We start from the raw sequence: 72,089 nt of genomic DNA on the forward strand, positions 1-72,089 counted from the left end.
TTTGATGTTCCAGAAAGAATAAGAATCAAAAGAAGGCATATTTAAAGCCTAAATTGGCCACATGGCCTGCTTTGTTGTAAGTCCCATAACTACACTTATATTCCTAAAGTAAAAGAAGTTTGGTCTCTGTATATAAGCTAGACCATCCATCCAAAATTTGTCCCTAAATGTGAAACTCCTTCTCCACACACAACTGTATTATCTCTACTGAATCTGCTGCTGCCTCTGCTGACTCTTTGCAAGCACTATGGAATATTTTCCAATTTTCCTATTAAATGCACTTTGGTTCCTGCCTGTTGTCCTTCCTTCCCTGAAAAGATATGAATTGGATGAGTTCAGAACTGAAGGTTACATCTTAATAAAAGCTTACTCAATTGTATTCTAGTTTTTGCAGTGTCAAATTCCATTTGGCAGCTCTTAACTAGTTGGAGTTTCTAGGAGTACATTGCAGAGCTGAGACACAACCCTTAAAAAGCCATGGAGATCAGGTGACAACTTCCTGAGCTGAGAAGTCACATGCAGAACTTCAGAAAAAGTTTACTTTGGAGATAACTGTTGCTAGCGATAGAGAAGATGTTAAACTAATTACACAAATGGTCCAATTTTCATGTCCCCTGAAATCTGGAAATATAATTAAGAGGTTTTGGTAACTGAAACACACTGCAGTACTCTGTACAAACTTTCAAGATGACCTTTACTAATAACTCTTCCTTTAAGGACAGAATAATTAAACATTTATTATGTATAATGAAAGAATAGGAGAAAATCCTGTTAGGAAAATAATATTAATTCATTTCTAGCTTATAGAAACCCATCCACTGCTAACCAGCTTTGTTTCCTATCTGCTGGTGCTTTTGACGTGCAGCGCAGTTGTACAAGAAACAAAACAAATGCAACCAACAGAACAGGCCTGAACTTTCCAAACACGTTTTTCTTTTCATTTGGATACTTTAGTAACTGCTTGCATTGGCCGGGTATGGGCTGCAAGCAAGGTCCCAGGCACACACACGCACGTCTCACGCTTCCACCTCCTCCGTTATGATCCTGCTTATCTTCACTCCCACCCCCATCCAGAAACAGAACTCCAATAATGGAGCTCGCTCTCCACTTCCCTGCCCTCCCACGCGCACCTACTGGCGCTTCACCCGCTCCGCAGGTCCTCACCCAGCTCACCAGGGATGAGTGCCTGCACAGAAACACTCACCCTGCCGCTCGGGTCAGCAAGCAGCTACGGAAAGGTGATGACCTGAGCTGCAGGATAAAGTTCTGCGTGCCGGCCATTAGTGACAGCGAGAAGCCAGTTTTGCGAGAGCATTTGCCTTGCAGATCAGCTACAGGGCAGCACACGCGAACGCTCCTCTCCACTGCAGCCAAGAGACGAATCTCCGGCTATTTGAAGTTGTTGCGTGCCACAGCTGCACATCTGGCAGCTCGAGAACCTAGAAATGAGTCAGCCTCACCCCATACACCTTTATAGGTGCAGGCATTTTTAACTGGTTTTACTCCAGGAGGTCATAAACATCTGAATATTTGGTTTCAAGAGGAAAAGAGGAAAATCACATTTCCTTGCCACAGAACGGTGCTTTTGCCTTCACAAGAACAGCAAGCAAACGGGCTCAGGATTCTTAATCACTTTAGGTAGATGCCTAGTCAAAATCGCTCTCCGGGTTCCCAGTATGTCTTCTGTGCCATATTGTACTTCTTGCCCCACGGTGATCAACAGCGATAAATATCCGGGCAAGGCCTGGGCTTGGGACCTAACAAGAACACTGCTGCCGAGCGAAGAGCGGCGAAAGACGAAGACCCGCTCCCGGCAGCCGCGGTAGAAGCGCCCCGAGCTGAGCGCGGCCGGGGCGGCGGATGGGGCGGAGGGCGCGCACGGCGAGCCCCGGGCCGGGCGAGCGCGGCTCCCGGCGGGGCGGGGCCTGGGCCGCTCCGCCGCCGCGGGGGCGGGCGAGGGGCGGCCGCAGCGGGGCAGGGCCGGGCCGGGCGGCGGCGGCGCCGGGCGAGCGGGCGGGGGAAGGAAGGAAGGAAGAAGGGAAGGACGAGCCGAGCGACGCGGCGCCAGGTCGGAGGAGCTGCGGCCGCGCCCGTGCGTGTCGGCGGGCGGCCAGGATGGATCACCACCAGCCCGTCAGCCGCTACCAAGTGGTGAGTGCGGCGTCCCCGGCGAGGCCCCGCTCGCCTCCCCCCGCCCCTCGGGCCGGCGCGGCGGGGCAGGGTGCGACCGGAGCGCCCTTCCCCCGCCCCCGCTTCTCGGCTCCTACGTGCGGGGGTCTGGCCGGCACCAGGACCGGGACCGGGGCCAAGCGTGGCCCGTCCCACGAAGGGGCTCTGACAGCCGGGCCTTGCTCGGGCGGCGGGGGCTGCCTCCCCGACAGCCCCGGCCTCGGAGGGGGCGGCTGCCCGGCCTGCTCGGAAAGCTGCTTTTGGCCGCCTCCCTCTCCCCTCCCGCTGGCTCCCGCGGCGGCCGGTCCCGGCCCGGGCTCGGCGGGTTTTCCCGGGCGCCTCCCCCGGCCGGGAGCGAGTGGCGGCTCCCAGGAGAGCGCGGCCGAGGAGGAGAGCGGGGTGCGCCGCGCCGGTGCGGAGCAGCCGGGGGAGGAAGGGGCAGCGGTCCTTGTCTCTGCTGAGTACGCGCCGCGGAGCGAATCGCTGAAACCTTGTGATTTCTAAAAGCCCTTTGCTGTCTGGCACAGGAATAGAGTGCAAGGCCTGTGTGAAGACTAGAGGGAGGGAAGGAAGTGTGAAATGCAGGGAGGAGACTGACCTTCAGTGAGTGTGTGTGTGTGTATGCACATGCACGAACAGCCTCTTCTCAAGAACGGTCTGGAGCTTTGTGGGTCGCTGGGACCAGTTTTTCTTCTGTTCCTGAACTTTACCACGGAAGTAATCATTTAGAATACAAAGATTTTCATCCTGCCTGAATGGATTGTCCTGTTTGTTTCTCGCAGTCATTAGTTTAATGTCAGTTACATAAATCTTGCAGTCGTTAGCTTAAGGTCAATTATACTCAAAATATGTAAGCTTTCCTGATTATTGGGTGTAAAAATTACTTAGGTGTAGTCAGTCTCCTCAAAAGTTTTAATTTTATCCTTAAACTCCTTGTACTTTATAGTTTTGCTATGAATGTAAAGATAAGGAAGTCTGAAATCTTTGTTACTCTCTGTGATTCAAATTTCTACTGCAATCTTCTAGCTAAATCCTGAATTATGTATCTTACTATTTGTTTTACAGCTTGAGCAGTGAAAAGAATGTCCACAGAAGTAATCACACTTACATCTGTGCATATGTAAATAGTGGTATTCATATTCAGATTGTTCCTCGGTTATGATTTAAGAAAAAATAATAGGAAACACTTTTATTATATTTGGAATATTTATTTTTATAGTCTTACAGTACTGTGAATTTCTGTATGCTTTTGGGCAGTTAGATACAGGGATTGTCATAGAGGTGATGAAGGCACCACACACCCTGTGACATATTCCTTTAGAGTGGTAGTTGGTCACCAGCTGCTTTTTTTCTGCCACCATGCTTCCATAACTTAAAATCTTAGAAAAGTAGAAGTCCTAAAGTCATTCCTTCTTCTCTGCAACAGAGAAGAAAAATGCTGGCAGAGCATTTTCTTGAGAGCCTACAACCACTATCTTCCTCAAGGCCTGAGGTAACCTGGGCATGTTTTTAAAGGCCTTGAAAGAGCTTATGTTATTAGAGGTCAAACAGGTAGAAGGGAAACTTTAATTTAGTTAATCAAAGGAGTAAAAAAAAAAAAAATGGAAGAAATAATTTGTCTCTGTAATATTTTTATCTTACGCTTGTTAGGAATTTCTAGTGATGGTGCTGATGCCCAGCTTTGGGTAAACACTATATGGTGTGGCCTTCCAAAAGGGCTTAGCTTAATGTTTGTCCGTGTGAGTTGGCTTCCTCAGTTTGCTGTGTATATTAAATTGTGTAGTCATTTGTTATAAGTCAGTCTGATGTGCTCCAGAGTTTAAAATACAGCCTTACTGATTACTGCCCCATAGGAAGGAGCATATTGTTTTAGTTTCTTTGTTATATCTGACTGCTGAAGACTGAGATTTTTGTAATGTTGTTTACTTACTGTTTTGGGTCAGAGAAAGGAAGGAACAAGGCAATTGCAGATATACTTAATTAGCAGCTGATTATTCAAGCATGTGATCTTAAGTGTTGTGATGTATTTGCTTACATAATGGCTATGATAGGTACTGAGCAATAGATTATTGCAGATTTTATGGTTGTGTCCTAGTTTTTAAAGACAAAATGTAGGAACAAATGATGACTTAATATGGCTAATACCACATTTTATGAATGTTTTATGAATTTAGTTTTGTGAAATCTGGCCAGTTCTGCTGTGTTCACTATTTTCTTTCTCCCATGATTAATAATAAATACTTTTTGGCCCTGCTTGTACCTATTCTGCCTTCACTTCTAGCTAATCTGTTTGACTCTATTCAGGGCAAGCTCTTTTCTAAATAGAAAGATTTCTAGGTGTGTTTTATTATCAAAAGAATTACTGACTTGTGTTTCCTGGCAGTAGCACTTCAGTGAAGTTGAAGGAGCTATCTTTCTCTTTTTGTTTGTAATTTCTTCAAGTAAATTAAATTAAAAGACTTTAGATTGGCAGGCAATTTAGTTTTGAGTTTTAGCACAAAAAGCCAGTTCTATGACTTCTTATGAAGCAGAATATGTCTCATCATAAGGCTCTGCTTTTCTTATTTTTATCTCTGTTGGAAATAGCTCTAAAGCTGCATTCTGTATCTTGTTCTTCTTTTTGTGTCTGCATCTTATTTACAAAGCAGTTTAGAAGAGTTCAAACTGGGCAGCTGTTAAAAGCTGGTACTTGGAATTGCAGCAAAGTGAGTGTTGTGAGCAAAGAGCAGGCAGTACGTCAGCATTACGTAACTCTCTGCCGCGGGCATGTGTGATTCGTATTGCTTTCTGGCCCTACTGTTTTGTCTCTCTTCGTAGGGCAAAAAGACAAATAATTGATGGGTAAGAATTTGTCATGCTTCCCTGCAGGAGTATGACATTAGAAGTAAATTAGCCAACCTTTGTTGTCTTGCTTTACTTCCTTTTTTCTTTTCCTTAGTCACTTGAATGACTGCATTCCTGTTGGTCAATGTGTCTTAAATTTTACATTTGACATTCCTTGAAGGTAAAAGTCAGTTACAGCTGTATCATTTACTTTTTGTTGTATTTTTTTTCTATTTCTTCCCCTGTTCTGCTCTTTGTTGGATAAGGCATCAAGTTTAGGAAAAATATAATGAAAAAATTTCAGTAATCATTCTTATGATTGTTTTTACCTTCTAGTTCTTTGTCATCTGACCTTAATAGCATTACTGTCTTGTCAGAAATGTCTGCTTCTAGTCCAGCTTGTTTGCAGAAAAATTGATTGGAATGATGCTTTTTGAATCTGTATTGGAACAAAGAGGAGGAAATGCAGCTGTTTTCTGCAGCACATAAAACTGAAAGAGCAGCTAAGCATTAAAGCTCAAGGTTGTCTTTTTTACTTAGAAATGTGGCTTTCCAGATAACTGAGTCATCAGGGAAGACTTCACATGCATATGAGTGATTTAGGCACAGAAATTGTATTGAAGGCTGCAGGACTTAGAAGCTGTACTGCTCATGAATTATAATAACTAGTCTTTCTTGATTAAAGTTTGGGGTCAGGTAGTCTTGAGTCTTTGACTTAGGGTTTGGTCAGAGCTAAACAGGTAAATGCTAAAATGGGAAGGTAACAAACCGATTTGGGTGGGGCCAAAGGCAGCTCTCCAGAGGGATGTCAGTTCAGCTGTTACTGAACTTGCCATGCCACTGTAGCATTTGGTTTTGGTGGGGTTTGTAAGTGATGGTTGAGGCAAGACTCTGATGGCAGCCAGCTGTTGTATGACACTATACAGGGATAAAGAAATTGTGGCTTTTTAAAAGGGATCTTTGTCTTGTATAAGTTGTGTGTGCTTATAGAAATGGGGCTAAGAGTTGAAAATTTGTTCTGTAAACACTATAGCAAAAAACAAAGATAAGGCTTTATTTTCTGTATCTGTGACCTCCATTGTTGCTGACTCTTTACTCTCCCAATATTACTTAGTTAAAAACCTTGATCAAAGTCAGGTTGTCTTTGTAACTCTTGTGAAAGTCAACCTACACAGGAAATGTGAACAAAGAAAAATCTCTTCTTTCTTTTCCGGGGACTGAGCCTAATAGTGATTAACAAATAAACTCCCAAATTTAGGTAATTCTACGGCTTTGATGTAAGACTGCTACCTTATATCTATATATTTACTGTATTTTCTACAGTATTTATTGTCTTAGGAAAACTCTTATGTAATTGGTGTTACTGAACAGCTCAAGCTAGCTTAGGGAAATTCTGTTGCTTTCCACAAGCAACAGAATTGGGGTGAGATCATAACTGGAAGATAAAATTCTTCATCTGGAGCTCTAAGTTTACAATACTGAAAAATACTGAGAAAAGATGCATTAACTGATAAGTGTTACAGTTGTTTGCTTGTGATAGTTGCACAGATATTTTTAGTGATAGGAGCATCAATCATAAGAAGATACAATTTTTCATTGTACTGACTTTTTGCACATGAAACGCCTAGATTAGACTTTTAATGGCTTAGTAAAGCAAATGAGGCTCTCCTGAAATGAGGTAAATGATGCCTTCAGACAATCATCTGTCCTTGCATCTTAGTTGTTTCTTGGACTGTAATATTAGCCATTTAAAATTTTTAATTTCTTTGTAGAACTTACCTGTTACAACTTTGTCTATTAAACAGTAGTTTCTCTGTTGAAAGAATGGCTTTAATATTTTTGTAAATATTTTTTTGCTATTTTTTAATGAAGACTCCTGCTGCAAACAAGAAAGATAATAACTGTTGAAACATTTGCAGATACAGTAGGGATGCAGTTAATACTTAAAGGACTACATTTTACTTTTTTCCCCATTTTTTATTTAAATTTATAAATACTTTCTCATTTTATACAGACAAGAAAATGAGCTTCAAGTCCCTCTGTATGTTGCTTCTAAGTAAAGTGCTGAGGTACTGGACAGATACAATACTTTTTTGTATAAATTTAAAGCAGGGTCGTTTAACCATGTTTTGCTGTTACTATCTGATTTTTGAATCTCTTGGAGGGCCACAGACATAACATCCTGCCCTGCAGCTGATTCACAGGAGGAAACCCTGGCTCACTGGTACACCAGGAATATCAGTGGTTACAGTAACATTCTTGGTTTTTATGTGGGCAGTTGCCTTTCTTTTTGGTGTGGGCACAGAATGACCTAAGCAATTTTGCACACAAACTGGCTTAGTTTCTTAAGTTTTACCATGCTGAGAAAAAAAAAAAAAAAAAAAAAAAGAGTAAAACCAGCAAAATATACCTGGGTTGCTCCACTCAGGTTTTTCACCAAAGGTCTTGGTAGGCCAGAATCTAAGGTTGGATCTGTGCAAAGGTAGTGCAGGAGGAGAGGTTGGGAGAAGGAGTGGCCTTTCTAGTGGCAGCGAGATCTTGGTGTGGCTGAGCCTATCTTGTGAAACTGGGGGATTTTTAGGTTCCTGAAAGATGAAGCCTGAAAAAAGAGGTACCTGATCTGTGCAGTGACATGAGGTCACATAATGTAAAAAGGCAGCTTCAGGCTGTGGTGTGCATGTCACATCTAGTAAGTCTTCTAATCATATTAGAAAAGTTCAGTAACATGAATAAATAAGATTACTTCAAATAGCAGGGTTCTGAGCGGGAGTCAGCTCTGTTATGGCCAAACTAGGTGTTCTTTCTGTACTTTAGAAAGGAGAAGCTGAAAGGAGAAGCTTTTCTCAGCTCATTTGTATCTGAAAAATGTAGTAGGGACCACTTTAGGATAACCACAGAAATCAAGCACTGCATTAATACAAAATGTTAGTAGTAGTCTTCTAGATGGGGAAAATGAGTTACTTTTGACAAATGTCTAATTACAGGCATATTTTGAAACTTTCTTCCCTGTGACAGTGTTGACAAAACAAGGAAGATGTGGCAACTGGTAATGTCATCGCACCTAACTTTGTGAGACCTCAGTGTTCAACTTAGTCATAGATTTCAATATTTTCTGAAGTTTCATAGCCTCAAATTTCCCTCTAGATATCTAGCTGTTTTGAAAAGGGGAATGAACATATACCACTACACTCAAATCAGAGAAGCCATTTTCAAATGAAGAAGAAAAGCAATCCTAAGAGATTGAGTAAAAAAAGAATGAAAAAAAATTGGCAACTTATAAAGTTGGACAGGCACTGCCAACTTTTCCTACTGAAACTGAACTACTGCTGAGCCAAGACTGTGGGTTTGAGCTGCCTCAGGCTTAGGTCTCCCACTTCCTGGGCAAGTACTGTCACAAGTAGCTGATTTTAGTAAATTGGGCATCCCCTTCACCAGCTGTGTTTTTAAATGAGAATGACTAACTTTTTCTGGTTTGTGCTTAAGTCTTGTCAGGCACAGCCCGCACTCAGAGCATGTCTGATTTACAGTGAAAGTGAAAAATAAGTTTCCATTTTAACATTTAACTCTTCCACTTGAGTATTGTTTCCATTATCATAAGCTAAGATTAGCCAAAAACTGAGATAGTCTAACTTACTCCTCAACCAGTCCGTAGCCAAAACATTAGATATTGAGTCATGCCCCCCAGCCTCATCCATGGTTGTGCCTCCAGCTGTGTTTGGAATGCACAGAACAATTAAAAAATAGTCCTCCGATCTTTGAGTGGTGTAGACAAAATAATATCTGCAATAAGCTTTATATTGATTTATTTTTCTTTGTAAACCCATATTTCTTTTTCTTTAGTTACTAGGTGCTTGGCAGCACCTTCTTACTTACAAAATGTGCATTCCCTGTTAAAAAAATGAAGAAAAAGTTGGTCTTCCCACTATTGCAGGGGAACTTAACATATTCACAAACATGGTTTATCCATTTTAGCTTTGAGCAATATTTACCTGTTGAAAGTAATCCTATAAATGTTCACTGATTGTTCTTGTTGGGGAGGTCAGAGTCATGTCCTTGGTAAAGATGTATATGTAGCTTCCGCTATTGAACGTGCTTTTGCTTTTCCCTGATTAATCTGAAAAGATTATGTAGGAAAGGGCCTTGAGGAGAGGTTATTGAAAAGAGCGTACTTATAGTAGCAGTTCTTTCCTTCCTTCAGGAAAGAAGTTTAGGGTTCTTTTAAAGTGGTGCAAGCTGGTAGATAAACATTGCTTTGGCAATGTGTAATTAACACTGGTCATCTTTGAGGAATAAGTGTTGCCTTTGGTAAAACATGGAACAATTGGGATCAGGGTCTTGACTGATACTGAGGCCAGTTGTCCATTTTGATCATGGTACTTATGAATCAATTGTCGTATCTTGAAATTTAACAGAAACAGTCCTTAAGGTATTTTTCAGGGAATGTAGTGAAGCATTAAGGCTCTTAATTGAATCTCCAGAGTTGTGGTCATCAAATACATGGAATAAATGGTTAGGAAAAAAGACTTGCACAAGCTGTTTGCTCCTTAAAATCTGTTCCAAATTCTAGAATAAGTGCATCATTCAAATAAAAGAACTAGCCACTAAATCCCTGCAGTGTTGGGCCACAGGTGATGTTGAACAATTGGCTTATGTTCCTTTCTTGTGTGCTTTATTTTGTTTAGCTGCCTTATAATCAACCAACCTACTGGAAAGTGCCTGCTTTCAGGTGTGTGCATTATCTCGCTGGTAATTGAGAGTTCCAGAAAATTGTCCTTTGTGCCATGTATTTTGTTGGACTGCTTTGACATGCTCAGTCAGCATTCTTTAACAGTAGTGTTGAAAAAATTCCCAACTACCTGTTGAGACCTAAACATACTTTTTTTTTTTTTAAGGCAGGACCCTGAATGTTTATAACTGTTGTGTGAGTTGCAAATCAAAATGAAAATCTTTTCAGGAGAGCCTGTTCTTGCTATTCACAGTAAGTGTGTTCAGCTGGTGTTGTGTATGTGTGTTTTATTAAGCTGTTGAAATTTGTCTGTAGTATCTCTGTAAGTTGAAGAGCTCAACTATTCCATTTCTGTTACTAAGAAAATGGGTTATACTGAAAGTCAAGCATGACTGACCTGCTAATAAGAATAGAGTTTGCTCTTATTGATTAATAGTATCCTCTGATTTATATTTTATTTAATTAATTAATTTAATTATGGCTACTGAGCCATATTGTTGAGTAGGAAACTATTTTTCTAGGCTGGCTTTATTTAAGTACACATGCAATTATATTCCTGGTTTGTCGATAATCTTGAGACTTTCTAAGTTGTTCATATTTTTTCTGAGAAATTTTCAATTACACTTATGCATGGTACAGGAGACACACACTTGAGTCCTTTTTTTCCTCCCTCTTTCAAATCAGGGGCTTGAGGTGAAACTGTATGCTGCTTCTGCAGTTCAGTTTCCATAATACATTTCCAGGAAGAAAGTCTTCTTCATCTTTGTTATTCCCTCTTAAAATAAATTTATCATGTTATCCTCCTGCATTGTCTTTAAGAAGATTTGGTTCTTGAGCTCTCTCATTGTACTTTAACTGAAATATGTATAGAGTAATATTCAGCATTTTCAATCAATGTTGAATTTTGCAGCCCAAATGAATGTAAGCTGAAATGGAAATTGAACTAATTGTTGAATATTGAGTCTGCTCTTGGTGACGTTTCCTGATTTTACAGGCTTTCCTGTTCTCTCTATTTTTACAGTTTACATGTTGTGTATGTTCTATGTGACTTAAGAGTGACCAGGATCTACTTTCTATACTGATTCTATAAAGCTGCTGCTGAGTAAAGATGTGACCTGTGACTGGTGATTTGCTGAAGCTGTTGGTTAGTGGCAGCTGCCAACAAATCCTGATGCCACACTGCCCATCATTAGGGAGTACAGGGAGAATGAGCAGGAAGTATTGTATGAGACACAAGACCTGCCCATGTGTTGGGTACTGTCCACAGTTTTGGTTGCTCACAAGGGGAGCTACAGAAAGGAAGGGGAAATGGACTTGTTAAAAGTGCTCTGAAATAGGTGGTGGGAATTGGAAGTGACCAACACCTGCAGAGTGGGTAAAAGCAGGTGTGGAGCTGTTATTCACCAAATTGTGCAATATTAAAATTGTAGAGTGTTCACTGAGGTATGATTTAGAAAAGAATGCTTCTCCTGTGTACTAACATATGCGGTTTTTTGATACACAGGATTATACAGGCAGATTGTACCAGCAGTTTCAAGAAAACAAACTCACATGCATCAAATCTGTAACAGATGTAAGTGGGATAGGCAGAGATGTACACTGCACCAGCTGTAATGGAACTGCTGTGCATATTGGGGAATCTGAGGAAAATGGATGTCAAAGAAGTGATTAAGGCTCCTGTGCTGATGATTGTGTTGGAGACAGAACACGCCCTTAGACTGACCTCTGGTCTCCGTAGCATGCTTCTGTTTTGTTACTGAGTTTCTTCTATCTAGAAAGCGTTCAAGGAGGAAAACCTCATTTTATACTTTGTTTATAGTGTTAAACCAATTCCTCAAGCTATTCTCAAGTTACTATTTGATAAACAAAAGACTCCATGATAGGTGGTAATGTTTTTAGTAGCTTCTACATTCTGGAGTAGGTCAGAGTTGCAATACCTTATTGTGTACAAGATTTAGAGTAAGCTTTTAACAACTTATTTTTCCTAGGATTTTTTTCATATCTTGTGTGAAGATTTGAAAATGTTGGTCCCAACCATTGTTGTTATTAGTAATTAGGCATAACACTTTTTGTTGGCAAATTTCTCTGTTAATTCCTATAACTGTAATAGGAAGAACTCTAGGAAACAATGCCCTGTTTATAATTTTACAATGAATATGAAGTGTGTATCCGTTTGGATACCAAAATTCCAGTATTCAAAATTATTGTGACATTATTTTTTAGTAGACAAGAAGCCTTCAGGAAAAGGTGAGAGAAATGAATATACTTTGAAGAATAAGACCATACTTCTAGCATCATTAGTCTTAGAACATTTACTTTTCCAGAAGAGTTCATGCATTCACACCAGATATGTTCTCATATCTGCTAATACCTCTACTTTTACTGTTAATGGGAGGAATTAGAAGGAATACATCTCAATGGAAGCCGTAGGGAATGAATGCAGCTGTCTATGTTGTGCTACTAAATGTGTAATTAGTTGGTTAAATCTGAATTATAATACATGTAAAATGTTATATGTGAGGTAGTTGTTGGGATGGACAGAGACACACATCTATGTAGATCTATCTACACACATTATAATGTTTTTATTTTCTTTTCCTCCACAAAGTCCTGATCACCATTGTTTTATTTTGTTTGTGTTTTTAAATCAGATTTGTAAAAATCTTTTAAAAAACCCTGAAAAATTCATTAGCCTAAAGATCCCTAGTTAAAAGAGTACTAAAATAATTTAAGCCTTGCTTAAATACATGTGAAGCACTTTCACTTGCTACAGATTAGTTAATTTTTGCACAAGAAAATTCACTTTGGTAGAAATGCCATTCTTTTGGCAACTTATTTTTCAACAACGTGTCGCTATAGGACACGAAACAACACGACATGTATACACTGCTGTTCTCAAGGTGAGAAAAGGCAAGTTTAATTTCTGACTCCAACATTTATAGATTTCCAAAGGTGACAGTGGATTGGAGGGTGAACGTGCCACCTTTCTAATGACACTGGACAAACTAACAATTCATCAAATGTCTCTTCTTCCATAAAAGAATGCAAAACAATAAATAGTTTACAGAAAATATGTGAAAAAATTTGTTACAAGAATGTAAACATCAGAAAGCTTAAAAAATCTTGAAAATCAAGGCGACAACAACATTCAGTATAAATCTCTGGATTCTTTTCCATGGAAGTTTGCCTCCAGAGGTTCTGGGTTTCCATGGTATCTAATCCCTGTTTAACAGACACACTTGGTATTTCTGCACAGCTGTGGAATGGCAGCAGTGGACTTCTGTCAGCTTTCCTGCTTCTAGTGCAGATTTTACACCTTTGACCTTTTGACATATTAACTACTGTTGAAAACTTCCTGCAGAGATGCCTGATAAAAAAACAAAACAAAAACAAACAACGCACCAACCCACTTGGTTATCATGAAGAGGTACTGCTAGATCTGGATGTTGGATAGCTGATGCTTGCCAAGTGATGGGATGGTGAGGAAAAGAAAATTATGTGCATCTGTTCTGTGCAGTCAAGAATTCAAATCAGATTTGATCACTTAGTTTTGAATACATAAAAGCAAAAAGTAGCTGAAAATTTCTATACTTCTGCATTTTACTGAAATGCCTTATAAGCTTAATTGCTTAGTAGCTCAGTGTTTATTAATCTGAAGGTTGACCAGTGTTTACAGGATGGTATTTCTCTGGGGTGCTTGTGGCTGTGGCCAGGACTATATCACAGCAGAGCATGCATTTGGTAGAGAACTGGAAATAGTTGCCTTCCTGCTAGCTGGTCTGCATGTGTTCATGGGAGATGGGTGTTAAAACACACATTTGAAGAAAAAAGCATGTTGTAAACTACCGTATTTGTGGAGGAAAAAAGCCTGATACTGTGGAGAAAGCTAGTGAATTAAAGTATTTTGTGGTTTATTTGGCCTATTTTCTCAATAATCCTTGTATTCTAGAAAACTGTGAAATATTTCTTTCAGAAAGCTGTTGTGATATGTTTTCTTTCCAAATAAACAAGAAAATGAAAACATTTATCTTGCAGAAAGATTAATTTAGCTCTTCTGCTCTTAAAATTATTCTCTAAGTGTAATTACAGATTATTGATTTTAATTTTGATTTTTCAGTGGCTACTAGTGACCTAAATCAAAGCTGATTGATCTTAGCACTTGCCTTCAGCAAGTTTGCTGATGACACCAAGCTGTGTGGTGTGGTTGAATGCTGGAGGGAAGGGATGCCACCCAGAAGGACCTTGAGAGGTGGGTGGGTTTCAACAAGGCCCAGTGTATAACGTCCTGTTGCCTGGGTTTGGGCAATCCCAAGCACAAACACAGGCTGAGGGATGGACAGATGGAGAGCAGCCCTGCTGAGAAGGGCTCAGGGGTGCTGGTGGGTGAGAGGCTGGACATGACCCAGCAATGTGCACTTCTAGAAAGCCAAATGTGTCCTGGGCTGCATCCAAAGCAGTGTGGGCAGCAGGGAAGGGAGGGGATTCTGCCCCTCTGCTCTGCTCTGACCCCACCTGCAGTGCTGCATCTGCTCTGGGGTTCCAGCCCAGGGAGGACATGGACCAGTGGGAGCAGGTCCAGAAGAGAGACCCCAAAATGATGAGAGGGATGGAGCTGCTCTTGTATGCGGAAAAGCTATGAGAGTTTGGGTTATTCAGCCTGGAGAAGAGAAGGCTCCAGGGAGCCCTTATGGCAGCCTTACAGTGCCCGAAGAGGCTGTGTGTGAAAGCCAGAGGGGGTCTTCTTACAAGGAGATGCAGTGATAGGACAAGGGAGAATGGAGGAGGGTAGGTTTGTGTTAGATATAGGAAGAAATTGTTTCCTGTGAAGGGTGTGAGGCACTGGAACGTGTTGTGTGGAGAAGCTTCGAGCGCCCCATCTGAAGAAGTGTTTAAGGCCAGGCTGGAGGGGGCTCTGAGCAACCTGGATTAGTGGAAGGTGTCCTTGTCCCTGCTGGGGGGGGTTTGGAACTATGTTATCTTTAAGCTCCCTTCCAACACGGACCATTCTGTGATTCTATTCTTGATGATTATGGTTTAATGATATCGGTTTTATGTGTTTTTCTAAAAATAAAAAAATAATAGCTGGTAGTATGAGCTGTTGATACAATTAGGTGGCATTCAGAAAACAGACACACCATGAAGTGTTTTTCTAATAGGTTCAGAATCAAATTTTATTTCAATTTTTTTTTTTGCCTGGAAAATCCCAAGATTAAGATTTTGCTATTTACAGATAAATAAATCTTATTTTTAGACTAGTAAAGCTGAAAGATGCAGTATATGGTTACAAAACAAGCATTAAATTTGCTGCCTGTATTTGTTGAAGTTATTTTTATGTGGCAAGACATCTCTGCTTTCATGCCTCATTTGTAGAGAGCAGTTTATTGCAGATTTAGAAATCACTACCAGTAGGCAAGTGTAAAAGGAGTTTAATTTTTCGGCAAATGAAAGCATCAGGTGAAACACAGATGTGAAAAGCTCCCTGATAGCTTTTTGAAGAGGATAGTGCAACAAACAGTGGGTTAAAATAAAAGCTTTCATATTTACAATGTTACGGTTTCTGTGGAATAAATATGTGTGTACCAGTATGGAAGATGTCATGAAGCTTATGCAGAAATATCGGAGTTCTTTTTGTGCATCACACTGGCAGTCTTGAGTCTGTCATGCCTTTCCCCTCAATGCTAGAAGCTGTGATAAATGGATATTTTTGGTTGGTATGTTGTCATAATCTGAATAATTGATAATAGAAGACCAAAGTAACTTCTACCAAGTGAAGAAGATAAATCTTAGTTGCTAAGAGTGTTTCTTTTTGTGAGGAAAGTGCATCAATGGACTGTTTTGCATACAAAGCTTGAACTTGCATGATCTACTTGGCTGTCTCCACAGTTTTACTTGAAGTAAAATTTTGAGGTCCAACGTGATGGAATTTCTGTGTATTGTATTAGTTTTAATACAGTTTGGAAGAACCCATGAACTCGTCAGTGTGAGGTCAGAACTGAATGAGTCAAAGCTTCTTGGAAAATGTAATTTCATTTGAAAGGTAGAAAGAAGACTATATTAAAAGTGCTTTGTAATTTATGATTGCTAGTGAGAATTTTGTGTAGCTCTGTGGTGCCCCAGACAGAACCATTGATGTGAATATTTACCTAAAAGTCATATTTTGACAAGATGAGATGGTAATAAAGGTATTAAAAGAAACAGGACAAGAAAGCTGGCTAGTTGTTTGAGATTTTGTTTTGTTTTTGAATTGTGTGGCAGTATCCCCTGCAGAATTTTTTGCTACCCTAAAGAAATATTGTAAGCAGAGTGAAAAAAAAAGTTTATAAAAAAAGGATTTTAAAAATATGTGCAATATGCTGTTGAAATTAAGTGTTTTGCAATAATTTTATACTATACAGATTTCCATAATCATGTTTTATGAAAGGAGTCAAGAGCAGCTTTTGAAATGTAAAATCAGGTAACAAATTGAGTGGTGTTTGTACACTATGACTAGCATTAGCATGTGCTGCTTCAATGCACTTTATCAGAGACCATCATTCTAATCTTGTGTGTTTTTGGTACAGGTGATAACAGACATCTTACTACATCCTTTTCCTCTGATTTTTTTTATTTTAATGGCATAATTGAATAACTTGCTTATACTGCCACTCTAGTACAATCAGTTGGTTCATCAGAAATGAAGCAAACTCTGTTTAACCAGGAAAGCAAACATCTGTAGGTCATATAAAGTTGCTATCTGTAGATAGATAAAAAGTGTTAAGGAGATAATGAGATCTTCCAGTTGTAATTTTTATTTTGAGAAGCCTAAACATTTAAAGTGTTTGAATCCATCCCCTCAGTAAAAGCTTCTGTTCTAAGCACTTTCTCTTGGGTCATGTTTCTTTGTAAGCTGTCAGCTGACTTCAGATATTGCATCTGATTACTTTGGAAATAATATACAAAATAACAGACTGAAGGAAATCAATTGTAGAAGGAATAATTGTGTACACTGTATAAGAATAATTTATTTTTAAAATAAATTATTAATGTAAAAGTAGAAAACAAATATAACTATTTTATACAGTATTTTGGTGCTGAAGGGTCTGGCATTGATTTTAACTTCTTCTGAAATGAAATAGTGAATCTCTGTTTTGTTGATCTTTTCTGGGAGGGAAACTGAAGATAATGTAGGGTAAAAACCATATGAAGGAAACTATTATGTTTTCCTGTGTTGTTCACCCTTTTGTAGCTATCATGAGACTGAGTCATTATTGGCAGAACAGTTGTTGCTCCTCAGTTGATCTTTGAATTTTAGGTATCCTATCATAGATACTTTTTGAGAATATGAGCCTGTGATGTACTGTAGTTTGAGGGCTGCAAAAGCAGGGATTGAAATACTGGCATTAACAGTTTAAGAGTAATGTGTCTAATAGCAAAGTTCTCACTTTTTCTTTTTATAGCGAAGCTTCATGTAGTCAGTCAGATACCCCTTGTACAGACTAAGCCATGAAGGAAAAAAAAATCAGTGTCACCCACTTTTAAAATGTGAGGGAGGGAATAGGGGAAGGTACTAATTTACAGTTCTCTGTGGTTTAATAGGTCTTGGTAATTGCTTTGATCATAATGTTCACAAAAGCAGCTATATTGCCTACTACCAAATTACAGTTCATTGGAGGCTTGGGAGGGGCTGAGATAATGAACTGTGAGTTCTCCTCAGTCCTCTAATTAAATGTTTAGTGAAACATTCTTACTATTGGAGAAAGAAAATCTTGGATACTATTTATGCTTTCAATGTTAAATGCTGCTTCAGGTGACATTTAAGTACATAGCATAAGTAATGCCTTGAAACAGACATTTTCTGTTCCTTTCTGGGTGTTTTTTAGCTCGGTTTCTATGGCAATGAAGCCTAGAGTGTCAGGCCTCTTCTTCCCCTGTCTCCAAAAATAACTTCTGAATTTACCGCCAGTAGAAGCCAAAATTATATGTGAAGGGGGAGGCTCAAAGGTAGTCAGATTCATACTGGTTTCCAGCAAGCTGGTGACTCCAGAGGGGAAAGTCAGTGCTCTGTGAAGATAAGGCAGAATTGCTACAGGACAAAATGATATTATCACTGCTGTCTACCCTGCTGGTGTGGGCAAAATTTCCAGTTTCCTGGGGCAAGTTCTGCTGCAGCTGGGGGGTTTGGTTTTGGTGAAGTAGTCCTCTGAAAGAAACTGAAGTTATTGCCCTAAGGAGAGAGTAGGGTACAGGGCACTTGAACAAGAGCTAACAAAAGCAAGTTTGTGTTCATGGAACAACTTGTGTTTATTATTCTAGCTGTAAACACTCAAGCTGCTTAATCCAGTCATTATGGATTGTTGTTGTTTTTGATGCTGCTTTTTTTTTAATAAAAGGGGTGAAGATTTTTTTTTTAAGTTGCTGCATAAGGATAACCTTGGTGCTTTTCAGAATTTCTGAGAGGCCTCTCTCATAGAAGAGAGGATAAATAGAAATATGGTTCCTAAATAGAAGTCTTACAAAATAAAGGCACTTTGAGCGACACTAAAGGATATATAACATGTCTCTATTATTGGAACCCTTAGGATGAAATTTTTCCATTTCTTAATTGCAGTTCCTATAACCATTGAATGACTCGTTAACTTTGTCTTTGAAGGCAAGAAGTCTGATGTACATTTTTCTTGTCTGATCTTCGTATTCATTCCATCATCTACAAAATTACTCCACTTAGTATATTATGTTATGTTAGTATATTACAGATAATTTGGAGTAAAACACCTTTCAAGAAAGCTTGTAGAAGTTGTAAAATTAAATTTCTGGGCAATGGCAAAGATTTTTGGTTTTGTTTGTTTATTTTTTAGGAGTAATATGCTCTTTGACAAATGATATGCTTGTGGATCTCTGTATCTTCAGAATAGCAATAGCATTTACTGTGGTGTGATAGGGAAAAAAGTTGCAGTGATTGAAGAGGAAGAGGGCAGGAGAGAAGGAATGCAAGTAACAGAGATCCATTTAAGTTTACTTTTTCCCCTGCCCAAAGACCAGGTTGTTTTGGTAGGGTAGTCAGAACTACACTCACATCCCAAATGAGGGTGAATGTACCAGACATTAGTGTGAGAACTATACCAGTAGTGCTTTGTTCTTCCTACCTTAGTCATTCAAATTAGTTTTATTTAAGAATGGGCTTATTTTGGCTATATCCATTGCAACACTAGATTTTTCTTGTGAATTATTGTACTTAATTTAGAACCATAACATTTATAGCTCTCAGCTTGCTTTTCTGATCTGATCAACCTTTTTAGAGTTGACTAGTTTGTGTTCTCACTTGCTTTCTGTGTCCTGGAATATATTAGGTTATTTTGAAGTGCTTTTGTTTTCTTTGGCTTTAACTACTCGAAATGGCTAAAAATATTTCTCATATTGCTGCTACTTCTGGATCACTGATTAGACATTAAATGACCTGATTGCTCAGGACTCAGAAACCCTCACAAACACCTATCATTTCTATTGAAGGTGACCTTGAGCATCAGGAATTTTTTTTCCCTTATTATTAGTACTGTGAAGGTGACTAAGCCTGGAAACATGTTTTCTGTATAGCCTGTGGAGTCTCTATCCTTGAAGGTATTCAAAAGATATTTGGATGTGGTCTCATACATCCAGCTGTAGATGCTTCTCTTGAGCAGAGGGGTTGAACTAGATGGGCTCAGAGGTCCCTTTTAACATCAACCATTCTGTGAACTTTGATATAATCTGCATATTAAAACAATTTTGGTGTCAGTGTTACACTGCTTAATAAGAAATTTAGCGTTCTTCTTAGAAGGCACTTTTTCCAGTAACCTGATTGTACTTTGCCTAATAGAAAATAATTGTAGTTATATTCTTAATATTTGTTACTGAAATAGTATTTTGCTGTAGGGTGTAAAAAGTACCAACTTGAGGTTATAGAATTCTTCTTTTAGATATGTTTAACAGTCTTATTTTTTGGTCTGGATTTTACATGTGGTGTTTCAGCTGTTGCCTTCTAGGAATCTTATCTTGTAGTTCACACTACTGGGACTTCTCGCACTAGCACTTCTCTAATTCTAGTATTCTTCCTTTTTAAAAGCTTGATGCATTCTAAGAGCTATCAACTTAGCTAAAAAAATAAAAAAAATCTTCTCTAAGAAAAGATAGTATCAGCTGGATCTAAATTCCACAGTTTTAATCAGCATTCTTCCTTATCCAAATTCTTATTCCTGTATATACTTTACTGGACATGTCTTTTTAAAACTGCGTCTTAATCAAGGAAAAAAAAAACCAAAAACAACCCAGCAACTTGGAGTTTTGTGGGGAAAGGATTGTTTCCAGAGTGTAAAGAAAAGCAGAATATTTTGAACTCTTCGAATGTGCATGCAGAAGCTCTTTGGCAAGATGCAAGGGAATGAAGGTCCCAGTTACAGAAGTAGACATGTGTCTTAATTATTTCTCTTTGAGATAAATACAATAAACAATAGTATTTCTCACCTGATGTGTTTTAAAATGCATTGATGCATTTTATGATTGTACCTAATAATAAAAATACAGTGGTATTAAAATATTAATGTAATAGTATTTTGTCATATAGTAAACATTAAAAACTCCAGATTAAGACTCCCTGAAAATCACTGAGAAGAAAAACATTCCTGGGGAAAAAAAGGCAAGGCAGTTTAGATAATCTTTTGCTGATTGCTTAAAAGAATTTAGCTGGACTACTTGAAGTGGTCACATGCTGTTTTGTAAATAATTTGTTTTGTTGATGAGAGTAATCTTGTCTCTCTTTGAACATGTCTCTGCAAGTATTACGTTGTCATGGGAAGTATTCCCTGAATGCCTCTGAAATGTGTGTGTTTTTCTCCTAAGCTTCACAATGAGGATGACCCCCCAGAGTCTTCAGCAGCTGAGCAGCCTTCCACTTCTGCAGAGACTCCGCAGCCTCCGCAGCCAGCAGCCTTACCTGAGGCAGATACTTCCCCTCCTCCTTACTGTAGCATAGCTGTGGAAGCAGCTGCAGCCTCAGGTATTTTTCTCGAATAGCTTGTCAGGGATGAGTGTGTATGAATCAGCTCTTGGTTCAAAGTGCTCTGATGCTGCCGTGTAGTTTTGGTTTTTTTCCATGCACACAATTGCAGTAAAAAGCTGTTCTTTGATGTGCAGTCCTTTGGTTTGTTCAGAAGAAGCACACTTGTAAATTACGCTGATTGTTCCAAATTGCTAGACGAAATGGATGGTCATTAATTAACTTAATAGGTTTTATTTAAGTCTGCTTAGAGTTCATTTCCACATTTAATCTACGTCTTTTAGTAGTGCTCCATTATTAGACCTCATTAGCAAGTTTCATTGCCTCCTTATAAAAAACGCTTCAGACTTTTTTAGTGTGTGACGTGGTTTGGTGAAAATATTGGCATGAAAAGGTTAATTTTGCTTTAAAGGCTCTTGATAAAACTTCTCATGAAAAATGAGTAATGGGTCTTTTTATCCATTTATTCACTGCTCCCTGTCTTAGGAGATTGGGGCTTTTCTTGAGGATATGGGAGACTTAGCAGCAGGCAACATCAAAGTTTCTGTTTAGGTAAAGTTACATGGATTTGTCTCCCATGTGCCAAATAAATATTTTAGGAGTAGCTGCCAACCTAATTTTTTAAAGTGTTTGTTAAAAGAGCAGTTTCCTGTCTCTGTTCTTTGAGACAGTATTTGCAAGTATAATACATAGCTGTGTGGAATTATCCCTATATATAACATCCTTGTGTTGGTGTGCTGACAAATCTGCTGACCATGTGACCTGTGCTGACAAATCTTTATCACGTAAACAGCCTTTTAACTAGCTACTGCTTGCTGTAGGAGGAAGCTCATGGCATATTTTAAGTACTTTAATATTATTAAGTCTGTTCTATATGGCGGTGTCTTACTGTTACAACACAGAAGAATGAAGTCTGTGGCATATTTTAAGTACTTTAATATTATTAAGTCTGTTCTATATGGCGGTGTCTTACTGTTACAACACAGAAGAATGAAGTCTGTGGTCCATTTTGATGAAAGGAACAATTTTTAAAAGAATGTGTTGAAACTGAAATCTTAGAAAAATTGATTTTCAGAGAGCAACCAGAGTTTGCAACAAGGCCACATTAATAAGAATACAGTATGGCTATTACTGGACTGAACTAACAGCTGATGCTGATACTTAAAAACTTTTTTAAAAAATGTTTTTGTGTGTTTATCTTTTGTATGATTGGATAAAAAGCATTTGGTTGAAATTCCTGGGGATATAACTAACCAAATATGATTTTTTTTCTTCATGAATTTGCTGACGTCAGCACCTATGTTAAGGTTTCTGCCTTGGGTAGCAGCTCAAAGTACCATCAAGCTGTTAAAAGTTTTTCTTTTAAAAATATTTTTAAGAACTTCAAATGCAAATATCCTCAGTTTTAGCCTTTGTAAAAAACATACTTTAAAGGTAAATAATTATGTGCATGTGAAAGTTAATATTCTTGACATCCTTCTTGTTGAAAAATAACTTTTTTATTTTCAACAGACACACACAATGAGTTTTACCCTGTACCACCTCCATACAGTGTAGCTACCTCTCTTCCTACCTACGATGAAGCGGAGAAAGCCAAAGCTGCAGCCATGGCAGCTGCTGCAGCTGAAGTTGCCCAGCGAGTAAGTGATACAGTTCTCCTGTATTTCAGTTTTGTGAAACGTGTTGGGCTACTTATTTGTAACAATTTGGCCCATATTATGACCCATGATGATAATAATGATGGGCTGATGATTTAATATTTTGGATGTTTAGGTTTATATAGATAATGTAAGTTGTTGTGAATACTATAAAAAGTACATCATATTCAGTATTTTGAAAATATATAGCTGTCTAAACAGCTTTAAAAGCCAAATTTTGCCCTGTTTTAATAGTTTATCCAGTATTTTGTCAACTTGTAATTAGATGTCCCCTATTAATGTTACTTTGTAGAGTTATCACTAAGGTGTACTTTTTTGGATGGTAAAAGCGAAAGAATTACCAAAGACCTTTAGAGAGGAAGGGAGAATTTCAGCAGTCTGGAAGAGTTAGACCCCAAATCGTGTAGATAGCTTTTAAAAGGAAAGGTTCCTTTGGAAGGTTTGATCTATGGAAACTTAAACACTGAAGTTCAAAGAAATGTTCCAAGTTCTTAAAAAGCCCCTATGTGAGTTGTGGTAAACAGTTAATAGGCATATATTCCGTGTCTCTAGTTTTGTAAGAATTAATCTTATGAAGAACACAGTCTTCAAAATAGAAGATTGGTATCTGCAGTTAGTTGTAAATGTTAGTTTTGTAAGCAAGTTTCTTCTTTTCTCTGAAGTTCTGGAATGTGGGAATTCTGCTGCTTGGTAGTATTGACCATAATATACTATACCCAAAAAAGGCTTCCAGTGCTTTCACTAACAATATCCTCCTTGAGATCAAATGTGATTACATTTGGTATACATTTATAATCTTACTGGCTGCAGTGTGCTTGTGACTGGGAAAAAAACCTTTACCCACTCAGCAGGAGGCAGGTCCTTTTTTGACTGCTGCACAGTGCTTGCAGTGTACAATGCTCACTTTTGGTATGCACAGCTGATGTTAGAGTAGGTTTGTGTAACATCACCAGTGACAGTGTCACTCAAAGCTGTTTGACTGAACTCAGTAGGAAACCATGGAAATTTGACTTGCCAAGTTTTAGCAGTGAGGAGATGATCTCCATTGTCACATTTTTTCTGCTCTAACAGGAGCGTGGATTCTTTGTAGTCTGTCCTTACTGCTTGTCACATAAGTAAAACTTTTGCTGAAACAATGGTCTGAATGAAGCTGTTATTCTTAAATTACAAATTTGGAATGTTAAAACCCAAACCCTAACTTGTAGAGTACCTGTGACACTGCAGACAGGATGTGCATCTCTTGCAAAATTCTTGTTCTCACATCTAGAACCTTATGAAGCACAAATTTCAGACATAGAAGCAGTCTCCCTTGACAACTCAGCCTGAGGTTCAGCCAGTTTCCAGAATAAAGCTAAGTGAACAAATGAAACCCCAAAACAGAGCAAGTATTTTTTGGGTTGTCATTTTAAACTTTTATTTACTCTTTCTTACAAGTTCATGTCACTATAACAGAAACATCTTTTCAAGCAGTCTGCCTGGTTTTGGTCCAACCACAAATTTTTGAAAAATTAGTTTCCTCAGTTGATAAATACAGCTTCAAGTTTTGTAAATGCATGGAGATGGTCTTGCATGAAAAAGTTTAGGCTGCTCATAGCTCTGAAGGGGATGGGACTTCAGATGTGCTGTTCCCAGAGAACATTCTCAAATGCTCTGTATCAGAGCAGAATTACAGAATTAAAGTAGATACACCTTATGGCTGCTCTTTATGCTTTTGGTGGAAACATTGGACCTGAGAAATAGCAATTTCCTGGTGTGCCCTGAAGCAGATTTATTATTCTTAGCCTTTGGTTAGAAGGGAAGGGGAAAGCCAATATATTCAGCTCTCTTCAGTGGTGGGTGGGGGGAAGAAGGACAATGGCTGAGCCTCTGTACTTTACATGTTGTGGGAAGAGAAGTCTGGTTTTGATTGAGTAGGGAGGTAACTCTGGCAGAGATCAGAGTCTAAGTCAAAATAAGAAAAGGCAAGGATGAATGGAAGGCAATGGTATGGACAGGGTAGAAAGACTTAAATGAGAGACAGAAGGGAAAAGGGTTAACTGAGATCGGTGGAGAAAGGAACCCAAGTAGGAACACAGTGTAGTACTGGGAAAGGAACTGAAGCTGGTATATGAGAGAAGAAGACCAGGGAGGGAAAAGGAATCTGGAGATAAGAGGTAAGAGAGTTGGATACAGTGATGAAGTGAGAAATAAACTTTTTCAGAGTCTGCTTTGCTAGAACATACAGGACAGCTTGAAATTCAAGAACTATGTGTTGACACCACAAGAATTTCACTTATGAAAAATCAGTAGGAACACACTATCATTCCCCCAAAGCAGAGATGGACTAAAAGATTCTAGACTTAATGGCAGTACTAAGTTAGTATCAGAAGTGTATCTGAAAGTCAAATTCTTGCTGACTGCTGAAGAGCTCAAGTTTATCAGTAATTCTGCTCTGTTTGCTTCTGTTTTGGTTTTTTTTTCCTTTTTTTTTAAGCAAATGCGTGCACATGCACAAACTGTATTAGAGAAACAGCAGCATTAAGGTTGCAAAGTTGGGATTTCGGGAAAAAGTAAGAAATGCTGAAGCTGAGTTTCAGCTTTGTAGATAATATTAAAATTATATGCCAGTGCAGTTTTAATTACTGCTTTTTTTAATTATCTTACCACGTGATGCTTCTACAAAATCCCTACCTTATTTAATACCTCTGGACTAAGACTGGGATAGACTAAGACTGTGTAATAAGGCTGTCTTAATGTGGCAGATGGCTGGAGTAAGAAAGGCTCTTGTTACAGTTTGAGCAGTGCTTTGCCATCTTTAGGGGAAGGATTTAGCTCTGTACACCCATGGAAGTACAGATAAGTAACTTAATTATGTAACAATAGTGCAAAGTTCAATTGTTTTCTCACTTTCACAAGTGACAGCTGCAGACATTATCTGACCTGCATGTTACACACTTTGCAAAACATAGACAAATAATGGAACATGTAGATTTTTCAGTTTTTATTTTCAGCCTTATGAAGTTAGTGCTCTTACCAATGTGAACTCTGCTGTGTTCTAAGCTTCTGGTTTCTTCCCTGTATATGAGGATATATTGCCTCTTTACTGCAATAATGCGAACCGTTGGAAAAAGTTAAATGTCCTCATGTTACCTTGAGAGATGTGTGAAGCTGATAATTTTCATAGTGTACTCCAAAGTGTGCAGTGAAGGTTCAAAGCTGCTCATTAAGCAAGAGAGGGAAATGACATGGAAGGGCAGCACACTTATTACACAGCTTTCGTATTTTTTCCCCCAAATTGTGTAGGCCATGTCAAAAGATCCTGAATGTGATCATATGAAATACTTCATCATAGGCCCTGTATTAACAGATAATATGAAAAATCCAAACTTAACATTTACTGAAACTTTTCATAATTTTGTATTTCTTTGTGTACCTTGTCTTGCAGGAATAGATTGTGTATAAACATGTGTTCCTTTCAAATGCTCCCAGAGATCTCATTTTATCAAATAAATTGTACTAGCTCTGTGTCATCAGTAGTGATAGCATTAGTTATCCTGCCTTTTTCTTTTCAAATTCTCATGGTCAGTTTTGAAAGGGCAATTTAAATGGACAAAAATGCTGCTAACAGTTTCATGACTTTGTATGTTGCAATGAATGGCTTTTACTTAATGCTTTTCAGTTGCATTTGTCTTATTGTTTTCTGTTTTTACATGCTTAGCACGCCCAGTTTAGGGAATCTAGGAGTCTGTTTGATGAAATATTCCTCAGTCGTCCAGAGGTATGGTATAGTTCTCTCTAGTTTAGACTTTGCTATGAATTTTCCTGCTGGCAAACAAATGCTTCTGGGGTTAATTGTGCCTTTTTTCCCCCATTCTTAATTTCTCCCTATTGGTTTGTATGCTGAAGGTATAATTTATGGGGTTTATTAAGTAATTTGACCCTTTCCTCAGAAGTTTTTCTCTGTAAACACTGCATTATGAAGAGTTATATCAGTTTAGTGGTTCTTTACTTGGTTAGGGTGGTTGTCTCCCTAAATGCCATGCTAGATTTCAGTTTGAACAAAACCTGAAAAATATTGAGGAGAAAAAAGAGTCCTCCTCTTGCAGAATACTACAGAGAGCACTGAAGTTTATGGGGATTTAATAGATTCAACTTCAATAGACTCTGTGTACCATTTGATGTTCTTTTGTTTAGAGAAATTACTCTGTGTGACATGGCATTTATGTTGGTAATATAATTTGCTGTTCAGATGTTTTTCTGGTCATAGGAGCAGTAAGCTTTCTGTTCCTACAGATGTCAACTTATTTAGAAAGCAAGAAATGCTGTCCATCTTCCTTAACTTGGCTAAATTTATAAAAAATCAATGACCTACTGAAACAGTGTTACATATCTTATAGGTTTGTGTGTGTTGTGTTACATTCTTCTCATTAAAAAGAAAAATATAAATAAAATATGTGACCTCATTGATAAAAATGGCAGTATCTAACAGAAGCATTTTGTAAAAATCTGTTTAACTCTAAGCATCAGCGTAGAGGACAGTTGTTCTTTGTTGCCCATTTTGATTCCTCAATGCATGGTGGCAATCAATTATATTTTGAAGAAAGACTCGGGTAATTGACACCAACCAGATCAAATGAGAGCACTGAAAGACAGCCAGTATTAGTGGGGCTTGAGCAGTGGTCAATTAGTGTTTTCTGTCTGCAGGACTGCTCATAAAACCTCAAAATCCTAAATGATGTGTATAGAGACTGATTTAATTTCTTAGTATTCCAAGTATTTAATTCTTAAACACTCATGATTTTTGTACACTGGTTTTTGGAGACAGTAAAGAGAACTCAGTTTCATCGTCCTTTTTGACATGGAGTGTGATAAATTAATACTTGTTCACACTTAATACAGCAGTGCTTCTTGCAAATATCTGCTCTCATGTTCCTGAGCTGTATTTATTGACCTGTGTTTCTTACATGTGTAAACATCAGAGAAGCCTCAAATAAATTCGTTACTGTCATTGAGCAAAATTTTCTTTTTTCTGAGGCAACTTTTATATGGAGCGTAATTCACTAATTGTTTTGGAAATGCCAGTATGAAGTACAGTAGTCAGCAGACAGTTTTTAAAACGTCCAAAATTATTATGTATGGGCTTTTGTAGACCTTGTGAAATTAAAATTGAGAATGCTTTTTTTGGTCCTACATGAAAAAGGAAGTTTTATGGCATGCATTTCAGAGATAAACACATGCAAGTGCAGCTCTTTTTTTAATGCCTTTTCAGCCCTTCTTTCCTTCCCATTCCCTTCCTCTCCATCAGTCTTGTATCTGCAGCAAAGTTGAGCTGAACAAACTGATGCTTTTTTAGTCACTTAAGATGACCATTTAGGAGTGCCTGAAATTATGTGGAGTTGAATTATAGCCCTTTAGAATTCTTGTTTAACTGGCTTTTTGTGCTTCCATTGGAATTGTCTTTGTGAATAGCAGTGTTTTTTAAGTAAGTTATCTGATACAGTGTCTTGGTTAATTAATCTGAAATACAGAGCACAGCTGGAATTTCACAACTGTATTACCAAGGGTGAAGCTGACTGCTCTGAGTTGGTACAGCAGTCATTCAAGGATGTTTTTAACCTAATTGCCATACCCTGGTAAATGATTTTGCTCTATTGACAAATGGGAACATGTGACAGAGCTTTAGGTCACTGTGCTTGTTTAATGCACTTTTAGTCATAAACATTATTTCTGTAGTAAGTGCTAGTGAGTTAAACAGCCAAGTAAATTTCCCTTGAGCTCTTTTGATTTCATTTGTTTTTATAGGAAATTTCTTATGTCAGTTCCAATACATTATGGTAATAGGAGGAAAAATGAGGAAAAGAATGTTACCTGTGCTTCTGTTTAGACCATTTTACTGCTGCTATTGACAACATTATTTAACTTATATAATCCTGCATTGTTTTCATGTTACTCATTTAAGTATAAAAATGGTGTTTAATTGGTGTTAGTTTTCATCAGGCTCTTTAGGAAGTGCTGTCATTGTGAAAACTTTTGCGTTTGCCAGTCTACAGCTGGAGGAATGTGCATAGAATGTGCATGTGCCTAGAAGTGCATCTATAATACCTGCCAAGTTCTGTTGAAAATCGAGTGCTGAGAAACAAAGCAGCTCTCGCTTTCAGTATTTTAAGGTCCCACATTTTGACTCAATGGGAGAAATCTTTGGATCGTTTTGACTGACGTCTCTGTTTGCTTTTGTTTGACTTCAAGTGCTGTGCCTTTTGAGTTTAGAAGCCTTTTAGACACTTTTAATGTGCTCACGCCCTCTAGTGACCCTGGAGGTGTTCTTTGCCTTGCTCATGTTTTGCCGTGGGTTATAAAATTGGTTAGTGCAGTGCTGTTGCATCAGCACTTGATTTCAAGATATTAACCTTATTCTATAACTTTTATTTTATATTAAGGAAATTATTAGATGACCTTTCCAGCAGGAAAAGTGTAGAGCATACTGTGTGGTGTCTTTCCAAAAAATATTTAATAGTTTGACTGCATATAAAGATAGTACATTTAAAAATATATGTTGGTTTTGATTGTCAAAGTACTAATCTGGAATAATTCTAGCTTCCTTTAAGATGAATAGACAGTATGTACATATATTCTACAGAAAATTTGGGCTCTGTCAATATAAATACCAAATAAGACTTGTTTTATAATTATTTTTTTTTTAATTTCCTTTATGTGGACATGTTAAAGAAATGTCAATTTTATTCTAGCTTTAGAAACATGATTAATAATTTATCCTATAGGTAGTTATTCTAAACTTTTCACTAAATTATCACTAACCTGTAAATCCAGGAAGAAGAGTATCCACCACGGGATGATTTCAGTGATGCAGATCAGCTTAGAGTGGGCAATGATGGCATCTTCATGTTGGCATTTTTCAGTAAGTTATCTTGTATCCCAGACCTACTGAGGTATATCTTAATTGTAACTTTTTCCTATGGAATATAAAAGAGAGCTGTGATAAATTGCATTAATGTACTGTAATGAACAGATTTTTCTGTCTGTGCTCAGATATAAACACTTCCTGTTCCAGATACAGTAAATATGTTGCCTTTTTTTGGGTGGCATCTGTCACAGTTAAGGGGACAAAGCAAAATTATAGTAAATGCTTGAAAGTCTAGCACTGGAAGTTCTATCATCTTCTAGTTGGACCACCAACTTGAATTAAAGGCCAGATCACAGAAATCTGGCAATTGATTCTCAACTAGAAAAAATTTGAGAGAGGTGATGTGCTGTATAAAAGTTGCTGGTGTTAGTGTAGTGAATTAAACAGCTGTGGATTTTTTGGAACAAATCCAACCATACTCATTTTCAGGTTGAACTAACCACTGTTTATTTAAAAATGCATTGTCTTCAGGTAACCTCTGATTTCAACCAGTCCTCCTGTAGCTCTTTGTCATGTACTGTGTGTACACTGTGCATGTCTTCTAACTCGTGTACTGCATTAAGCAAAGTTAGATTTAGCAAATAGAAGCTGTTTCTACGAGGAAGCTGTGTTAGTTTTACCAATTGCTTATTTCTTCTTAATTTCTGGGGGTTTTTCCCTTTCTGAAATAAAGGTTTGGCAACCTGGATGGAAGTTTGGTGTTGAGGATACATCTGTTCTGCTGAGAATTCATCAAGATTAAAGCTGGTTGATTATCCACTGAAGCCTCAATTATGTCTTTTAACCCTAGGTTTTGTAGTAGTTCTTCTGTAGTCTTTTTTGCAATCTCTTTAACTGTTGCAGATACAGGTTACAATGCTTTCACGGAAGGTTTTTTCATGTTGGTGTTTGATGTGGTGTTTGCATCTTGGGATCAAAATATATGTGTTTCCCTCACAAAGCAAATCTATAAAGACATTTACAGAGTAGCAAAGTGAGTTTTGTAGCCACTGACCTCTTTCTGTAGTTGGAGCATAGAAAGAGTATATTCTTGGGGGCAAAGGGAAGTGTGACTTAATTTTTCTTTTTCGCTTTATTTTCCTCTCCCTTTTATATGTTCTATAACTTTTTGTATTTAACCTATTTAGATCCTTTATTGTGTGAACTTGTTCTTCCTTTTAAATTCTGGTTCAGGCCTTCATTAGCACTGCACTAGGAGGCCAAGGGGATTGTTGGCTTTAATATGTCTTGAGTCCTTTAAGTCACAGATGTCCAAAATTGCATTCCCGGAACCTGGTGTCCACCTTCAAGAATGCAAGTATGTACTTGGATAAATTGGCAACCTTCTCTTCAGATAGGTATTTAGCTGAGTCTGACTGCACAGAGCAGTACTCTTACACATTGGACAAAAATACTCTGTAGATCATAATTCTTCATGATTGTTCTGAGATTATTTTATTGCAAACTTTGCATTACCTATGAAGGAAATGCATAAAATGAGTGCATACACATTGTAAGATATTTATGCAAGTGTGTGTTTAATTGGAATGTGTTGGTTATTATGGATACTGGTTACACAGGGAAATTGATAAACTTTACTTGCTGTTTGTGCTCGTAGTATGAGGAGTTCACAAAACCAGTTGTAAATAGTAATAGACCTGAAATGTTAGTTTTTAGTAGTTTTTCTTAGGAAATTGGCAAATTAAATTTAAAATGAGCTTAACATAATGAGGGTATACTTTATATGTGGGTTGTATATTCACATTTGTCCAGTAAGTAGATAGAAGTCTTCAGGAAGTTGATGTATGTAGATTTAGGAGAGCAGCAATTAAAATGAAATTTACAATAAGGCTATCTTATGGGTTTTTCCCCAGAGTGGGATATCTTTAAATGCTGAAAGTAGAGGTGGCAGATCACAGAAAGCCTCAAATAAACTCCCTAACAGTTAAAATGCAAGAAAACTGTATCAGGAACCGCTCTCTAGTGAAAGGAGAGTGCACAAATGTCTTCTTCCAGATATGCTCTCCCACTTTCTCCCTGACTATCAAGTACAGCATTGGAAGATCTTGGGGATGACAGCAGGGGCAGATAGCTTTGTTTTAAGTATAAGAGTAAGTTAGAATTCTTTAATTTCATTTTATGCAAGTGAAGTGTAGCAAAATCAACTTTATATTGAGCTTACCTGCATATTGCAGTGCCATAGCGATATGTATCCACCATCTAGTGGTAGCTGCCCACGTTGCATAAAATTGCTGTCTCCAGGCCATCTAGTGGCCAGATCTGTTTGTTGAGGGGTTTCGATTGTTTTAGGAGCTGCTGCATGCTGGGTACAGACCTGTTTCCCATCAAAGTTATAAAGTGTTGATCTGTTTAGCAGGACGAAACAGAATAAGACAATACACACTAAAGAAGTGAAGTTCTTTGCATGAAGAGCTGGATTTTTTGGCTTGATCCAGAAACTTGGTGAAAAAACATTGAAAAGCAATCCATTTTATTTCTAATATATGGTAAAATGATGTTTCAGGAAATTTTGTTGCCCTTAGTCTGTGATTATATTGGTGAGCTAAGAATCTGCTCTCCAGTGGTTGGGACTGGTGTCTGTCAGCTTCTTATTTTGAGGGAAACGAATATATAAGTGAATATTCATTTTGCTATGAATGCAAAATAGAAAAAAAATGCTATCAGACCACTTCATTTGTTTGGTTTTTTTTTCCTATTTTGTATTTTTAAATGCCTTCTACAGCATGGTAGAAATTTTTTAGAATGCCAGAGGAAGTTAGTAAGTGAGTTTCTCAGAGTATTTTTTTTGTCTGCTCAACCAAAAGGAGGAATTTGTGAGCTGTATCTTTCCAATTTGAACACAGCTGTCATTGTGATAGAGCAAGTAACTGTCATGAACAAAGGGTTTGGTTTTCATGCTTAATCTGCCTGTTGTGGAAGTCTTTTGAATTACATCTGATAAACTCATACTGGTATAGTGTCTGAAGGAGATCCTTTTGCACGTTATTAAAAGGTTTATATGGTTTTCCTTTATATTTAAGGAATGCTTTAGAACCAACCTTTTTTCGTGTGGATCCCAAGAGGAATTGTGGAGCTTATCTGAATTCTTTGAAACTGTGTAAGGGAGTTTTGGGTTGTCCCTACAGCATAGGAAAAATGAATTTGAACTTCACAGATAGGTTAATAAGGAGATAAAAATGGAGAAAAGTGTTCAGTAGTACAACCAGATCTTAAATTTTCATACAGAAATCTGATCTTTTTGAACATCTAGGTGATTTAAGCGCTGTATGAAACTCACAGCAATAAAACCTGGTTTTATAGGGAAATGCAAATGTACAAAGTGTCCTAGACACTATACTGGAACAGAAAATAACGATACCAAAGTTTTGTAAATTAATGTTCATACAGTTTTCAAACCTGTTAATTGTCTCAAACTGTCAATAAACTGCACACAAGTTGGGATACCTACTTTGGGGGTTTCAAGAGGGCCTAGGTTGGAAGGCAGAGTTGTAGCACAAGCTCAGGGTGAGCACAGTCTTGTGTTTGCTTCCTGAGGAGTGGGAAGGATGGCTGAAGTTCCCAAGGGATGCTTCCTCTGTGTAACTTTAGGAAACCTGACTTCTGCATATCTATATCACAAATGTTATGCAGGTTTCCCTTAGTCATGCAACAGAAGGTGAGGGGAAGTTACTTTATTAAAATTTTAAATGTTGAGAGATAGGGAAACTGTTTTGAATTCTTATTTCTCTCTGGTTATTAGGGGAGGCTGACTGACCTTCATACGCAGTCACCTAACTTCTTTCTTACTGTAGAAACAGTTTGACTTACATAGGTTTTCTGTGTGCTTTAGATATAATACAAAACAATTGGAAGGAGGAAGCTTCTAGTTGGGTAGTAAGAAAAGCATAGCAACAAGAGTAATGGAGAAATAGAAATAAATTGCCGAGGAATATTTCTGAACATTAATCACTAAGGAAAAAAGTTACCAATTTTCTGTGGGAGCTGACAGCCAACACTTCTAGTGATCATCATCAGTCTGTAACTGAGCCCTCAGTATGGAACAAAGATATATATCCCAGTTAAAGAATGGAACAAATTGTATGCAGGAGTGGGAAGAACAATTCCTAGTGCTATGAAGACCTGGAGAGAGTTATTTATTATTGCAGTATGCTTAGTAAGTCTAGGCCTGGTATAAAGCATTAAACTCTTTGGTGTTTGCTATATATTAACGTAGTAAGTAATTGAACAAACATACAGTGGAATAAAGGCTATAACTGAGCAAAAGTTGCTTTTTGTATATGTAGTTGCCATTATAATCTTTTTACAGGCTTGAGTCATGGCTAAAATTTGGAACATAAAGTTTCAGATCAGTTTTACTGGCTTCTTTTCATGATATTTATAAACTTAAAACAAGTGATTAATGTGTAGTTGTGGAAAATAAGTAAAAAAGATCAGCAGGTGAAGTACTGAGGAAAATCACAATGTAATGTGCTTGTCATTGTTTCATCTGATGTATTTCAATATGTACAACTCAAAAGTCTTGTGCTTTGTGCTTTGGCTGGGATTATTTTACTGAAAACCTTAAGGAGAAATACAGCATAAATGTAGGGACTGCACTGGATCACAAACACTCTTTATTAAAAAAGACCTTTAGTCCAGCCTTCCTCCTCCCAAAAACCCATTTCTTATGTGGACCATTATAAGTTTTGTTGTCATGAGGAGATAATGCTAATGTTTCTATTCTTCATATGTGAATTTCATTTATATTGACTTTTTCCTTTTGTAATCACCTCAGGAATTATAAAATTCAAAAGCCATACTTTCATTGGTCTCACTTCTCTGAATGGTGCTAGAGTATTAAAAGTAGATACTGAAATAATGGTGCCAGCGCAGTCAGCATGAGTTCAGTCTAAATGTCTGAAATGTGTTAACAAAAAGTTGGGCTCAAGTAGGCCTGTAATCACTTTTGGGATAGAAAACAATTCTTGTTGCACAGCGGTTTAATTTGCTGTGGAGATCTACAGGATGCACACAGAATCTGGCTGCATGAATAAAATGGGCAAGCAGAAGTTAAGAATTCTTTTTTAGGGTCATGATGTGGTTGTATCAGCTCACCAGATTTTTCCCTCTCAGTTTTAGGAATGGCTTTCCTTATGATAGCATGTTATTAGTGTCATGGCAGGTACATTGTCTGTGCAGGAATGTCATGGAAGCTGATGTATGATGGATGAGGTCATCTCTTGCCAGCTGAGCAGTGTCATTTACATTTCACAAAGTGAGTGGATGCAGAAAAATAGTGGAGGATAGCATTTGTTACAGCAAGGAACTTGCGCAACGACTTACTTGTCTCCAGTAGCTAAAGAAGGAAGTTGGTAATTCTAGAGAAATTAGTGCATAATTCCTTTTACTGGTCACTCCCCCTACCAGTTTATTTTCTCCCTCAGCTTGATGGGGGAGCTTGTGCTGTGGCTTCTCTATGACAATATAGGGATGAAAATTATGAAGAACTTCCATTGCAGTAATAAGTTGAGACGGAAAGTATACAAGAATTAACTGCAGTAACTCTTACCAGATGCAGTGTAAGCTGTAAAGCTCTGAGCTTGCATGGCTGAGGGAAGATGCACATGGATGCACATGATGGAAAACGATGTACAGATGGGCAAATGAGGCTGATCTCAATGTAGAGAAAAGCAATTGGAAGGAATTGCAGTCTGCTCAGAAGATGCATTTCTGAAAGCAAATATTGTATTTTGTAACCAGAATGAAACAAGGAGAATGATTTTCAAAGTAGTGGTGGGGCATGGGATGTAAGAGAGAAGTAATGGGAAATATGGAAAATATCTAGGCGTTATAGTTGCCTTTCTTAAGTTTGTTAAAATGATGCAACACCAAGGCAGTGTTGGGAGAATCTCCCTGACTGCCTGTGTTTTAGAGCAGTGAAAGTAACATGTTGCTTGCTTGTACTGATGAAAACAGGTTTTTGATTAGGTCCTGACTGTACAAGTTTTTTAGCAAATGGTTGCAGATAAAAACTTAAATAATGAGATTTTTCTTCTGTATGTACTTCAGTTTTATTGGAATGCGTGAACTTGTATAGTTTACAGCTTCTATAAGGTTTGTCTTTTCTGCTTATATTAGCTACTTATGTAACTTGATGGAACAGCAGCCTGATTACAGAGGAAAAAAAACCCCTACTGTGAACAAGACTGGAACATGCTGATGCCTTCACTTTCAAGAGTTGGGCAAATACCTTGATGTTAAACATCCATCAAATACTTACGCAGTGACTTATGTATTCTATTTTGAATATTCCTTTAGTTCAAGTTGAAAGTAGGGTAAAATTGTCAGTGCTCCTCTTTAATTATGGAAAGCTAATTTTTTCCCCTCCTGTATTTATGACTGGTAATTCTCTAATTTTTATAATGCATTTACGAATGAGTTGAGGTCATTAACAAAAAAAATCTATTAAAATTGTACATATTTGAGAATTTTTCTAGTGCTCATAGACCATTAGAAACATATGAATCTTGTGTCCTTTTCGAGATACCCGTCTTTAGGTATACCTAACCATAATCAAAGTCACCCTTGGTAGCTTGAGCAGTGGGGAGAAAGAGTAGTGAGCTCTTACACTGAGGCATGATCAGAGAATGCATTGAATAAGGTGCTTTTGAAATCTGTTACTGTTAAAAGATGGTGGGTTTGGAGAGCTTGCTTAAAATAGGGAATTCAAAACAATTTATCTAGGCTCTCTCAAATGTAAATGTGTCTTGGAAAAATAGGTACATGTTGGGGTCACAATATTGTTGTATAGGGTTTTTTTAGCAGGGGTTGGATTGATTTTGTTTATTTACTCTGCATATGCCAGTTTGGATCAGCATCTGCTCAAAGTTGTGTTTGTTTTTTTTTTTAATTTTGTTTTTTGGGGTCCTTTTAGATTAGTAATTTGTATAAACGTAAGAATTCTTGTTGCCACCATCTGTTACCCATGTCTCTGACCAATGCAAGATGTTTTCCCACTTGTATGAAATGACTATTTTGATGTGAAGTCCTCCAAAACTTTTGGAACTTCAGTGTGTTTAAAGTTCATGGAATCCTGCTGCAGTTTCACAGACTTAATTTTGCATTTGTGAGCATATCATTGCATCTTCATGTGGATTATTAGAAGAATTGTAAGAAAGTTTTAAAGTATAAAAATAGTGGATTTTTATAGATAGTATTTTAAAATGCTTTAATTAAGGAAAACTACTGAGCAGTTTTCTGTTCCTAGTTGTATGTTCAAACTTTAACTGAAGAGGCAGACTCATTTTTCCTGTGACAATTTAATGTCTGAATTTTATGTAGCTAAGTTTGGGATTTTAAACACTGAGGATTTGTTGGCAGGGGTTTTGTTCCATGCTGCCCCTCTTCCATTCCTCTTTTCTGTCCTCTGTGATTCTTGTTTACTGTGGAGTTCCCTAATGTTTTCAATTTTCCACTGTCATGTTCTCTCCAGAATTCCTGAGTTACCTTCCTCTAGCAGTTCCTCCAGCTCTTCTGTTGTTGGTTTTCTTTTTGGATGCCCTCACTGATGCCCAAGCTGGGCCATTCCCCTAATTGTGAATTCTCACACTCTGATGTAATGCATGCAACCTGAAGTCAATACAGATAATGATGCTGATTGCCAAGTACATATGCAGATATGAAACTTTAAATTGTTAAACTGGGGGTTGTGTAGAAGTGTTAATTGAAGCAATAGTGGTAATTATCCTCAATGTCCTTTTTGTTCATTGATTTTTTTTTAACTTCTGTGTAAAGCTTACAAGGCTTCTTATGTCTTATGAATATAGATCTAAAAGAGACCCATGAAACCTCAGCTTCTCAATTTACCTTCATTTCTACACTAAGTTTTTTGGAACAAGAGTGGATACTTTTATTCTGTTCGATCCAAACTGGATGAAGCTGAATATTGCAGCCTTGATACATGCACATATGTGTGCATGTAACTATATTTTTGGTTATAAAGGTGTAGAAAGGGTTCTTCTTCTTTGTTTTAATCCAAATCTTGCATGTTATAGTCCTTTTTGTGAATTTACTTTTCATGTCCAGTATAATCTGGTTAGGTGTCTATTGCGGTATAATACTTTCTTTTATGTTGGAATTTTCTCTTGTGTAAAGTAGTAGGTTCCAGCCTGTTTACCATTTGCTTTGTCATTAAGTGACTATACCATGGGGAATGTCTGGGTTCAAAGTCAATTTCTGAAAGCCTGAATTACCGGAAGAGAATTAACTGACTGTGTAAGCATGTCCTTAGTAGTTTAAAAGTGAAATTACTGTTCAGTCTGTTTGCTTAGCTATACAGATTAACAGAAGCTACTGTTTCTTTTATTTTATAGTGGCGTTTATTTTCAACTGGATTGGATTTTGTTTATCCTTCTGTATAACAAATACCATAGCAGGAAGGTATGGTGCAATCTGTGGATTTGGTCTCTCCCTGATCAAATGGATTCTCATTGTACGGGTATGTTTCTTGATTCACACGGTACAGACTCTGTAGAACAAACCCATAACAATTTATTCAAGGATTTAATAAGGGAATTGAAACCCAGTATTTTTTCTTTTTTTTTTACCTGACATAGCATTTGATGTTCACATTTCCACTAAAATAAATGCTAAGTGACTCATTCCTTGTACAAGTATTTAAAAGTCTACAGAAGAAGTGGAGCAAGTACCTAAAATATCACTGGTATTATAGTGTCATGTATAAAAGATTTATAGATGTCTTAGCCTGTTGGGAAGGGAATATAAGAAAGCATTTCTTCCTTGTAAGATACATATGGGATCAAGTCCAACTTAAATATGAAGTTAGTCACATTTTTACAATCTTAAATGCTTGATTCTTGATGTTTTCACTGCAAAGCTAGATACTTTTTCAAAAGGCACTGTAGCTGAATGCAAGTTACTTAGCTAAGTGGATGTTAGATGAAATGTAATGGTGCTTTCTGAACTTGAATTCGGCTTATTTGTACGACACAACATTTAAAATCCCATCCCTTTTAATGAAGTAAAAGATCTTGGATAACTTACATATCTTTCATATTCTGCCATCAATAACCTTTTTTTAAATTTTTTTTCCTCTCTGTGTGTTAGTAACTTGATTTAGGCTTAGCATGATAGTAAAAAAATTGTTGAAAGATAGCGTGGTCCTTCCTGTTCATGTACAGCATCCTTCTTAGAGCTTTTTTTAAATTTCCTTTTTGCTTGTTCAGAGCAGGGAAATGGTGCTGGACCAGATGTGATTCTGGTGTATTTGTTGGAATTCAGGGGCTGGGATGGAATTTATCTTAATGGAGAGAGAAGACATAAATTTTTCAACTATGCATTCATTTGGGATATTTTCAGCTTCCCTTAAGGCATACTGAGCAGAGGGCAGAAATTGCTCATTATGTCAGTTTCATTATTCCTCTCTGTTGGAAAATGTGCTCAATAAAAATATACAAATTAATATATGCTAAACTACCTCGTAGAATTACTGTGTTCTACACTACAATTATTGTATGTAATATAATTCTAATTCAGAAGTATTAGAGCTGGCCAATTCCAAGACCTCAGGAGTGGAGTTTTTCATAATGAAGATCATCATGTTCCTCTATTGTCTCCCTTCCTAGAGACAAGAGCAGAAAGCTTGTGAGGTGTGTGTTGACAGTCATTTTAATGGTAACACACAAGCAGGCTTGTGTGCACCAAATTGTTCTGTCCTTTTCTTTCAAGCTCTTCCAAAGGCTTGTGTCACTCTTTTTCACTCAGGGTCAGTAGTACAAAACTTTTTAGTGTCTGGACAGCCTGATTCATGTAGGCTTGATCTGTATCAGTTTTTACTGGGGAGAAGGAAGGGTAGGGGGAACAAAAGCACAATTTTACTATTGGGGAGATTCTGCAGCCATGGCTGATTCTGTCCATGGAGAGTAGAAGAGGAGAGCAGTGCACATGGGCAAGTGTTTGATTGTTGGTTTTAGTGAATCTTCTTTCCAATTAAATGAAATTGTAACTATTGAAAAACTATATTGATATGTTTATGTGTGTATGTATATAAATATATATTTATAAGCACACACATATAATGCTTAGAGAATTGAAAATACTGACTAACAAGTGAGATGGGATCAATGTCAGTGTGTGTCAAAATCCTAGGAATCGAGTGTTTATATATAGATAATGTGAATACCAATTCTTTAGTTCAACTTAGCAATTCTGTTTCTTGCTATTTTTCTTTGATTGATGATAGAAATGAATACTCATACTCTTATATAAGTATACTCTTATATACTTATGTAAGATTAAACCCTCAAAGAGTTCATATAATCTGGCTTTATTCTGGAGCAAACATGTGGATTAATTGAAGAAAAAAGCCAGCTTTATCTACAGTTCTTTATATATCTTTAGATTTTCATCTGGTTGCATATGTGGCCCTGTGTCTTTTGTTTGGTTGGGGTGTTTTTTGTTGGGTTTCTTTGTTTTGTTGTTTTTGTGGGGATTCTTTTGTTTGTTCGGGGTTTTTTATTTCCCCCCCATTACTTCTTGGTTGATATACTGAAATGTCCTAAAAAGGGCAAATGGGAAGCACTAAGCACTAAAGTCAGGATGCAGTAAACATAATGAATGATAGCAGGGTAGAAGTGTACGGAAAGTGTGCAGAGCTGCTGAGTAGGTTATTTTACTCCTTCTGGCAACTCTCCACTCATCTCCCCATTTCTACTTTTTGGAGGGGTCTTGGAGACATTTGATTAGCCTTTTTATCAGTGAAGCATGAAGTCTGGAGTCTGGTAAAGGCACAGATACCTGTCTCCAGTACGATCACACCCTGCCCTCCAGCTGCCTCCCACATCACAGGGAGGACAAAACTGTCTGCCTTGGTCACTGGCAGGAACAGTTGAAATGGCACTTCAAGGTTCATTTAGTTGCGTTCAGCTCACTGCTGGGAACTGAATGCTGGTTTGAAAATGAAAAGACTTTAATGAGTTGGGGGTCTTTATGGGGCTGGTATTCATGGCAGCGATTAACAGTAGGGGGTATACAGAAGGTCAAAAGCTCCCCTTTTGTAGGGTCAGCAGAACATCCCTGTCTGATAAGATTAAACTAATGTGGCTTTTCGTGTTAATATCTAAAGCAGCAGGCTGCTATAATGTGTTTGGGATGGCAGGCACTGAGGGGAAAAGGGAAAATCAACAAGTGGTGACTCATTATAATAAAAAATGTCAGGTTACTGGCAAGTAATACAATGGTGTTTTCATATATATATATTATATGGGTACACACAAGTATTTGTTAGAGATTTTTAATTACCTAACTGCAGACCAACTGACAATAGAAGTATTTTATTTGTGTATTAGACTGCTGTACATATACTAGTTTTGCATTTCATTAGGATACATTATTTTTATTTTTACTTGCTCTTTCCTCCATGCTTTATTTGCATAGTGCATTAAACATGTCTTAGTCATCTATCTTACTGCAGCTAAGCCTCCTGTATGAATTTCAGTTTTCAGATTATTTTACTGGATATTTCAATGGACAGTACTGGCTTTGGTGGATATTTCTTGTACTTGGTAAGTGGTAATTGAATTCATTTCTGTTTTGATGTGGAAGTACTCAAAGATTAATCATGTAGTTGTAAATAAGAGTTTTGTAACATGTTTAGCTATGTGCTTTTCCTTAGCTGCTGATAGTTTTGTGTGTTGTTTTTATTTCCATACTATTCATGAGGTTATTGGTTACCATAGTGGTGTTATTGTGTGAACTGTGGACTATTCAAATACCCTTCAGCTCAAAAAATTTTGTTCTGCATAAGGGATTATGTGTAAAACTGAGACTTGTAACTTGTGCTTTTTTAATTGCTTCGACTGTTCTAGGGCTGCAGAACTGCGTAATGAAACTTTTGCCTTATGGCATAAGTAGTATTTAGATATATAAACCTATATGTCAATTATTAAATTTTAAGAATTGTGAATGAACCCAGGAAGGTGGAGTCTGCTGTCTTGTGCACAGGTCACAAAACATCCTTTTTGAGTCCTTTGAAATGCAAACTGCATCAGCAGTTGCTCAGTAGGATGAGAGAATGGCTTCATGCTTGCTGATCACAGTGGTCCCATGATGTCAGCTTTCTCTTAAGGGCTCTGTCTGCCCGTGTTTCAAGTCTGATGCACATCAAATTCTGCTCTTATGTTTGTTTTTAATGAAGGTATACCAAAGCCCAACCACTGTAACTTTTCTCCAACTGTGGATTTTGTAATTTGGATATGGAATCTGGCATGATTTTCTTTTACAGAAGTGAATGCTGCTATGCATTTTAATTTCTGGTTTCAGCTCTGGAAGCATGGTAAACTGTTGCTAGTTCAGTAGGTGGCACTCTTCCCTTTGAGTCAATTGATTCAAGCGGCTAACAGCAAGTGTTAGAATGAAGTGTTGAGTAAGTTAAGAAAAAAGACCAGCTCTCAGATCTTCACTGTGACTCACTATTTATCTTGCAAGAAATGTCAAAAGTCTTAAACTACATTACCTAAAAATTTCTCTATCTGCCTTTTAGTAGCATTCATCAGACTTCCTAATGCCCGCCTTGCTCTGCCATTGTTGCACTTGGTTGCTTGATATACATAAAACCTGCAAATGTTTAACAGCTCACAGCATCGGTGCCTTGTATGCTTTCATATTGTTTGAGGTTATTGTATTGAAGTAGGTGAAATGACTCTTTGCAGGCACAAACATCTCCAGATAAGTCTTTAATTAAAACCAAGCCCTGTGGTGCCTGAAATTGAGGTTTGATACCTTTTTTACCACTATTTTCATTAGGATGAAAATAGTGTTCTTCCCTCAGCGCTCTCCCTAAAAAGCTGTCATTTTTCTTTTTACTAGTCTTTTGCACATATTCAGGACGTAGCTCACTTTTATTTGGGAAAGCCTTATTTTTTGGTCTGAAGTGTTTGAGGATTTTTTATTTTTTCTTTAAATCTCAAGTTGGAATGAAAAGCACTCTGAGGCATACAGTGTTCATCTTGACAGTCAGCATTCCCTTGTCTTATGTATGCTTTGCATGAAGGATGCCAGCAATATTTTTAAATTGATGAAGTGGCTTTATGGTATTGCTAGGACACCATAGAAGGAGTCTACCTAAAAAAGCTACTTGGTGGGACATGGAGGAGTATTATCATGCCATGGGAACACTGATCTGTGTTTGTTGTTTTGGATAACCTTTTGTTAGAGCACACAAAGTAGTACATCCAGCATCTCTCCAGAAGTGAATGAGTTGGAGTCTTTCTTTTGCATAGCCCTTTGACATCCTTCAGCCCACCTACTGCCATCTTCTCTCTTCTGCTGTTCATTGATCTATTTCTGCTCGCTTTCCTTCTTTCTACATCTGGAAAAATTCTGCTTGTGCGTCACGGAAGAGCAACGTGGTCTACTTCCAAAGAGCTGTCATGTACCAGTGAAAAAATTGGAAAGAGACAATTCTAAATTTTAATGTCAACTAGTGTTTCTTATTGAGGAACACAATGGAAAGTGGGATGGTTTTTCTTTCTTCCTTTAACAGAAAAATGTAAAATACGGGTTGAGCTTGAACAGATTTTCCCACATGTATGATGCAGAAAATATTCTGTCAAGTACCTAAAGAGCTGCCTGCCCTCATTTTGCTGTTTCAGCTTCTTTTCAGTTGAAAGGGGGACTACCTCTGGTAGCTTTTGGGTCGTAAGTTTTGTAGCAGACTTGCAGTCAAGATTTTACTGCTTTCTTCTCTGTGCAGAATTCACCTTAGTCACAGAAATGTGTCCAGCTTAGGTGAAGTTCCACCACTACTTAGCAGAGTATTCTCTGTTGTATTTTTTTTTTTGCTTGCGTGCATGTCCTAAGGAAGCTTTGGTTTAAAAAAGCAAAAGGAAAGTTAAAAAAATCATAAACAAAAAGCATTTAGAGAGGAATTGATCATTGGAAAAAATCAAGGGCTCATCCAGTACAGCAGGAAGGAAAAGCACATCATGTAGGAAAGAAAATAATTAAATCCTTTACTGAACTTGTAAAACCTCAGTTCAGATTTTCATTCGAACCTTTGGACTTTTAATGCATATGTATATATTCACATAGGCATATATCTTCAAGGTGCCATTATTGCAAATATAACTTCTCTGTGACTATTGTGTACATCTTTTTCCTCTTAGCTGAAATATTCTTTCAAATGTGGTGAAATGTAAATAATTTAAAAGATTTTGAAATTTGGAGATGACAAAGACTGTAATATTGACATATGTTGAGTAATTTTCTTTGACAATTGTTCTTCCTCCTCTTGGACTGGTGGTTTTTTTTTATAGATGGTTAAATCCCAAGTCCTAATCTACTATAATTCATTAGTGGCTTTTTGCAATCCTTACTTTCTTTTTTTTCCCCTCTTTTGACTCACAGTACATTAATTGTGCATATTGCTATGGGTACATTTTGTGAACCAGGTACTCTTCTAAGACTCTGATAACTTATTTTGAGAGTTCTACTTGAAAAGAATTTGCAAAACAGATTCTTTTATGTTTCAGGATTTTTTTTTATTTTTGTAAGTATTTTTAAGCAGTCTTTTTAGCAGATGACACTTGAACTGAAAATCACTAAAATTTGTAAAAAACCTTTCATAAAATTGACTGCTTGCATCACAAGATGAAAACTGACTTAGTTGCTGAATTTGTGAATGATAAATAAAGACTTCAATTTACTTTGTAGGCTACGTTTTAAAAACTATATTAATAAGAATAATGTGGGATAGTGTGTATTTATGTTAATATACTTAATTGTGTGCATTTTCTACACTTTCAGGACTCCTTCTGTTCTTTCGAGGCTTTGTTAATTATCTTAAAGTCAGAAATATGTCTGAAAGCATGGCAGCTGCTCACAGAACAAGATTTTTTTTCTTGTACTGAAGGTAAGCAATTTTTAGTGATGAGGTTATCTTTCCCAGAAAAATGAAAAAGAAAGAAATATTAGAAATAGATAATCAAACTTCTATCATGGAGTAGATGTTGCATGGTTTTTGAACATCTGTCATGCATACTGTATTTATATTCTTCATGGGCTTGGAGATGTGTGAAGTTTCTTACTTGAAAGCAAATAATGCATCCTCATTGCCTCCAGTCATCCCTGGAGCTAGTGTTCAGCAACAAAAATTAGGAGGAACATGTTTTTCCTAAGAAACAGTATCTGCTGCTGTCAGGATACTGTCCTTTGTGCTGGAAAAACTGGCTTTTGTAGTCAACCTGTCGTCAGCAAGTTAGGAAGCACTAATCTGCCTGCATATTAAATCTGATTGACATGGGTCTGAACATGCAAACAATAGTTGAGTACTGTCTCTCTTTACATGACTGGATTAAGACAGTCATGTACAAGTATGATTATTGTGTATGCAACAATGTGCTTTATGTATCCTTCAGGTAGCTGACTAATCAGTCTGGCACATATCCACACTTTTTTTTTAATACTATTTATCCGTTAAGTGGATTTATTTGACTTCACTATGTAACTTAAACCGGGGTCTTTATTTGCATTCAACTTTTTTTTAAATTTAAATTGCACGACAAGATAAATTTAAGCCTAGAAATAAGTATTGCAGCATTTTCATTGCTCTTCACTTTACTAAAAATGCTTAAAGACTGTATTTTGACATACCTGAGAAACTATGTTTGCTGTAAAGAAAAAACCAAACAACAAAACTTTTATAAATTTTCTCCAGGATTGATCACAGGATCAATTTGAATTAACCTGCAACACATTTTCAAAGCCTGAAAACAGAGACACTATCTGAATGGGGGGGGGGAATGGTTCTTTTAGTTTAAGACATGAATAAACATTAAAAACAGCTAATGATGAATGTATGCTATACAATATGCACTTGATTGTGAAAAAAAATCTGTTAATGTAATTGTGACATAATATTTATTTTAAATGTGCTTCCCCCCCCCCCCAATTACACAGTAAGTTAATAAATTGAGGTGTGTATTGCCTTTTAGCAACCAATATAAATTAGCAACTACATAGCAGCATTGCCTTTTTGCAACAGTTAGATATGGCTTCTTTTCTTAGTGCTGTGGTAACCTCTTCAGAATACTGAAATTTGTATATGTGAATGAAAATATCTGTTAGCTTTCAGTACAGTAGTTTAAAAATACTGTTTTAAAAAGGAGTTGTTAGGACTAAATGGTATTTGAGAACTGTAGTTTGAAGAGAATAGTGAAAGTGTAGGATAATGCCGTCTGGGATTCCTTGTGCTTCTGCAGTTAAAATTCTGCATTGGGACAAAACACTGTTTAACTCAGGACTTACTGAAATTAATGAGCTGTATTATCAGAGTTCAGTGGCTTTGATTTTTTTTTTTAACCTGGAAGCACCACTGAGATGCGTGGGTAGTGGGCTTATAAGGTCTGTGGGTTGTTTAGAGAGATGAACACGTAAATATTATGTTTTTGATGCATCTTAAGTACTGAAACAAGAAGTTCAAATTAATTGCTGTCGCATTTAAATGTCCTTGTTCTTGAATAGTCAAGTAAGCTCCTCTAAAGTGACTCCTCTACACTAATTATTAGTTTTAATAAATAACAAATAACACCCCTACAGTTGGAAATATTCTCAGTGTTCTTCTGAAATAGTAACAAAATAACAGAAAATTTTTGTGGTTTTTCTCCCATCCTGACAGGGGGGGTAGGGAGGCTGCTGTTTTGCTTGCAGTTCAGGTTTGCTGGTCACTTAGCAACACTGCTTCTGGTGAGTCACGGCGATGAACTGAAGTACAATTTTTCTTTATCTCCAGACTGCATCGAACAGACATTCCTTTCCTATGCTGGTGTGAAACTTCCAGATGATCTCTAACCCTCCAAGTTAATAAGATAGAAGACTACTAAAACCAGAAGACAAATTAATGAAAATATGGCTTCAAAAATGAATGACAGGATGGCTTATGATCAAGTACCAGTTCTGGTCATTCTAGTAAATATTTATAATTGCTGCCTTTTGTTTTAGCACATTTGTATATGTGCTTGTTAAAAAGATAGTATTGAAGTAAGAACAAACTGTCTGTAAGTATAGATAAGGTACAGACTCAGTTAATCTGTGCTTGTTGTATCTGAAAGATTTGAGTGGTAACTCGTTTCACAGCTTGTGTGTACCACTGACTTGGTGATCTGAACTTCTGAGTACAATGAAATGCATTAAATGATTCAGATTAACCAGCTTAGACAGGATTTTTTATATAATTTAGATTCATCTAATGATTGTATAGAACATTTTTAAGTTTACTAAACCCCAAAATTCCTTGTCACAAACTTATATTCGGCAATATTTTATTGAATTCAGTCCAATATACTGGTTTGTGCTTAAACTGATACACTTTGAGTCCCCTGTAAATAACTCTGCATAAATGACTGTTTTAATTGCTTCTTAGGAAATATGTCAAAATATATTTTGTAACAGCATATTCTCTAAATTTTGTTTAATCTTAGAGCTATATACATATTTTTTTGTTAATTGGCTATTAAAGGTTTAGTTAGTAGTAGATGTAATTTTGGAGGTTTGCATTCTTGAGGTCACTATAAATACACCATCCACATTGAGTGCTTCTCAAAAAAAATCATACAACTACTTTAAAATGCTTGTTTAGAATAAATACATTGCCATTTCATAAGATCAAACAAGTTTAAATGCAAGGTAATTTGGGAAGTAATCTATGAAGGGAAAAAAAAATGTTTTAAAGCTCTGAAAGTAGAAAATGTGTTTTACGTCTCCCTTTATTCATTTAAGGTATGCCATTACGTTCTTATAAATATCATCTCTTTAAGGGGTACTGTCTGCAGTTCATGCACGTGTAGTTTCTTTTAAAGTTTGTGAAATTTATGCTTCTTCTTTAAATAGAAGACGACATCTCTCAGTCCTTTGTACAACTGGAATCTCAGTTGCAAAAATACATTGGCTGTTGGTTGCACCTTTGAGGAAAAATGTACAAATGGTTTCCTCCATTTTTCTTTTAATTAGAATTCTGTTTTTTTATTACTAACGTTAAAAACAGTGAGGTTTATGTTGTGTTAAGCTAGTGCTGTATGGAGTTTTGTATCTATAAATAATGTTTAAAATATACATATGTAAACATTTTCATTTTCCTAATCTTTCAGAGATAACTGTTAGTGACTTTAGGGGCACCTCTACTGCTCAGCTTTTTATGGAAGAAGAAAGTTAAGTATTATGTTCAGTATCCTATTTGGATTTCCTTCTAAACTTCTGTTTGTGTTCTTTTGCATTCATTGTCCAGATGAAAAAGAAGCGAATAATAAAGCATTGCTTTGTTTTGCTAATTAAGACTTAATGCTTTTTTGGATTTTTTTGGTACTCCATGTTGAAAAATGCACACTGCAGCAATTGTGTCAACATGGAATTACAGACAAATTACTTGGCAAAATCCACTCCTCCCTGCTCCTTTTCATCTCATGTTTTATGGCAACAAAATGGGAGGACATTTCTTATAAGGGGTTAATGCAACCATGCAAAGCAGGCAATATTTCTTCATTTTCTATGTTTACCAAAATCAACTAGCACTATTTTTCAACTGTATCAATTTTTCCATATTAAGTAGCAGCTTCTGGTAGAATTACTTCTGTTTGGTCCTTACATTTTATAGGAAGCTTCATACACATTGTGTACTACCTTGGAAAAATTCTCATTTGGTCAGAAACAATATGCAGGGTTAAAAAGGTACAAGCTATCTAATCCTCTATAGTTGATGCATCAGTTTGGAAGCCTGAAATCTCATCACCAGGAGGAAGGGAACTGGGACAGTATTTTCAAAGACTTTGCAATCTATTCCAGATGTGTCAAATGCTGCATATTTTCCTTGCTATTTCCTGTGAGCTTGGTTTGGAGCAGCTGGCTCTGTGGTTTAGAGACACCTGGCCAGCTTTGCTGTGTGTCTTAGGGGTATGGGGGAGAAGCTCCAGTATCACAGTGAAGTTGACTCTAAACAGATTTTGCATGAATGCAAATAAGGCTTTGAAGCTTGAGACTAAAACAGCTGAAGAGGGGAGGTGAGGAGAGAAAGTTCTGCTTTATTTGAGCAGATGGCTCTCAAATTTTTCTAGTTTTGTCATCTACTTCTATTGCTGTAGACACCTCAGGAAGATTGACATCTTGAATGTGATTCAGGTAGCCTGTGGGACTCTGCTAACACATTTCAGAAATGATCAGTCACTCATGCTTTCAGTTCCCTTACAGAGTAGAGATTGCCTCCAAGCTTCCTTCGCTGTCTCGCCTAAGGTATGGACACAGTCCTCATCCTGCAATGCCTTTCAACATGATTTCAACACCCTGTTCTTTCTGTATCTGCTTCCCTCCCTTTGAATGATGACAACAGGTGAGGAAAAGTGGCTTTATTTGTGTGTTATCATAACATCAGAAAGCTTTTAATCTCTCTCCGATTTTTTTGAGAATGTTTTCCCATAATACTCTGCCTTAGTTCCTCTGGTGTGATTGCTTACATTGTTCACTTGAGCAAAAAGCATTCATCTCCTGAAATGACAATAGATAACTTCCTCAACTTTTGAAGAAAAGATGAAAAACCTCTGATATGGAAGTAAATTTATCTTGCTAGGGCAAAAAAATATTTCTAATAATGCTGAAACATGATTAACATGTGCACAGCTACCCAGCAACAGCAGAGTCCAGGCTACTGTTTCTGCAATATATGTTATTTTCCGCCATCCAGAGATCCTTACCTTTTTTCTTTATAATATGTCATGGACTCAGCTCTTTCAATGCTGAAATTTATATTCATGAAGAAATCAATATTTTCAACTTTGTATTTTGTCACAAATCTCATGATGCTGCCACCTTCCTTACCCTGTTGCTTAGTGCGGTACCTACACAAGTTGAGGGTTGAAAAAGGTGTGTTCCCTCCCTGAATGCGCTTTAAAATCTCAGAAGTGGATGTGATGCATCACATTGACACTAGTTCCTGATCTTGACAGGACCTCTCAACTGCATGGTGGAAAGAGTCAGTGAATTTTGTGACAGGCTGCTTAGGAATAAGCATTTTAGTCATAAAACTTGCACTTTTTAAAGAGAAACTGCTGTGTACTAGAAATGTTATCTTTTCAGTAACAGCAACAGCTGTAAGGGTAACATAGACCAGAACAATAACATTTCTTATTGATTGTGTCTAGTATAATACATTTTTCAGGGAGTGAAAATTTTTGTGTAGCATGTTAAATTATTTATGTTGCAGTGTTATTTTATTTCTGTGATTTTCGCATTTAATGTGAATGGAGGATGAACACATCTAAATGGTGAATGTTACAGTTTTTAGAGACTGAGTCACTTTGTTTGTTCTTAGAGAGCTATGCGTTTTTGAGGTGTGAATCTGAAAGTTTGAAAAGCAATGAAGTATCAAGAATTTAAGAATCAAATTGATCAAGGAGGTATACCCAAGAAATAAACAAAAGCCATTGTGTGTTGTTGTTCTTTCCACTCCCCCAGATAAATCTGTCAGCTTTTTTACTTTTCACCATTGCTGGTTGTGAAAAAGTATCTTCAGTTCTGCAATATCTAGCCTTGCACATTATTGACCTTAATAAGAACTCAGCAGAAGAAAGTGTCCTTCCAATTATGCCCTTTTAGTTGAATTGGTATTTGCAGTCTTCCCACAGTGAGCACATGTATAATTCATGATATAAAAATTCCCTACAAAGAAAACTAATGATTTTGTGAGTGGAGAAGGTATCCTATGATAATTATTAACTTGAAATTTTGTGCACTTGCTGTTAGTTCTAAGGAATGTCTGGGGTAAAGGATTGATTGGATTTTCTTTTTACCTCCATGATCAGACTCTTCAATGGGATGTCATGAAGCCAGTAAAATTTTTAAGGCAGGCTGCAGATGTTAAATCTGACAAGTATGTGTGATGCAAGACATGCCCCTTTGCTCTGCTCTGTTCTGACCCTACCTGCAGTGCTGCATCCTGCTCTGGGGTCCCAGCACAGGGAGGACATGGTCCTGGTGGAGTGATTCTAGAAGGAGGACACCAAAATGATCAGAGGGGTGGAGCAGCTTTCCTGTGTGGAAAGAGTGAGACAATTGGTATTGTTCAACCTGGAGAAAAGAAGGCTCTGGGGACCCCTTATGGCAGCCTTACAGTGCCTAAAGGGGGTCTACAGGAAAGATGGGATAAAACTTTTAGCAATGTCTGTTGTGATATGACAAGGGATTATGGTTTTAAACTGAAATCTATTAAATTTAGACTAAATGTAAGAAAGAAAATTTTTATTATGAGGATGTTGAACTACTGGATAGGTTGCCTGGGGAGGTGGTAAATGTGGCCTATATGGAAACATTTAAGGCCAGGTTGGAGGATGTTCCTTCTTATTGCGGGGTGGTTGAACTAGATAACCTTTAAAGGTTTCCTACAACTAACTTCATAAATGCTGTCACAGCATTTTTGGTGTTTCTTGTTATTTCCCTGTGGCTTTTCTAAAGACTTACTCATGGCATTTGTGCTATATAAGAACTATATATAGAATTTGATCTCTGTCTGTGGTCCCTGCTTATAAAGTGACCTACTATATTTTATGTGTGGGCAGTATACATTTAAGTTATCAAGAGAAAAGATGATGTGTGGGGTTTTTTTAAATAAAAATTCTAGTGAAGTTTGCTTTTGTTTTGCTTTAGAAGTTTCAGCAGATTGATTATTATTTCTGCATCTCAGCCCTAAACTGTTAATTGTAATGGTGATTTTTTGCATACTTATTTCCTTGGATTTTTTCTTGGTTTTTTTTCATGACTGTGTTAATGCTTGTGCAAGTGTTTAGCTCAGTCCCACTCCCCGTCTTTTTCAGAGCTTCTAATTATAGACCATCTGTGTTACATGAGTGATTAAACAGCTCACATTACAAATCACATGTGTGGTTTAATCCAGATTTAGGGCTTGTGAAATGCATAGAATTCAGTCCAGTATTATTTGTACTCCCGATTAGTATGGAGTTGTTTTGCACTTCAAATGATAGATACCATACTGTTAACTCACAGCTATCCAGAAGCAGCTTATCTTCATGGTGAATCCCATGAACTGACTCCTGCCCTGGTCCTGTTTGGCACTCAAGTCTGTTTGGATCTGTTTAGTCACAGCAAACATACTAGGAGCTTGGCTTTAGGTTTGAGTTTGGAAAAGTTACCACAGTGACCCAATCTCCCTGATCCTGAGCTAATAAGACCTTTGCAACTGATCTAGCTGCATCCAGAGCTATCTTCGGTTTCCTAGACTGTGATTAGTATCATCACGACTGTTGGGAATTGTGGTGCAGAAATTTTTATGTGGAGCCAGCTTGGGTTTGATGTGGCTGGTTGTAATGCAAGTAGAAGACATTTGGTGAGGCTGAAACACTTGCCTTTGGGGCCAAGTTGGGCATGAGCATCACTCTCTTCAGCACATCTTGACTATCCATATTAACCAGTTCTTTTTTAATGATAGTGGGAAATGCATATTAGATTGATGTTTAAGTTCCTTTATGAAGCCAGGTTTAGATGTATTGCTTGGCTGTACAATGGGTTTGCCTGAATTTCTTCTTTCAGGATTACTTCTACATTTATAATGAATAAATGTCATCTGTCCGAAGAATTCCAGCTCCTATCTGAGTGTTATTTACAGGAGTGGGCAGCTTCTCACCTGTTTTCCTTTGGACCTGTAGTTTCCACACTCACTGCACAATCAGTTAGTCATTCAGGTGGGAGGGGACCACAGGAAGTAATCTGGTATGAGCTCCTGTTCAAAACAGGACTGGTACTGAGTTCAGACTACATTGCTTAAGACTTTGTCAGATGGACCTTAAAAACCTCAGAGCACAACAATTTCCCACACACCGTGGGTGACTTGTCCCAGTGCTTGATTATCCCCGTGTGTTGTCATCACTGACCAAGTATTGATGAAGGGTGTGCTCAGTGCCTCCTTCCACAGCACCCCGGAGCTCCGAGCTCTCTCTTGGCAGGGGAATCCTGCCATGAGGAGAAATGTTACCCAGGTTACTGAGCAGCTCTGAAAACTGCTCTGCCGTCAAGTGACAAAGGGCAGAAGGCATTTGGAGGGAAAGAATGTTCAAACTCTAATGAATTGCTCGCATTTCCAACACTGAAAAAAGTATTGTGGGTCTCCTACTATTTCCTGCCAGCTTGTTTAAGCATTGTAGCACTCAGGGCACTGGATGCTGTGAATAATCTTAATTGTTCCTGAAATTATCTCCCTCATGAGGCCTCTTCCTCAATACATGGCATCTGGATATTCTCTCATGATTCCTATTTCCGACTAACTGTTGGTTTAAGTGCCTGGATCGCTTGCCACAGCACTCATGTAATCTAATTTCATTTGCCTAAAAGTTTGCATTCATTTGCCATCTAGTCTAAGCTACTTACCAGGGATTACTCTGTCACTGGATCAAGAACTGCAGTTTCAAATGATGCTTTTTTCTACTCAAAGCTGTATGTCCAAACTGGAGTCAATGGAATCAACATTTATAATTTTGGGACTAAAACTGCACCTTGTAGTACCTTTAAAAAAATGTACCTTTCAAAAAATGTGCCTAAGAAAACAATAGCTTTTGGTGTCACTGGGACTTGCTGAAGAGTTCCTCAGTTACAGGAAAATTGCTTTTCTTTCTGTGAAATTCAGTTGTGCAATTTTCCACGGTTTCCAGTGTTCCTGCCCTTCGGGAACATCTGTCCTGTGGCTGAGGATACCACAACTTCCAGAGTTGCCAGTCCCCTGGGTTTCTCCCGGATCCAGCCTTGTATTTGGCAATAGGCTTCACTCTGTGGTGTTTCTAATGGAATGGTTTGGGCTTTGTGAAATCCTGTTTTCCTACAGACTTTGTTTCATAAGCAAATAAGGATCAGCTGTTTGCTCCCTTCTGATCCAAGAATTGTCAGGACATGATGAAGCAAGTACACAGATTTCAAAATTTTTTCACAAAACATACCACTGAGCTGTGGGACTCCTTCCCCCAGTATTTTGGTAATTTTTGTGATTAAAGTGGCTGAGTTCTTTACAAAGACCAAAGAAGCCTGTTTCCATGGCCAGGCTACTTTTTGGTATGGCTTGTGGGGGCTGTATGTTTCCATGATAGAGTTGGCAAGGTGCATTAAGAGTGCCACACAGCAAGCTGCTGGTCAAAAATGTTCATGTTCCCAGTTCATTTACTTAGTTTATGAACAATCTTTCTGGATGTTATTTTGGGATTAATTGCTACTTAAGTAATTTTGAGATTTTGAGGGGTCACCCAAGCACTATGAGGCCTAGAGCTCCATTTGATTCTTGAATCCTTCCTCTGTAACAGCAAGAGCTCCCCCAGTTTTGAGTTTTACTTAGATACTTGTACAAAGAAGAACAATCCTGCTGTAGGAGTGCTGTTCAGCTGCTAGACAGCACTTACCAGATGGGAAAAGTTAGGGACTAGCGCTGATATGCATTAAATTGATTTTCAGAGGCAGCCTGGGACACTCAGTGCAGTGTAGCTGCAGAAAGGGATCCTTGACATCCAGGCCAGTGGTGCAGAATAGCTTGCATTTGTGCAGATACAGCAGGCCTGCAGCAAACTGACTTCATCCATGCTGCATATATATATATATATATGTATGTGCTGCATATATATATTATATATATATATATATATGTATGTGCTGCATATATATATATTTTATATATATATATATATATATATATATATATATATATATATATATATATATATATATATATATATATATATATATATATATATATATATATAATGCTCAATTGTCCTAGGACTTCTGAGATAGTGTTTGGAGGATTGTTGAAACAGTAGAAGGGGAAAGAGTCCAGCCTGGTGCAGTCTTAGTCATACTGCCTGTTGGGACCCTCCTCTAGAATAAATCCATACCTGAACTGCATCCAAGTCCAGTCAATGGGGAGAGAACTTAGAGCAGTCCAAAATAGCACCAGAGAATGACCTACCAACTCCTGTGTGCAGAAGACTGGGACTCTGGTGCTTGCTTTCAATCCTTGACTCCTTCATTGAGCAACATGGGCATAACCTTAAAACCTATTTTCATGGCACCACAAATTGACTTTGCCGTGAGCTCAATCAGGTAAAGCCTGATTGAGAGGAGACTCCTCCTGTCATCTCTGGAAAACTGAGTCAGTAGCACCTAAACAAGCAAGATTTTCTTGTGGTTTGGAAGGTTAAGCCTGAATGTTTTAATCTGTCACATGACATGAGAAGTGATCCAAAATGGAGAATGAGAGAGTCTAACACCATTTGTAAGCTCAAAGTTACACTCACCACCACTATATAAGTTAAAATGTTGTGACTGTGTGACTTCCAGGCAGGTAGCAGAAGGAAAACGTTAATATTTAATTTTCATTCTGTGTGACATAGGAATGCCTGCCCGCTGCCACCTCCACTCCATGGGATGTGGGTCCCATCTTCTGGCAGGGCAGTTTCAGAGAGTTCTGAAAATATCCTCAAGTCCAAACAATCATGAAAGGAAGGTGTGTTACTGAATACCCTGGCAGGGAGACCACCCTTTGGGTAGTTTCACAAGCTGTAGGGCCTCAAATCCTGCCAATGTTAGCACATAATCTTCACTTTGCATTTGTAAGTGGTCCCCTTGCTCTTGAAGAGTGGGGGAGTTTAGAAGAGACGCTTTTCTTTGTGGGACTGAGGTTTTCTCTGGTTTTTTAAAATCTCAATCAATGTTTTTGGTTAAGGAACAAACACAGAAAATATGAGTTGTTTAATCTTTTAGTTGTGTTTTTCCTCATTTGCTTTTCTGTAATGAGGTACAGAAAGGATGGCAGAGCTGTTGGCACAAGCAGAAAGGATAATCAGTTGCTCTCTGAGGGACTGGATGGGTATCTGGGAGGTAACGCTTCACCTGGGCTTTGTCTTCATCCCTGGTGGTTGTGCCCACCCAGAAGGCTCTATAAAAACCTGTTTTGTTGGTTTTTTTTCTTTTGCTATTGTTCTAGTGAGAAGAGGCTTCCTGAATTCAGCTATATAAAGTTTTAATGAGTGACCTATTTGTAAGACTTCTTTCCACATTGGCAAACAGTGAGGAGGGGAGGCAGATCCTTGTGCTCTCTGCCCCGCAGCCACCTCCTCCTCCCCATTCCCTCTCCATGGGGCCTGAGGCAGTGAGAGCTTGACCTGAACTCACCACCTGAGAAATACAGCAGCTGGACAAGGCATTTCTGCACCTTGCTGTATCGACCCCAAAACAAACAGGGGCCTTGTGGTGAAACTGGATGGTGTGTGCTGTCTGCCCCGGCTGATGAGAAGCTTCTCAGGTCCAATGCAAACATCTCTTGCTGAATGCTGGGGCCCACACTGTTGTTGACACAGCGATAAAATCGCGTTTGCACCGTACAGCCTCCTTTCTTTCACTGCTTGTGAAAGGTGAGGTGCGTCCGAGCACCGAAAATCTTGTGGGCTGGGATCTGGTGTGTTATGCTTTGCAAGGAGAGATCCCAGCCTCTGTCTGGATGGGGCATAACATGCCCTGCTTCCTCCTCTACCTGCTGCTCTCAGGTTTGGGATTCTTCCTCCAAACACAAACTCTGGATTAATTTCTTTATAAAAAGAAAAGACAGTTCCTTGAAATAATACTTTTTGCATGCTGGTATTATTTAGGCATAATGTATTCCTGAAAATGGGATTAAGAACTAGAACTGGGTGAGAAGCCCGAAATCCAAAGCAAAATAATTAATAAGAGTGATTGAAAAAGTGAAGATGTAACTTTGCACATTCTTTGAAATCCAATTGGGTTCATGGTATGCAAGTCAATATGGCAGAAGTTTATAATGAATAATCCAGTTCATGATAAACTATTCCAGCAAATAATGAAATAAAATTATTGCTCAAGGTTACTAGGCCAGGTATTTTTTATGAAAATAGTGCTGAGTTAACTTCCACAGGCAACTCTGGATTGGTTCCACAGACTGTTAGCAAAGACTTCTTAAAGAAAAGGCCACCAGTTGACTCTAAATACTTAACTTTTGCTTTAACAGAAAGGAGTTCATAGTCTGTACTGATGACAGCTTAGTCCTCATCTCTGACAGACTTGAAAGGTATTCATACTGCTATAGTGAAGATGAAATATGTACATTACATATGTTGTAAAGAGACAGGATACATAAAGAGGAGAATAAGCAGGCCTCAATTAACATCTGGTTTCACCTGAGGCAGATGCGAGTTTCACAGCTTGGATTTGGTTCCATTTTACTGTTCACATACAGGCTTTGTGAGAGACCAGATGCATAGGTCGATTGCAAGCAAAGTCCATCTTTCATGTCTACGTACCTAAGAATGCACCATTTAATGCAAGGAGAAGGACAAAACCATCCATGTTTGTCTTGAAGTTGTACTTGGAAAGTGAAAGAAAAAAGCCCATTTCAAGTCTGCAGCCTTATTCCCTTTCCCATGGTTTTCCAGCGAGCTGCTCTGTAAGCCTATTTACAGTTTTGTAGAAAATCGTTATTACAGTTTGCATCCCCAGTATTTCATCTGCTATTTCTCTAAGTAATAAAAGCACAAGAGTGATATCCAGTGTCCTTGAAACGCCCAAATTTGGTTGCAACAGACTTTAAGGTTTGTGTAAATATCTTCATCCTGGAACTTTAATTCAAACATTGGTTTATTCAGCATGTTGGATAGTTTATTTGTATGTATTTGCATCTCAAAACCACTGCATAGTTTGGCATGGGAAGGGAGCAGCAGCCAACTGGTGTGTCAGGAGTGAGGTCAGCTGGCAAAATGGTGAGGAAGCTGGCACAATACCTGCCTGCCACTGGTTTTGCTTCAGCTGATACTAATGCTCCGTGCCATTAGGAGCTCTCAAGTCACCCACAAGTCAAACAACATTAAAGAAACATTGTAGACATTTATATAACACAGTAGACATGAATCAGTTTGTTTATGGAATGTGCTTTATCAATGGAAATGAGAATCTGGATTTGAGGGAAAGGAGACAAGTGGGAGGTGGGCTGTTTCTGGGGGTGGGGTGAAGAGGAGTCTTTTCTTTGAGAGGAGTGAAATTCTTTCCTCCGGAAGGTCCCCACCAGGTGTTTTGGTGAAGTCCTGTGGAGGAATGTGCAGTAATAAAAAATTGAAATTCAGTGGACAAACGAGGAGGCAAGGATAGATTTATGACCTTGGCAGCTCAGGCCAGTCTCCATATGTTGTTAAAATTAGATGGCGAGAGAAATTAACTGTATCATACACTATTGCACAGCCTGCATATTAAGCCTCTCCTGTTTAAAAACAATTTAATACAAATGGAAAAGATAAAATGGGAATTTTTCTCAAGTGAGAACAGATGGTAAAGTTTTCAGGCCCTGGAAGTCAGAGGGAGACTTCTCCATGGCCAGGAAAGAGGTGGGACAAGGAGCTCTCCTCAGGGCACCGTGTCACCACTTTCTACAGCAGGAGTGTCTAAATCTTCCAACAATGTGCATTATGTCACATTATCTTACTTGTGGAGCTAGCTGTCCTCCTTTTCTTTGCTGGATTTGAAGCTGAAAATACTGTGGGCATAAAGTTCTGTGACAGGCATGGTCATTACTCCTGATGACACTTGATTCATTAAGCTGCATTTGCCAGTTCCTGCCTCAGCAAGACTTGGGGAGTATGATGTGGCAGTGTTGAGCATCTTGCTTGTCTTCCTTTCTTATATTTCAGGAAATGTAGGAGCTTATTATTAATTTTTGTGGTGTCTAAGTTGCTCTCAGACTATCTGTCTGTCTCTACCTCTTCCTGGGCTGCAGTGCCAGCGAGCAAAGGAGCTGTAACAGACATTGGTGGGACCCAGAGGTACCCTGCCCAGAGTCCAGAGCCTGCAAATAAAGCAGGGAGGATACCTTTAAAACAATTAGTTCAGGAGCTCTGCAGTTTATTTAATTTATTAAAGATGTGGTCTGACTTGAGCTCCTTAAAAACCTAAGTTGCAATTCTCTTCTTTTAAGATGTGAGCCTTTTCAAGGCTCTGAAACAAACTCCACTTCTCATTTTGTCCAAAAATTGTGTCACTAAAACACCTGCCAGGGAAAGTTGCATTTCTCATTTTACCTGCAGGGGATTTTTTAATCCCTATCCATTCAAAACATGACAGTTATCCCATGCCAAAACAGCACCCCCAAGTGACAAGGTGTCTGGGGGCTATTTTCCCAATCCCTGGTGATGACTTTATTCTTACCCAATAAAAATATTTTAGGTCTCTGAAATAGCAACATCATTAATGAATTATTTACTGGTTTGCTTTACCTCCCAGCAGAATGCCCTAACTGATAGGCCTTAAAGTAATTTCCCTCTCTCTTTGTTCAATGTATATTTAAGTAATTACTTTATACAAAGGAGTGGAACAGCTCCAGGAGCAAAGCTTGGCAGAACAGGGCTGCTTTGTCAGGGCAGGCAGGATCCTCTCCCATGAGATGACTGCTAAAGATTCCACATCCTGAACCAGTATCTCTGAAATCCAGAATGCTAGCTGTTGAATAAAAGCACTACTGCCTTAATTTTGAAGATAATCCTGAAGCACAGCCACTTGAGCATTTCATGTGCCCCAAAACAGTTTGGTTTTTTTCAATGTCATTAAGGACACTGCTCTTGAAGTCCCATTTTACTTTGGAAAAATTCCTTTTAATTTCTTTCAGTGGTTTATTTTCAAGACTTAAGTAAAATGAAAAAAAACCCCAAGGAATTTATTGACACATCTATAGCTTGCTGGGCCTTGCAGAGAAAAGGCAGCAAGGGAAGTGCAGCTGCAGGTTGATCCCTGCAGGGCAAGGAGATAACTTTTCATTTTCTGTCTGCCACAAGATGATGAATTTCAGTTCATCTGGAAAATAGTCATGGCTGCAGGATCTCAGTTCAGCTCTGACCTGGGCGGTTCCTATCATCGCAGAGCCCGGGGCTTTCGTTGGGTTTGGAATCACTTTTGCACTGCCTTATGCTCTGTAAACATTTTGAAAGCTGACTGCAGCTCTAACTACTAGAGACTTTATTTTCCAGTGTAATCTGAGATCTGAGGCATGTTTTGCAGAAGACTTGAGCTATGGGCACTCATGAAATATACAGCAGAGGCTGCTATCGCTCATGCCTGTGTTCCTAATTGCTGTCAAATCTGGTAGCAACTAAATCACTTTATAGCCTCTGCAAATTAGAACAACTGAAATACTAAGCCTGCCAAATGTTGTGGCATGACTGCAAATAAACTGCAGTGTCTGGGTGATTTCGGGGTGGATTATCTGACTGATCAAAATTTGTAAGGTGTAGTCTACAGTACAGAACCTGAATTTCTCAGCAGCAAGTCATCAAAAAAATTGAATGATTGGCCAGGAAGTTAATTGTTTACACTAAAACAGCTTTCTTTCAAGACTTTGGGTGTGGATGAAGCATAATATTTATTTAAAGATGGAGATAAAACTTTACCATTCTCACATAATCTTGTATGTACATCTCTGATGCAAATACCTTCTTATCCCTAATGCCTGTGACTGCTGTAATTGTGTATTGCAGTATTTATACAACCAGGAAGAGACGAGTGAAAATCCTGTATGTCTTTTAGGGGTACACAAAAGCATCCAAATCAGGGAATCAGAATCTTTATTTTCATACGGATTTTGTGGGGTTTAGCAAAGAAAAAAGGCTTCTAAGCACATGGATTTTCTTCTCACCACATAGCTTCTAGCAGTTACAGTGTAGTTTATGCCTAGAGAAGATCAGTCTAGACTTTTGTCCCATCTGTTTAATAGCAGTACAGCAGAGGCTTGTGGGTTTGGTGTTCCATCCTTCACCTCTTTGGGCTGCAGGCAGGGGCTCTGAGCTACAGCAGCCCTGTGAGCAGTGAGGCACAGGGATTGCTGCAGTGAGGAGGTGCTTAGCGGGCCAGTCCCAACACGGCCTGTTTCTTCCTTACCAAGGATTCCAAACTTGTTGACTGGGAAAACCCTACTTGCCAGAACAAGATCTTTTTACACACAGCGAGAACAATCTCCTATTGTCTCCGGGGATAAAATGGTGCCAATAAAAGATGAAAACCCCATGCCAACACGGTGATGCATAAAACTATGTTAACTGCTTCACCGCTATATTTAACTAGGAGGTAGAAGCCTCTGAGAGAGGTGTTTTTTGGTCTAACAAACCCAAATAAATGGAATGGAGTAATTACACTGAAAACCCCCAAATGTTACATTCACAGCTCTGTAACTATGCAACTATGAATATTACATTTTTGTTTGTTTGTTTGTTCTTGTGAACAAACTGAGTGTCTGTATGGTGGGGCAGGAGTGAACATTCAGCTGTCCCCTGCTGCCTTCCCAGCTTTGTGGGACTGCTGTCAGAAGTGAAACACTCATATTTTTGGTCTCCACATCTGGAAAGAAGATGCTGTGACAGACTTTGATTTTTCATGGGAATGTGCCGTTTCTTGTGCCTCCACTCGTGGTGTTTCTTCCCTCTACAGAAATAGAGGCTGCCTTAGTTTCCCCTTACTAGTCCAGGTCTGTATGAGCAACAGCTCCCTGAGGTTACCTGTTTGGTATAGCTAGGAATTTTTAGGAAATGGATGGAGACTGGGGATGGGTCTTATCGAAGACATGCAGTGACTCAAAAACTGTGGAAGCTGGTCTGGTATTTCTGGTTCCCTCTTCTCAGCTTTAAGCCCTGACAATGAACCTGAAGAATAGACGGGGATTTTTTGTCCCCAACTCCTCCTCCTCCAGCTCACTTTTGACAGCCTATCCTGCCAGGTAAGGTGGCCAGGGAGAATGGCAAGGCACTTCCAGTGGCGAGGTACTTTCCACCATGGGCTCTTTATGTAAGCTTTGTAGGTAAAGCCTGAATCACTTTCTTCAGAGACATTCACAAAATCACAGAGTATTCTGTGTTGGAAGTGACCCACAAGGGTCATCAGCTCTTCAGTGAATGGCCCGTACAGGGATTAAACCCACAACTGTGGCATTATTAGCACCATGCTCTGACCAACTGAACTAAAATTGTGCACAAAGGGCACCAGAGGTATGCTCAGAGGGGACCCTGGATGCAGCAAACTCTTCTTTCAAGATGCAGAGCATTTTAATATCCCAGGTCTGTTATATTCAGTGTAGAGGTAAGGTCTGCAGGATGTGAAGCAGCAGCAGCTTGCAGAGCCTGTGTGCAAGATGGGTGCCTCTTCATGGAGAGGACTGTGCTCAAGGTAAGGGATTCTGGAAACTCCCAGGCTCACCAGAGAGGCTCTGGGGAGGATCCTCAGACTCCAGTGCTGCTCTCTAGTACAGGCTTTTAGGATCCTTTAGCTACTTGGATATAGGTAGCCACAAGGAGAGTTTGGTGTTCTAAATCTTGACTGAATCTTGCCTTCACCTACACAAAATGATAATTCTGCTGACAGTTTTGAAACCCATCTGCTGCTTATCCTTTGATCTTCCATTATTATTCTTGTCCTGCTTAAGCCCATTTTTTAAATTAGCTGGATCATAGGACTGGCATTGCCTTTGAGCAGTCTTCACATGTTTCCTGAGAGGTGGTGTACCTTGAACCATTCCAGCCCTTTCTTCTCTTTCTCTTCCCTGCCCCAGTTTCCCTTCACTAAGCTCAAACAATGTGTCTCCTAGAGATCAGGTAGAGAAGCAGTTTGCCTTGTATGAATATATGTGTACAGTGCACATATATATGCATGGATAGTGCATATGTACACACACAGGGCATGTATGTATATATGTATGTATATCTGTGCATCTATAGAGTGCTGCAGAAGGGCTCCAAAAGCAGTGCAGCCTCTAGATGCTACTGCATACAAACAACCAGCCCCTCTTTGAAAATCTCTTTTTTTAAGTTTGGATGTGCTCATTGTGGAGAGCTGGCCCCATTATGGGGCTTGCCCTTTTCCATTGATTACATGGCACCAAAATGTAGAACTGAATGCAAGTCTAGGTTCATGCTGAGAAAACCCTGCTAACCTCAGGGAGAAAGAATTAGTCGGGTTTGGAATTTTAATTTGGTCCCAACTGTATTTCAGCTTTATTTCAAAAATCTGAAAACATAACAATCAGGAAAAACATGCTACATAAACCCATGCCATTGAGTTAAAATGTTTATTTGGAATGAATAAATGGAAGTGCAAACCATTGCAAACAATCTCATTGCAGATTGTTGTCAAAATTATATACACACGTGTATACATTTTCATTTCCTTCCTTCCTGAGATAAATTATTCTTTAAGCTTCTCCTGTGGAACACATGTGTCTCTGGAATTCCAGGGGACTAAAATGTGTGGAAATACAACATGTGAAATCAGAATTACGTCTGGTTGTGTACTTTTCTGACTCCAGTATGGCTCAGTCCCTTGTTTCCCAACAATGTTTAGATTAAGCCTTCCAAGATGAAAATTGATTCGCTTTGTGTCTCTGAATTTGCAGCCATGAGAAATTAAAAAAAAAAAAGGCAAGGAAGACTTTTTCTGGTGTAGTGTTTTCCTGTATAGCTCTATTTTTTTTTCTTTAGTTGGTAAAATCAGCTGTTATGACAGAGGCAGCATGATAAATAATAAGCAGAAAGCTGTCCAAGCAAGAGCTTCTTTCTCACGCTATTTCCTGCAGAGTCAGATTGTATGAATGTCTACAAATATCTAAACTTGGGGCAGTATTTGAACATCCCTATTACCTTTCCGAGCTTTAGATCCAGGTCTTTGATTTGTTCTCTCAAGCTCCTTAAAGCTCCTTCTCTGCCAGTTTGGATGATGTGTAGGAGTCTGTAATGAATACGCTCATTATCTAATACAAAGTGGCATAAAACACTCATGCCACGAACCCCGCCACACAGCAATGCCCCGCTGCAATTCTCTGATTCATGCTGTACGAGATTAATAGCATTTATGTTATTCATATATCTTGGTTGACCTTGATCTGTTAGAAATTCCCTCCTTTTTATCTCTGTCCCATACTGGGGAGGTTTTGTCCCACATTAACAATGGAACTTTTGTACTTCAAAGCACATTCCCCCCACGCCCAACATCCTGAGTTTTAATTTTCCTTACATGTATAATATCTGTTCCCTTCTCTTTCCCTCTCATATTCTTACCTATGTTTAATGGGCTGATACTATCTCAGGAGCTGTAAGCTTTTATTTTATTTATTTTACATATCATAGTAAGTTAACCCTTTGAAATCTAATTGCAGAAAAATACCTAAATTCTACCAGAAGAAACAAAAACATGCCCTAAGAATAAACATCATTTTTAGGGCAAATACTATCATTTCAGCTGTGACAACACATAAGAAGGTGTGTGTATGGGGAAAAGATGATACAGAGACTTGAATAAGGGAAAGATGGGGTCCATAATTATAGATATGATTTTTCAGAATGCTTTGAGTTTCTCCCTGGGCATTTGCAAAACTGAGGCATGTTCCTGCCTCTTGCATTGCTCCTGCATCAGAGAAATGAATTGACCCCTGTGATCCCCCTCTTCTGCTTCCCACTGCAGCACACTGCTCCCTGCTCATGGTGATGTGAGAGGCCCTCTGTCTGTGAGAAAATCTGGGCTTTCTGGAAAAAATATATCCCATGGGACGTAGATGTCTCTGGTCTAATATGCCTCAGTCAACAGGTCTGCCTTTGCTGGCTGCAGCATCTCACCACTGCCGGTGCTCCACAGGGAGGTTGAGCGGTGAGCACGAGCTGGGGCTGGGAGGAGCTGTCCCCTGCAGATGAGAATCCATCCTTCCCGGTCCCCTGGCACAGCAACAGTGCTTTGAGGACAGTTTGCTGCCATGCTGGTGGGGAAAGAGCTCTGGATGGGCCCAACAACTGTTGTCCAGAGCTGGAGCAAGAGCTAACAAGGCTCTGGGGTGGAACTGATGAGGAAGAGACAGAGGGACAAGAGTGGAGCTGGGCAGGGGCTTCTTGCAGTGCATTGGGGCAGGGAGGTGCAGAGGAGCATGCAAGCAAAGGCAGCGTGAAGGCAAGATAACAAAAAGATCCAAAGAGGGATATAGTGACAAGCAGGATTGACAGTCTAGTGAAAAGAAGAACAGAGCCCCTACATAAGTGCAATCAGAGATGCTGCCTGAAGCACTGGGACCAGACTCACACCACGAGGAGTTATGGCTCTGCTGTGCACTGGACATCCCATGTCCTTACTGTCCTTCCTGGCCATCTTCCACCATAGTTGGAAGTGGGATTCAGCTCTGTCTGCATTCTGTTCTGTCAGTTGCTGTGACACCACAACAGGCAAGCAGGGAACTCCAGCTACCACCTCCCTCCTTTTGCTTTTCCTCAGCACATGCCAAGACTGAGAGCTGTCAAAACAGGTGTATGCCTGAGTCCAAAAACTGCAACTGGCAAGTTGTGGTTCTTAGGCTTATAACAACATTTCAGTCTGTTTGTTTATTTACTTCTCCCTCCAACTTGTGATTGGTGGCTTTTTAATTTTTATTTTCCTGTCAGCTTTCTGGAAGGCTGAATTAGAAATGTAAAAGCAAAAAACACTGATCTGGAAATACCTACGAACAAATATCTGCAGAGAGAGGCAATGTCTTTTATTTAGACACTGATACCGCTGAAAAAACAGGCAACTTCCAGATATAATGGCTCAGCTTTAGGTCATGAAATCTTGTCTTTATTTTTTTCTCCAGTGGTTAGGCCTAATAAAAGATATGATGTCTCCTTCCAGATCCTTCCTTGCCTATGTTCCTAGACCATCATCACTCCAGCAGCACTTATCAGTAAATATTTGTGGCCGGAGCTGTATGCTCGGAGCAGTTTCTCCCTCCAGCTTCCTGCGTCCCCAGCTGTTGTCTCCTTGTGGCTCCGCTGCTGCCAGCCTTCAGCCCCTGTGCTGGGCAGCAGCAGCCCCAGGGACACAGAGGTGTCTGGCTCTGCTCCATACCCCTAATTCTGCATTCACTCACAGTCTCTTTTCAGGGGATTTGCTGAAAGGGAAATAAAACTATTGCATTTAATGCAGAGTGAACAGAGCAGATCCTACAACTTTTCTTTGTGATGTATGGTGAGTTCTGTGTATTTTTTCATTCTGTTTTATAGTTTTTTTCCAGTATATCAGTAACCATGAATCAGAGTTTTGAAGCAGACAGTGCTCAGAAATACTTACGGGTTTCCCGTGTGTTGTTGCCCAAGTCTGAAGAATGTTAAGATCCATCTATGTCATAATGCATTGAATTAGCTAGGGGAGAAAAAAGGAGCAACCAAGCAATTTTTTTTCTAATCTTTGCTCTAATCTTGCAAAAAAACTCCTGACACTTTCTAATAGAATTCCAAAGTGATAACAACCTTACTGGTATTCGGCCCATGGTTTAACTATACTGTACCTGTGTTAAAGGAAAGCTCTCTTGACTCTGGATTTGTGGCAGAACATATACTACTTTCATGGCATTAGAAGCCTGTATGCTCTGGCCTTGTTTTGCTTTCTCGGCATGTTCGAACTTCTTGAGGAAGTGAAGGACTTCCTCAATGAAGGGCTGTGCTTACTTCATTTCTTTGTGCTCCAAGTACTGAGACAGCAAGTTCCTCGGGACATCTGTTCTTTGTTCGCTTTGGTTTATTTATGACATGCATCTGCCTGCCTTTTCCTCTCTGCATTCAGTACTAAGAAGGAAAAAGAAAGAAAAAAAAAAGAAAAGAAAGAAAGAAACTCTCGGTGCTGCTGCAACACCATATCCCCTAGTCTTTATTCAGAGATAGACTGACGCTTTAAGGCACAGTTTCACACTAAATTAAATTGCAGGGTGCAGTGCCAGGAAGTGTATCTGAACATCAGCACAGAAAATATCCTCCCCACCACCATCTTCTTGGGCTTGGAAAAAGCTGAACTGCTTCTTCTGTTTTTTGGGGTTTTTTTTTTTGTTGGTTTTTTTTGTTCTTTTTTTTTTTTTTTTTTTTTTTTTTTGGTAGACAATAAGAAGCAAGCCATGTACCAGTACAGCCAAACATTTTCTAACCTTCAGGTCTTCTGCTCTTCACCAGGCCAGAGCCATTTAAAAGGTTTATTTTCTGGCTTTTTAAGCCTGAGTTTTTGTCTAAGTTTTCCCTGTAACTTGATGTGCCACATTCCTTGTTTCCATACAGGCCGTGTGAATTCCCACCAGTGCTACAGGACTCATGCACTGCTTGCAAAATTGTGCAAAAACAGTGCTTAAACAGGATGGGGCCCCAACATACTTGGGGTAGAATCAGGCTGTATTGCTGATGTCCTACAGCGCCACATAGGACATAGCCTAAAAACTGGTAAAAACTTTCTTATTGTGTCTCCTGAAAAATCTGCACTAGAAAACCACAATTTTTTTCTGAAATAGACGCATCAAAGCATTATATGTGATCCCAGAGTTGGTTGCTAGGCTTAAAGACTCTCTCACTCCAAGTTAAACTCATCCTTTAAGGTTCCTCTGTGGTCAGGAATGATGGATTCATCCCACTCAAGACTAATGGTCTGAAATAAGGATTGTTCTCTCTCTCCAGGGATTCTTCCCTCCTTCATTCAGGGGTAGCCCAAGCAGTATGCTGGGGCTAGCTGACTGTATGCTAGATGCTTAATATTTAGGCAAGCTATATCCTACCATGAGCAAACAAAAGTTGTTCTCACCTGAAAGTCACGGTACCCAGACAATGACCAGGTTAATACAGAGACACTTGCAACAGTTCCTCAAAACATTCCACAGCACAAAACCACACGTGGGACTTCTCAAATGTTGAATGGAGCTTCTGCCTTTAATACATGTGGCAGTTTTTACCTGTTACAACTGTTTGCTGATTCTCAGCATAACATAAAAAGATGCAATGGAAGAGGGGAGAGAGATTATAGCATTTCAATATAACCACCAAAAGGAGGAAATTAATCTTTATTTCAGGTCCTTTGGGAAAATAAATAATTTCAATTATTTTGTTAAACTAGAGTGGAAATTATTTTGACCAAAAACCTTTCTGACATGAGGGGTGACTAAATACTAAACTAGACTGGGGGCCGTGGAAGTCTACCATTAGAGGTTTGTGAATAAGAGGTTAAACAAACTTTGGTTTAGTTTATATAAAGAAACAAGATCAGTTGAAGAAAGATGGACTTGCTCCAAAGTTACAGAATTTGTTTCCCAACACTGATATCTGGGCACTGAAGTCTCCTTCCTACTGCTTCTGCAGAGGAAGGAGAGTCAAAGCAGGAGTCTGTCTCACAAAGAACTGGGGAGTGACTGATCTGATGACTCTGGACATGGGGGAACTTTTTGCATTGTGCTGAGAATGTGTGAACGGGCACTGCATTACTCAACAAGGACTGATGAAAAGCCATTCGAGTTAATGAGTTACATGACACAAGCCTGGAAAAAGACAGCCAAGCCCAGTCTGACGCAAATTTTTGAACTTGGTAAAACTCCTTTCAGGATGAATGTAGAATGGCTGAAAAAATGGTAAGAAATTCCAGGAAAAACAAGGAAAGGAAGTAGCAGTCGGCACGAGAAAGAAGCAATTGGGTGCATAATGTTGTGTCTTGTTTGTACATCCCTGCCACTCTATCCCTTATAGCCATCTGCATTTGTTGCCTGCCTTGTTTGGGATCTGGAGAGGGGCTGTATTTTTAGCTTGACTTCAAACATTGTCAGTGCTTGGCTCTGAGTTGCAGAGGCTCTTGCCATTTCTAATAGTCATTGTTTGGGACTAGGAAGCCTTATATAGCCTTGAGCTGGAAGATAATGTATTCATATTCTACAGTCACAGGATCCAACAGATTTCCATCCACTTGGTTTTAAAGATTTAGGTAAAGCGTTCAAAAACCTCTTTGTGTTATTGAGTAGAAACTGGGAAAATTTCTAGCTGGTACCATATTTCACAATTTCCTTTTACCTTGTTTCTAAGTTTCTTTTAAAAGTGGATCCAGCCTGGCATTTGAGGTGGGGCTGATGTGGTAAGGGCTGTGGCTCTGTCTGAAAACACCAATTCCTCTCTGCTTACCGTAGAGGGAGCTGAGAGGGCCAGCTTGGATTACACATTCATCTTTCTGCCTACTGACATTAGATTAGAGGAATCTGTGTCTCTGCCAGTAGTGAAATCAAACCACAAGGAGAGAAAGTGCCAGAAAGCAGATCCACCGAAGTCAGTATAGAGTGGAAAAGCTTAGCTAGCTTTAAGGAAATACCAATGAGATAGTGTGGTTTAGACACTGCTTTGGAAAGTGAAACACTGACTTTGAGGTTCCAAAGAAACGCCTACTCCTGACTGGGGTCACATCTATGAAACAACTCCCAGAGCTGCATAAACCTTGCTGCACTTGTTCTCATTAAGGGCAGCAGAGTCATTCTCTGGCTATGTCAGAAATATGAGGCCTTTCTTTCCTCTTTTGACTGCCACTTGTGAGAAATGGCTGGTTTAATAGCAGTCATCCAAGAGACAGTTCTTGGCCATGAATTTCACATGGAGGGATGCATACTGTGGTTCAGACTCAAAACTTGGAGCCTAAGTGCACCAGAAATCACAAGAAGTGTCTAAGGTTAAAAACACTGTTCCTTTGGCTGTGTGGACAATAGAAAGAGCAAGAATCACCTACAGAATGGAGGTACTCCTGCTTGTTTATTGAGTAGGGTGTCTGGGACTCCTTGGGAGTGTTTGGGTGGGCACCTTGTCCTGTACCACTACTACAAATGGGACTTTTGCCACAGAATAAGTGGAAATGGATCCTGACCTTATGAACCTTTATTTGCACAGAAATCAGGAGCAAAGCTGTGCTCACCTTTCACACAAGCAATTCTCTTGCAGACAGTGTGAATTTGCACATTCTAGATATAGATAGTTTTGAAACTAATCAAGTGTTTTGATGAGATCTGTTTCATAAATCCTATTGTATCATACGATACTAATATTGATCCTATGTGTTTACTTTCAATTTACACTCTTGGCTCTGTTTATTGCATTTTATTAAAGTTCGTCTTATGGGTTATTTTTAAGTCATGTTCTGAGAAAGATGAACTACAACACATGGAATAACCTAAATAAGTAAACTGAAAGTAGCTGAAAGCTTCTATACTCAGAAGTGCCTTATTTGAATTTCTTACGTGGGAGTATTTGCTTGCAAAACACAGGATATTGATGATCAAACATGAAATTAACTGAAAGGGTTCTGTGTCATTTTACTAAACAAAAGTCTATTGCATAAAAGCTCTGGCAGTTTATTTTTAACTCTTTTTTCACTCATTTAAATGTATGAATACATATGTTTCAGTATGCTTTTACTGCAAGTTGACTAAATGTAGTCACACATTTGTTAAAGGAAAAAGATCAGCTTTCAATGACTTAAAAGCTCACAGAACTGCTGATAAAAACTGCTTCATCTGTGCAAGCTGATCTGCCCATATGTTATATTATACTGGTTCATTTCTATATTTTAGTCACAGGTCATTGAAAACATCCTATCAGATCTCCTATGCAATGTAGCCAGTAGGTCAGCTTGCATTTACAGTCAAGTCTGTAGTGTGTACAGGAGCTTGAAAGCATCTCAAAAGACATCTCATTCACTTATAAAGACTGGTGGAAGGATATTCTGCCTTAATATTACCACCCTGTCAAATTTCAGAAATGCTTTTAGGTTATCATCATCCCTCTGTGCCAGCCATCCAGCCTTCTAGTGCACCTGTTTCTCTTTTTTTTTCTTTTTAATTTTTTTTCCCAGGCTACTCACAAGTGTCTGCATTCACAGTTTTTGTGTGTCTGTTTGTATTTTACTCTGCCATCTGACACGCTGTTTCTTTGCTGGGATGTACCTCTGCAGTCCCAGTCTTCCACATTTCCTGTTCAGTTGTCATTTTTATCCTACCCTCTACTCCCAGACACAGAGTTACCTTTGTGCTCTTGACATCTCTAGCAGATGTCTTCATCTGACCTGAGTGCTCCCCAGCACCTGTTAGCCTTCTCCCAAATCCTATTTGAAATAATGCCTTCCCTTTGCAATTCCATCCGTTTTTTTGAGTAAATTGGCTCCACTGCACTAAGTAATCCTTTTCTTATGTGATCATTTTTGTCTTTATTCCTATCTTATCCAGTATTCAGGAAAAATAATCCTCCTTTTACCTATTTTTTGCAAACACTGGGCTTTCCTTGCCAAATACTGCAAGGTGTAGCGATGCAGAGCAGTTCAGGATGGGATTTGTGTGGCAATTTCAGCCCTAATGACTGTGAAGTCATGCTTGCATAAAGAGTTGTATACTGTGCAATGCCTTGCAAGAATAAACTGCATTAGTACCTCACTGATGAATTACAGACATGTAAGGCTGAACTGGTATGTAGAACTGAAATGGTTCAAGAGAGGATTTAATAACCCAGAAGTCCAAAATTTGAACCATATTTCTGATAATCAAAGCATCATTCCAATGATCTTTTAACTCCTCAGCCATATGTGAGATACAAGATTGTGGTCATTAGCAGACAGATGTGCATTGCTGGAAAGACACCCTTCAATCTTGTGAGGCATCGAATTACCCCTGGTAAATGAGGTCCAAGGGCAGAAAATGCTGAATCACAATTGCTGCATATGATTGTGGCAAATGCTCTTTTGTAGATGATATACAAAACAAGAGTATATAGATGATATACAAAACAAGAGTATGACCTGTTGTTGATTTTCCCTAGCTTTTCTAAAGCCTATATGACAGTGACCCAACTTGCTGCACCTCCTAGTGGCACATAGCCCAAATTCTGACACACAAAAAAGGGTTGCCCTTTTTTAGAGAGTGTCATCTGCTGCTTTTCGCCCATTCCCACCCCAGTGTGAAGGAATGTCTCTGAGCTACTGTGTACCATGCTGCAGACATTTGAAGTGTTGTGCAGAAATATTCAAGCACGTCTCACATAAAATTTGCTGAGATTCAGTTCCTTTGTTTAACTGATCTGCAACCCTCACAATCGTGTGTCACATCAACAAGACATGATTTTCTACTTGGGAACTGGTGACACAGGCAGCAGCTTAACACATAGAGCAAACTATTTGCTCTGTTCAAAAGTGAGGAAAACTCTTTTCTTTGAACTGCGGGGTGTGAACATTTCTTTTAAGAAATGTCTGGGGTTTTGGTTTTTTTTTAAGGAGGAAGAGAATACCTCATCCAGAAACCCATCAAAAAATTCTTCCCAAAATGTGCATGTGCAGTCTCTGCTAAAATCTGGCAGGTGTATTTGAATTTAAAGATGTCAGGGTTCTCCGTTTGAAACTTATTTCTTATTAATCAGCACTACTAAAATACAACAAGGTGTAAGATTTAGCATGGTGGGATCTAGATGTTTTCCTATTTTTCTTTCCTTCATTAATTCATGGATCGCCTTGCCCTGTCTGTGAGTTGTGCCATTAGGCAGTGGCTATACTTGACTGTTGATTCTTGGTAACACATTGCATGAACAATATTTTTGTTTTGCTTGCTTTACATATGGGCAGAGACCATTTAATACAGTCCCAAAGAACATGGGGGAAGTGTAGGAAAATGCTCAGGGCAGTAGCTGAACTCCTCTCTGAACCGTGGTCATTTTCACTGCCTGCATGGCCTCTGTGTACGACGGGGCAGCCTACACCACATCTGTTCAGGACCTGCAACTGCGTTAACCTCGGGATTATGACATCAAGAATGGCATTTGTACAATTAAAAATGTTATCTCACAGGGCAGCCCTTGTTGCCCTTGGCCACCTTTGGGTAAATTGTGCTGTAGGAAAGGTTAAAAAAAGCTGCTGGAACTAATCCTTTTGATGAAATCTTTAACAAGTATGTCAAGCTCCTCTGATCTTGGCCCT

At 38.6% G+C, this 72,089-nt stretch overlaps 1 protein-coding gene across 2 annotated transcripts; it reads left to right on the forward strand.

Annotated features, from left to right (window-relative positions):
• The first annotated feature begins 1,959 nt into the window (after nucleotides 1-1,959).
• On the forward strand, nucleotides 1,960-47,609 carry NDFIP2 (Nedd4 family interacting protein 2). 2 transcript variants are annotated; one of them, XM_038126790.1, is made up of 9 exons: nucleotides 1,960-2,151; nucleotides 20,570-20,726; nucleotides 22,239-22,366; nucleotides 26,082-26,141; nucleotides 29,192-29,279; nucleotides 37,637-37,761; nucleotides 40,780-40,846; nucleotides 44,088-44,193; nucleotides 46,072-47,609. In XM_038126790.1, exons 1-8 carry the CDS (start codon nucleotides 2,116-2,118, stop codon nucleotides 44,189-44,191), a joined length of 765 nt encoding a protein of 254 aa, XP_037982718.1. In that variant the 5' UTR covers nucleotides 1,960-2,115; the 3' UTR covers nucleotides 44,192-44,193; nucleotides 46,072-47,609. The 2 variants fall into 2 exon arrangements, with proteins under 2 accessions (XP_037982718.1, XP_037982725.1); XM_038126797.1 differs by lacking the exon at nucleotides 26,082-26,141.
• The last annotated feature ends 24,480 nt before the right edge of the window (nucleotides 47,610-72,089 follow it).

Source organism: Motacilla alba, chromosome 1, assembly GCF_015832195.1.
Source record: "Motacilla alba alba isolate MOTALB_02 chromosome 1, Motacilla_alba_V1.0_pri, whole genome shotgun sequence".
NCBI classification, from domain to species: domain Eukaryota; kingdom Metazoa; phylum Chordata; class Aves; order Passeriformes; family Motacillidae; genus Motacilla; species Motacilla alba.

What these genes read in the sequence shown, in the direction of transcription:
- NDFIP2 (XM_038126790.1), top strand. Translation starts at nt 2,116, where the DNA reads ATGGATCACCACCAGCCCGTCAGCCGCTACCAAGTG. An exon ending in CCGTCAGCCGCTACCAAGTG is followed by an intron (nt 2,152 to 20,569) that starts GTGAGTGCGGCG and finishes TTTTCTCCTAAG; the next exon opens with CTTCACAATGAGGATGACCC. An exon ending in CTTCATGTTGGCATTTTTCA is followed by an intron (nt 29,280 to 37,636) that starts GTAAGTTATCTT and finishes TTTATTTTATAG; the next exon opens with TGGCGTTTATTTTCAACTGG.